Consider the following 69,203-nt stretch of genomic DNA (forward strand, 5'->3'; position numbering starts at 1 on the left):
CATGTATCTATGTTTATTTATGTATTAAACATACATGGCCACAACATGCTGTGATTGGATGTTTTTGTCTCTCATTCAAAAATGATACCGGTATAATCTTTATCTCATCTAAGTAAAATAAGTACAAACAACACCAACTGAACAATCATGGTGTCAGAGTCTATCACTCAGACTGGGTGCCCAGATTGTCCTCAACGTACTTCCTTAAGACGGTTATGAGGAGGTTGTTCATTTGCCTCCATGGGTGAAGCTCAAGAACCAGCAACAAGGGGGAAAAACACAATGCAAACTTATATGAACAAACCTGTGGTGGGGTCTGTGAAGTGTGAATGTCTTGGGTGTGATGCTGCCCTGCATGCCTACACCTGTCATGTTAAACCCTGTGTTCAATGCCTACACCTGTCATGTTAAACCCCGTGTTCAATGCCTACACCTGTCATGTTAAACCCCGTGTTCAATGCCTACACCTGTCATGTTAAACCCCGTGTTCAATGCCTACACCTGTCATGTTAAACCCTGTGTTCAATGCCTACACCTGTCATGTTAAACCCCGTGTTCAATGCCTACACCTGTCATGTTAAACCCTGTGTACAATGCCTACACCTGTCATGTTAAACCCTGTGTACAATGCCTACACCTGTCATGTTAAACCCTGTGTTCAATGCCTACACCTGTCATGTTAAACCCTGTGTACAATGCCTACACCTGTCATGTTAAACCCTGTGTTCAATGCCTACACCTGTCATGTTAAACCCTGTGTTCAATGCCTACACCTGTCATGTTAAACCCTGTGTACAATGCCTACACCTGTCATGTTAAACCCTGTGTACAATGCCTACACCTGTCATGTTAAACCCTGTGATCAATGCCTACACCTGTCATGTTAAACCCTGTGTTCAATGCCTACACCTGTCATGTTAAACCCTGTGTACAATGCCTACACCTGTCATGTTAAACCCTGTGTACAATGTGCTGTAAATGTGTGGTACTGTAGTAACCTGTTGGTGTCAGCAAAAATGACTGAAATCCCTTTGACAACATGCACAGCAAGTGTAAACATATAAGTAGGTAGCTAACCAAGTAATAATAAGATAAGTATCTTATTTTTTCTGGAATCTGCCTGGAAATACAAATGACACAATTATCCAAAATCTTCAGTTTTTTCCTTTTATCCATGTCCCCCCCCCTAAAATGTGTGTAAAAATAGATAAAATACAAATTATTGTGTGACCCCTATGTATTCCAGGACCAAATAAATGTAAAGAATCAGCCGTTTGTTTCAGTTACTGTGTCTAGCATACCCAATGTTTATGCTACAAATGAATGGTCAATTTTTAAGATATTTTTCTGTGTGGGGTTGTAGTTGTGTCATGGAGCAGATAAGTCAGTCTGTATTCAAATAAATAGACACTGAAGTGGCGACTTGTAACTATAATTAATATTCTAGATCCACAGAATTCAAAAGTGTTGAATTCTAATCTTATAGTACCTTACTTGACATGAACACTGTCAGTAAGTAATAGATACAAAAAAGAATCTAATGGAAAGTATTTAAATAGTTCTAGTTTTACTGCCAGCCTCCTGGTTTAAAACTGACTCTTCCAAGAAATGTGGAAAAGGTTAAGTCACGTTCGACCTTTACAAACTCAGCACAAACTGTATTTTATTTTAAATCTTTTCCCAGGTGAACACATATTTCTATGAAGATCTTACATGTACCATTACTGTCATTTGCAACCGTATGGAAAGAATAATCATTGATATCAAATGGAGGTCAATGGCTCCACAGATCCTCCTTCAATGATGATGCATCATCCCACCAAACACAAACACGACAATTCTACACAGACCTACAGTATAGGCTGTGGGAAACTGACCAGTGAGTTTCCATTACCTTGATAGACTGACGCCAGGCAAACACTAAACTTTCACCGCCTGGTACAATCGGCGATGCCCATGTCACAGTTCGGTGTGCACGGCAGTTCAGCCGGTTCGCTTGGCAGACTGAAAGCATTAAAAGATGTTCCCACAGTTTCCAAACTCACTTGGACATCAAATTCAATGATTTTTCCAATGACTTTAAAATCTATAGATTCTTCTCAAACACAGCGGGAGAACACATGGAATATAGCTGAAATTTACAATTTATATAAGCGGCAAAGTCTTATAACAGGAAAACAATGCCATATCTGTCTATCTGTTACCATTAAGGGGGGGGGGGGGGGGGGGGGGGGTCACTGTGATGACATGATCACACCAGCAGGGGGCTGCAAGTCCCCCAGCAGGTGAGGATGATTACAGCATACATATCTCTATTGATTACAGTGGTTGCTTGATATTAAATCATTTTCCCTGTAGGCTGTTATTTGGCTGCCTCATCCGAAACGATCACTGCAGCCGCGCCTTCGCATAAGCATGCCAAAGACAATACATTACAATATAAAAAAATACATGATGACACAACCCGAATGGACGGTTCAGCAGAAGCACCTGTTCAGGTGGTTTCACTCATGAGAGCCCACGCTAACCAACGGTTTGAGAAGCTACATTCCCCCCCCGGCCCCCCAAATCTCACCAGAAAAGAGCTGCCCAGGTTAAGGATTTCCTTTTATTCACATGGTCACCTTGAAACCACGAGAATATGGTTGGATTCAATGAATGACTTAAGACTGATGCAAATGTAATGACAAAAGTATTGAATATGCGAAAAGAAAATTCGTTCATTGCTGGTAAACATCATTGGAATGAAGTAGTACATCTTGTGGCAGCTCCTTTCAGGATTTGTGTTGACTAGTCCCAGGTTAAGTGTGAGGTCGTTACCATCCAGTTCTGGGTATGATACACTGGCAGTTTAGTCAGGAACAATTTGCAAAAAATTAGCCATGTGTATGGTGTATAGATTATGGCCTGCAATGCATCAGTGCATTACATATTTTAAATATGAAGCAGTACCATTGAGATTGACGTAAATGGTGTCTTTAATTTGTAGCAAATTCTAAAACTAACGGTTTCAGTTTACAGTATAATGAAATTGTGGAATAATGTAACCTGTTAATTGATTGGCAGTGCTAGTGTAAAACAGCTTCTTTATAATTGCCAGTGTAACAGGAGTTTCAGTCAGTAGATCACCGTCAGATCTTTAGATAGCATAGTGTTCTGCTGTGCTGTCCAGTCATTAAAATATCACTTCCTACATTTCCCTTGTTTGTGAACAGCAGAGAAGACAGAACATGGATGGGTTTTTTCCTTCAACTTGGTAAGGTTACAAAGTTGCCAGCAGCACTGATGGGACTCTCTCATTTTTGTTTCCACATTCTGAATAATGATGCATGTACGTTGTTTAAGTCTATCAGTGCCTTCTGTCTCATATCCACTCATAATGAGGAAATGCCATCCGCTATTTTTGTGTGTGTTGTTGTGTCTCCTGAGTTTTCTGACCAGGACAGATGTACAGGAGACAAACGATGCAGCCAGCATCTCCGGCCTTAATATTTATTCTGTAGGTATTCTGTAGAGTGGATGGCTTGGCCCGGACAGTTTGTGATACATAGACTCAGCTGCCATTTTGGTTCATCTGAAGGTACTCGTTGTGCAGTTTCTCTTGGGTCTCGTAGAGCTTGCGCAGCTTCTTGGCTTGTCCCTTGCTGATCTCCTTCCCTTCGACATCGTGAGTGGGGAAACCCTGTGGACAGCAACGAGAAGAAACATAACCGTGTTCAGTTCCACTGGGACATACTGAAGAGCATCTGATCTACATGATATGGAAATGTTACAAAATGTACACTTTCTGAATATCAATAAATCAATAACATCTGTAAATCTGTCTGAAGTGATGTGTCGTGCATGGACAATAGAGTACGGCAGGAATGAGTCTGCAAGACCTGGGGCCAGTTGCACAAAACACCTTGGGTTAAGATTTTCCTTAAAGTCCGAGTTAAGTCTTCTTTCAAATAAAATTGGTTGTACAAAACACCCTTAACTCTTCTCCGTAAGGTTTCCTTAAAAATGTCTAACCTTTTACGGAGAAGACTTAAGATTGGCCAAATATCTGATAATAAATATTCCCTGACTAATGGGGATTTTGGATGCTTAGGTCTGTGGTTAACAAAAGTTAAACAGCAAAGTTTTTGTTCCGCAAGATAATCTTCAAAAAAGAGGACCACTGTTATGACTTTTGAAGCATTTTCTGAGAAAAACAAAAATGCATTTACGGTTCAAAAGTAATATGGTAAATGGCCTGCATTTATATAGCGCTTTTATCCAAAGCGCTTTACAATCTACATTCACCCATTCATACACCGATGGCAGCAGGCTGCCACCCATCGGGAGCAAGGAGGGTTAAGTGTCTTGCCCAAGGACACAACGACAGCAGCTGGGAGGGAGCGGGGATCGAACCGCCAACCCTTGCGTCATTGGCCGACCCGCTCTACCTCCTGAGCTAAAGCCGCCCCATGAATAATAAAAGTGGTCCTAATTTGTGAACATTATCTTGCTGAACACAAACGTTTCCATGAAAAACAAAACATTTATTGGACTGTACCTAAATCTTATGTGGCAATTACATTCTGATTTGTGTTTTAGAAGTGAATGTGTATGATTTCCCCTGACTCACACGAATATGATCTTTTTTTTTACCCTGATTAATCAATGAGGCAATTTTTGCGTTTGTCTGATGAAAATCTAATTGCCCATTGGGATAAAGTTTATTGAACTGAATTGAATGCTAGAAAGATTTCTTTAGATTACAGTGAAAACTATATGTGGGATTTGCCAAATTAATCTAGGAGAAAAACTCTGTAGTGTTTCCAAACCAAATAAACGTGTGTGTGTGTGTGTGTGTTACCGTTTCATCAAATTTGGAATATTTGTCAGTTTCAGTGCGAAACATTTCACATGGGGGGACCTTCATCTTCGCAAGCTTCGCCATCTGAAACAGAAAAACAATGAGTGAACATGTTCACTTCATTATCAAATAAATACAACTAAACTTAGGAACAGCAGCATGGATTGTGCTGAGAAAGAACTCTACCAATCAACATCATCATTGGTAAGTAGCAAATAGGGCTAGATTTCTTTTTTTTTACTATCCCTTCAAGTCTCCTCAGTCTACTCATAATTAATATTTATCGGTGGATGTAGGCCTACAGAGTGTCTGGGATGTTCTGTCAAATCTTACATCATACTAAAACAGGACAGTCATACATTTGTATCATGTAGATTGGGAAAATCTTAAATGTGAATGTCTGAGTTGATATATCATGTTCCAAACTTCCTCATCTGCTTTCTTTGCTGACAGCGGAGGGGAAAGTCAGTGACTGACCTCTTGCTCTTGTTTCTTCCTGGCAGCCTCTTCCTTCTTCCTTTTCTTCTCCTCTTCCATCTGTGAAAGTGGACAACGACAGTGTGTAGAGACAACAACAGTGTGTAGAGACAACTTAAAGTCGAGCTGAACCCAAAAATGATTTTTCTTTTCTTTTAGTTCAAATACCTACTATGCAGTGCACCTATTTAATAATGTATGCCAAACAAATCACAAAAATCGAATTTCTTTTAGTTTTTCACATCAAAAGTTCATTTTTCAAGATTTCATTGATAACAGTAATGTACAGTTTGCTGACGTCACCTAGTACTATAGGTTGAGGCCACGTCTCGTCATAGACGCTGGTTTAGCTGGCTCAGCCTTGCTGGGGGCGGGGTCAGGGTGGGGTAAATTCCCCCGTTCTATCCATTCAGCAAAGTTAGAATTTAGCTGATAGCCCAGCACAGGCAGACACGATCGGGGATTTAACCACCGCAGTAAACGCACATCTGAGCAGACGTCTTGTGTTCTGCTCTAGAACCCCCAAACCTGTAGTTTAGAGCCGTAGCACCGTCTTTTGGTGAGTCAGCCCATGAGATATATGGGCGGTTTTACCCCACTCGCATGCCAGCCGTTTAACATTTTGTGGGCGTTCCCAGACATGCGGACTGTCTCTATCAAATTTCTACCCCATATCAACCAATCATATCACGACATGCAGCTGTCAATCAAATCTTCATTTCAGGATAATTTTCTCTTTCAAATGAAGTAGAAAATGGCACCTAGTGCCTGTCATCTGGCAGAATTCCTATCCCATAAACTAACTATTAACTTGGCCAATTGTTAGAAACATGAACAAAAAACAAATACTATAATCTCTAAGAATGCAAAGAAATGTAACTGGCTCGTTAGAAACGCGTATTCCAGGAATATTATTTACATTTATAACGATAATGGCGCGCGCCTCCGAGCCTGACAGCCTCCCTGGCTGTCAGGGGTCGTCTCTCGGAGATTCCAGGCGGGCGGGCAGCACCCATGCATCGGATTGTCCGCTCGCTCCGCACGAAGCCGGTGGCTGCCTGGTGCTCCGCGGATCCCACTGGCGTAGCACGACAACACGCTGAATCCCACCCGATTTGGGGGTGGAACACGCCAGGATTGGCCGATGCCAAAGCCAGTCGACAGAATTGTCAAATCAAATCATCGACACCGTATATGGTCCGCCTCTCAATTTGTTTTCAGTCTGAAACGGACTCAGATGCACGTGACGAACGGGTTCACCTCGACTTTAAAGATGGATATGATCACCTTCAGCCAGATGATAAAGGGAAGGCAGCAAAATAGAGTTTGGTTGAAATGCATCAGCTTCCATTTTCTATTCCAAATGCAACTAGAGGGCACTCGGTAGAGTGCATACCTCCGCCACGGCATGTTACCCCCATTGCCATGCCTCCTTTTGGCTAGTAGGCGTGGAAAGTTTTTTTATATATATATTTTTTTCCATATTTTTTATCCCCCATTAGTGCTAATTTTAATTTATTTATCCTGGCTGCTGCTCCACCCTCTGCCGATCTGGGGAGAGCCGAAGCTGGCTCCATGCTTCCTCCGTGACATGGGCAGTAGCCAGCCGCTTCTTTTCACCTGACAGGGGAAGCTTCACCGGTAGGACATAGCACGTGGGAGGATCACGCTATTCCAACAAGTTCCCCTCCCTCCGAACAGGCGCCCCTAACGACCAGAGGAGGCACCACTTCAGCGACCAGGATATTGCATGATTTGGTGAGGGGTTCCTATATGAAGGAAACCCCCAGGGGGCACGGAGAGAACATGCAAACTCTACACAGAAAGGCCCTTTTGATGCGGATGGGCACGCACTCCTTCAGCACTCACAGCGTCCCAGGTGGGACTATTTGATTTTTTTGTTTCCGTTGTGGTGCGCAGAGGCAAGTTAGAGGGACATTCTATTACCGCACACTTCACTTACCCTTTTCTTCTCATCTCTCTCCCTCAGCAGTGTCTCCTTATCCACCAGTTTCAACACTGTAGGAAGACCTACAACACAGACACTTTGTTTCAACTGATGGACTTATTATTATTATTTCTTTACATTTTCACAAATTCTTGAATGGACAGCGATACATACTTATTTCTACAAAATGAGTCATATTCGGCTAAACCTGTGCCAAATACTGAAGTGATATATGCATGAGTCCTAAGTATAACAAGGTGTTATGTATGGCACTTCATTTTCCATCAGGGTTGACATACAAGTCTTTGGGGAGACACGACTCTGAAGTGTTTGTAAAGTTCTCGGGCTCGGCTACCTTCATGATCCTCCAGACGGACTCCCAGGTCAGGTAACGTGTCGTCACGCACCACGTCGCACAGCTGCAGCAACTCCGTCACTGGACAGATACAAAAATATACTTGATTAAACCCTGGGAAGGAAAATATGGTTATATTTTATTTGTACGGGAAAATCATGACCCGTTTGTTGATTGAATGATCAATAAATCAGATCAAACAGTCAATCATTCGGTTTGTATTTTATAAACATTATGAAAGGCTGTTGAGGGCCAGTTCACATCCAAGTAGTCGTGTATAGTTTCCATTTTAAGAATGGTTAATTAAGATCATGAACATTTCCATTGTCTCTGATCAAATACATCCACTGAGCTTTTAGAAAGGTGCGGAATAAAATCGCTTTTCCTATAAATAAATACACAAGCGTGAATTCGCAATAGCTGCGACCGATCACACATGCAAATTTTCTAAATGCAGGATGGCAGGGGCAGACCACCCTATACTCTGACACCCCTTTCACCAATTGGCATGAACACAAACACACTTATAATAATAATAATAATGATTGGATTTATATAGCGCCTTTCCAAGTGCTCAAAGCGCTTCACAGAATCATTATTCGTTCACACCATTCGTACCGGTGGTTCGAAAGCGTGGCAGCCACACATCGGCGCTCAACGGCCCCTCCGACCACCATCATTCATGTCTACATTCATACCAATCATACGAGGCAAGGAGGGTTAAGTGTCTTGCCCAAGGACACAACGACAGCAGCTGGGAGGAAGCGGGGATCGAACCGCCAACCCTTGCGTCATTGGCCGACCCGCTCTACCTCCTGAGCTAAACACTTCACAGACTTGTCCTCCATGCCAAATTTCAGCCCTCTGCCCCTGCCATCCTGTGTTTCAAAATTTGCCCCCCACACCCCCTTTAGCCAATTAGCATGAACACAGGCACACAGAACCTCCACGCCAAATTTCAGGCGTCTGCCCATGCCATCCTGTATTTTGAAATCATTCTAAAAATGTTGACGGATCGAAAATTAATGTTTTGTTTATGTCTGTGCAGAATTTCTGGATGCTTGATGTTGATATTTAATTTTTTTAAAATTCTTGAATCTACAGGCCATAGGCCTAAAGAAGACTAAGTTCTGTTTCTGAGCAACAGCCATGCTGACATGAATGCATTGGAAGGGGAGACAGGGAGTGACATCTAGAATGTTATCAAAAGCAGATTAAGTTTAATCAGAGAATAGGGACGAATTGCTACATCATTAGTGTGTTTTGGGTATTCATAATTAAATGTAAGTTCAGTTCTTACCTTTTTGCTCTCTGGCGATTTTCCGGACACCCTCTCTGAAATCCGACAGCACTTTCAGGTATGGCATGACTGTGCTCTCCAGCTGGCAAACACAACCATGACAACATTTTAATAGTGGTAGCTTGAACTTCTGTAAAATTATGGCAGATAATACATTAAGCAGCCCCCAGCTTCTGTAAAATTCACCAAAACAGATTAATCGAATATTTTAGACTACCTTATATTTTGCGGAACCTGTTTCAACAACAGTCAAATAAAATAAAAATGCACGTGAAGATTGTGGCTATGGTTGGAATTACATTTTTTCTAGGTAAATATGTTTTGGTAGAACATTCTTTGACATCAAATTCTTCAGTATAGGAAGCTCACAGTAGGTTGGATGGGACAAATAGAACCAAATAAGAGCTGACAGTGTTTTCACTAATGTGACATAAATAATAGATACATAGGATGTTATGTTATAATAATTAGGAAGTTCTGTTTTGTTTGTGAGCTTACAATTTCTTCTTGCAAAGGCTAAGACACTACAGGACAAAACATACACATTTCCAATGACAATAAAGACAGCGAACTGGCCCAGGTATCTCTATTCACCTTATTCAGAAGTCTGGCTTGAGAGACTAACAGGAAGTGTGAATACAATCGGAAGTTCAGATTGTATTTACACTTCCTGTGACTCATAAACCTAGTCTGACACATAATGCGAGTCAAACTAGATGTGACCAGGTGAGTCAGACTAGTTTGAGCAGGTAAAAACAGCTGGCATTTTGAACAGGAAGTCATGATACAATTGGGTCAAGTAGGTAAGGTGAATACTTACATCCATGTCTTGACCTTTTCCTCCCACTGGAAAGCCGATGGGCTCGGATCCTTCAATGGCACCGAATGTCTAGAAGACAAGAAGAAGAGTCACACTTCAGTGGGCTTGATGCATACCATGTTCATTCCTAATATAAATCATATCTTTAACTCAGGAAATATTCCATCCACCCTCCTTGGCCAGATGAAGCTGTGTGTGTGTTCATACAAAATATAAACGCATATAAATGCACCACAAAACTCTTTTTCACTCTCAGTTACTCAACCCTCTCATCAATCGTTTTCCACAAAGCAGCACAAGTGGCATCTGATAAAAAATAAGACTAATGTTATTTGATGTTGCTAATGACCATGTATTAAAATAACAATATTGTGCTATTCCTTATTCCCATCATCCAATTACAGCTGGAGTATGTGATTCAAAAACATTCAAATATCAACAATATCTTTTTCTAAATTGTCGGAGCATACAAGAACTCCAGAAGGCACAAAGTGCAACATCCTTGAAATATTTGAACCCTGATTATAGGCAGATACTCTCAGCACAGATTCTTCAAGAACAACATTTGTAGATGGAAAGTAAGTGTTCTGCAACTCTGTGGCCCAATCGTAACATAAAATGCATCTTTTGTTATTCTGTTTCAGAATTGTATATCAAATTAAAACTCTTAAAAAAAAGCTTCACTGTCAGTTATTAGGCAGATCAATTATGTGATGAAAATGTACAATCTAACATTTCAACTGTTGTGTGCTTAGACCAGTGGTTCCCAACGTTTACCAACTCAGGGTCCACTTGAAAATCTCCGACCGGCAACCCCATAAAATAATATGGAGGCCAAATGCATCCTCAGAGCACTTTTTATTTTCCAAAGTCACTAACACAGCATCTGAAAGATGTTGCGGCATTTTCAGTGTTACAGTTTTCAAGGAACTGTCCATCAGCAAGGGTTTAAATTGGTTTAATTTTAAATGATTTGGGCCCACTTGCAATACCTCTGCAGACCACCAGAGGGCCGTGGCCAAAAAGGTTGGGTATCGCTGGCTTAGAGACTACCCTTTTGCTTTGTGTATTATGTTGTATTACATTTAAGGGGAAAACATATGAATCTAGGGAAAAAAAAAAAAAAAAAAAAAAAAAAAGTCAGTCTACATTTTTGGCAATGTGGTGCACAGAAACACCCAAACTAAACTACTGTGAACATTTTCATGAAACCTTCCCTGCAATACATTAAAACGAATCGAGCTACAGTATAATATAGCCTTGCAATTCTAATATAGAATTTATAGAATTGCCATTGGATGGTAAAAGTAAGCAGTCTTGTGAAAAAGGTTTTCACCTTCAGCATTTTAGTGAGGTAGACGGCGATGCTCTCCACCAGCAGGCGGTTGGGCTGCAGCTTGGCGCTCTTCCTGCTGGCGATGTAGCTGTTGCTGTGGCTGACCAGCGCTCTCATCTCCTCCATGGCGGCGCGCGTGTCCACGTTGTCACACAGAGCCTCGTGGACGGCAGACTTCCTCTCGTAGAAACTACACGGCAACAAGTTCTGGCATATAATGACTGCGGACATCCTGGTACTCTAACTCAGTGGTTCTCAAATGGGGGTCCGGGGATCCGTGGCACTTTGCCAGGGGGTCCGCGAAAAGTTTTCAGGAAAATAAAAATAAAACCTTTTTTGTGTGTGCAAAAGCTTCATAGTTCAACAAAAATATGTTATGCTTTAAATCTAAAATGATTCATGGATTACATTCTAATCTAACAAGCCAATCAATTTAAAAGTCAAGCACGTTACCGTGGAAACAAGCTTAGCCCAAAATCACAAATCAGAATGAGGGGGTCCCCAGTATGTTTTCTATTTTCTATCTTGTAAGGGGTCCTTGGCTGAAAAACATTTGAGAACCTCTGCTCTAACTGGATAGAATGTTTCTTATGTAGATGGTTAGGTTTTTCTGTTTATCAAACAAAAGTTAGAGGAGAACTTTTGTAGCAATATCATGTTTTTGAGACAATTTATGGCTTCACTCGGATCCTAAAGCCTCCCTTCAACATGGAGAAAACCCTTATGCATTAACATAAAACTCATGTAGACGTCCGGCTTTACCAAAATTGCTTTAAAAACGTGTTCATGAATTTGGTAGGTCGATTTCAGCTACCCAAGGCTTAAGTCATGCTCATGGCACACATGATTTTGCCCCCTCACCTGTTGTTAAGGTCCACCTCTGCTGTTTCCCACTTTTCAAAGCGACCAGTGAGATCCGTGGGAGAGCGCAGGATGTCTTTGACATTGAGGAAGAACTCCTGTGGGGAGAAGAAGTGACGGGAATGGGCATAAAACAGTCAATCAATAGAAGCAAAGTGAACGTCACTTCCTGCTTCAGCATTGTACCAGAGATCGTCTTCGGCAATTTATTTTCCCATAGACATTTAGTAAAAATGCTTATAAAAATAGTTTTACTTGGTTAAACCAAACGGTTCAGCTATATTTAGAATCGGGAGAGAGCATAGAACATTTAACTCGGACAAAAAAAAAAAAAAAAACTTGGAAAAAATATTTTTCTTCAAACCCGCATTTACTTTACGTTTTGGTCGGAGTGAAATGTTATGTGGTCTCTCCTGTTTCTAAATATATCTGAACCATTTGGTTTGAACAAGTAAAACAATTTTTATAAGCATTTTACGAAATGTCTATGGGAAAATAAATGGCGGATGAAAATCTCTGGTACAGTGCTGAAGCAGGAAGTGACGTTCCACTTTGGCTCTCTATACAACAGAAAAGGTTGCGGTTCCCACTCAGGATTAAGCACATGCCCATTTTCCAAAGTCACCTACACTCATGAACTTCTCGTACTGGACAGCGGACTCCATGGTGTTGGAAGAATAATCCAGAGTGTCTTTCCAGGAATGCATTAAGAATGCCAGACGGAGCTGGCGAGCTGCAGGAAAACACAGACAAACTGTTAACGTGATGTCCATGGCCTTCATGTGCCGCGACAGAGCAACAAGCTGCACACATCGCCTGGAGGGAAATGTTTCATCTCTCTATATATAGAGTACTGCGTTGTTCATCTGAATAACAGTAATCTGATCCATAGTGTTAGTAGAATGAGCATAACTGAGACAATATGCAAATATGCAATAATGTGAGCTATCAAAAGCCCAAATGTGTATTACCACCACACTATTGGCATCATGTCTATTTCATGGAAAAAAGACAATACTTAACTCTAAAATGGACTGAGTGCACTCTTGAGGTAAGGACCCACAGTATCTAACACTAACAGTGAAACATTTTCAGCTTACCGTAATTTGCATTTAATGATGATTATTTAGCATATAATTTCCCACTTCCATGTCCTAACTTTCAAGAATCTAACCATACAAAAAAAAAGTAAAAGAAAAAGAAAAAAGAAAGAAAATGCAAATTGGCGATTCAAATCTGAGTATCAGTCAGAATTCCCACGCATTTATGCAAATTAAAGTATTTCAAAAATTGGAAGTTCAACGCTGAGAATACATTCTGTTGACATATGGAATCACATGCATATTTGGAATAACTTGCGTGGTATTTTAGCGCATGTCGTCTGAGTCACCTGATTGAGCGGCAGTTCAGATGAATCACTTGTGCAAACAGTCAGGTATCTATCTACAACATCACAGACAACGTTGAGCAGAACAGTTGTCACCTGTGTTCTTTGCCAAGGCGTCCTTTATGGTGATAAAATTCTTCAGCGATTTCGACATCTTGCAGCCTGCGATCGTCAGGTGGCCCGTGTGCAGGAAGTAGCGAACCCAGTGATCATTCTCAAAGAAAGCCTGTGTGGAAAAACCAACCAACATTTGTCAAAAGCGGCATTTTTATTGTCTCTTTGACTGAAAACAGCTTAAATGCATTTAGGCGTAACTGGGACTTGGACTAAAATTTAGGGGAGTCTCATGTTTTCTGTGTAGTTTTTCTGCTGCGAGTACTGTAGAAGACTCATGGGGCATGGGTCCAGACTGCTTCTATGCCACCTGAGGTAGGTAGAGAGGCCACCACGGAACCTAGAGTGGGCCCAACTGGGAGAGGAACAACGTGAGGAAAGAGGGAGAGGCTGGCTCATACGGCCCGGGAGCCAGAAGATCTCTGACGTCTCACAGAGGGTGAGATGGTGTCTCACAGAGGTTGAGATGACAAGAGGTGAAGAGGGTGAGGGAGCTGATTGTGAGTCTCCTTCGTCATGCCTGAGTCGCCTCCTCTTCTACCTCACTACCATCCTTACTGCGTTAGCCCCTCCTCGTCACCTGATTCACAGATTTTTATCTAAATAAATAAATAATATATATACTCTTCATTTCTTTCTCTTGTGTGTGTTAACCACATTATGAATTGTTTATGCCTTGCTGCATTTACACTTCATAATCAGGACAAATTATACATTTTTCTACTTGGAAAGACGAGCAAGAGCAATTATTTGATTGATATTTATCATTTTAGTATGACGCCTATTATTTGACACTGCAGTAGCAACTATCCTTCCTGGGCTCCGCACAAAAAACACACAAACAAACCAAGTGAAATGTGTTCCCCTCTCACCTCAGACTGAGCCAACTCATTGTCGTGATGGGGGAACCGGAGATCGAACCCTCCTCCATGGATGTCCATGGATTCTCCCAAGATGGAGCCAGCCATGGCAGAACATTCAATGTGCCAACCGGGCCGTCCCTGTGAAAACACACACATTTAGCCCAAAGTTATGAGAGTACAGGTTTCTTTTTTTTTTTTTACTTTATTTATTTATGTGTGGGGGGGGGGGGGGGGGGGGGTTAATGAATTCAATCATTTGAATTCATAAAAAAAAAACAAGCGGTCAAAAATTCAGACTGACCTTCCCCCATGGAGAGTCCCATGACGGCTCTCCAGGCTTGGAGGCTTTCCACAAGGCAAAATCATTTTGGGACTTTTTCTCACTTAACCTGTCTGCAGAGATGCTCAGGTCCCCTGGTGGACAGACAAGGGATTAAGAAAGGGTTGACAGAAAGGTTAATGGCCATATTGATGGAAACAACCTACCAATTTTCAAGGTATACTGACTTGGTAAGACACCCAGTTAGTAATGTAAAAATAATGGTTCCAAAATGTCAACTGTGTTAAAAGTGCTGAGAACAGCACACTTTCTGCAATAATGTTTTTTTTTAACTGCACTTTCTAACTCTGCTATGAAAAGTGCAATACTATTATCATAAGAAATCCATCATCGATAATCAAGTTTGAGCAAACGTAACTTAAAAATGTACTGTTAGTCTTCCTAACACATTCAATTTTGTACAACAGCAGCTCTTTCCATCAGCATTTCACAATTCATGAACTTGCAGTAATCGGAATCCATTTTATTGCCCTGTCCAAACACTTTTACAACTAACTATATATTATGGAAAAAGTCAAACAGATCTGGTAGTAGTTATGCAGGAATCCCAAGTTAAATTCAATACATTTTAAGACCTTTTTTAAGACCTCAACGCCACTTTCATTACATCAGCAATAGAGGTGTAAATTACAAGTTTCATCACAATACAATATTATATAGATTCTTTGGACAATGATATGGTATTTACTGATATCACAAAGTCTGCCACGATACGATTTTGATTCAATTCAGGGGTCTACGATTGATATGGGACGATATGCTCATTTAACACCATCAGAACAATAGCTACAAAAGTTAATACCTCTCAAATGGCGATTAAGACTTTTTAAGGGTCTTAATTTTCCCTAAATTAATTGATCAACTTTTAATACTTTTCAAGACCCCGCAGATACCCTGCTGTAACATGTAAATACGTACCCTCTCCCTCTTGTAAAGCCTTCTGGTCACCAACTGCTTCAGGCACCAGTTTGCCGTAGGAATGCTGCTGACTGCCATCAAATTTCGAAGTGTCAAAGTAAACAGAACCGTTTGATTCATACCTGCAGGAATGAGAAAATAACATAAATCAAATGATCCTGTTGTAATTACAATTTGGAAAGACAATTAGGACGTCATCTTTTTGGGAGATACTGGCTGCTTCTTCCTCACCCGTAGCCATTTGAGACGATCTTCTCCACAAAAACCACAATCTCCGGCACATACTCGCTGACCCGGGTGAGGACATCTGGAGGCAGGACCTGATAAGGGCCATAGAGATGCACAGCAATAGCAGCAAACCAATAGACACTTCAAGTAAAGTGAAGTAGATTCAAAAACATGATTTAAAACACATTTTTACATATTACACTAATCCACTTTCAATTGGCTATAGCATTTTTATGACAGTTCTTATATTCCTTCCGTGTAAATTATGAATTTCCTTAAACAGATTTATTGGTTGATGCATTCTATGACTTTGACACTGACATTTATGCATCAACTAAATGCGGTCAGGTATAATAGTCGGTTAAGTACAACTGTTTATGAAAAAAAAATGGCATGTTTTTTTGTGGGGGTTCCGATCTGGCGGAAACCCCAGGGGAGCACGGGGAGAACAAGCAGACTCCGCACAGAAAGGCCCTTTTGACGAGGATACACCCTCAGCATCCCAGGTGGGAATCGAACCCAGGGCTTTCTTGCTGTGAGGCGACAGTACCACTGTGCCCCCAAACTGTTTATAACAATTAATGTTATGTTCTGAATCAAATGCATCACAAAATATATGCATGAGATCCTTGTAATCATGCCAGAGAAATAAAAAAAACACACGCGGAGATTCAAATGTGGTTAGAAGAATGATATTTTGAAAATCGACTGTAATAAATGTTATCAAGAATATACATCAGTATTAGAAAACACTTTGCTTTACTTCCACCACTGGCACCTACATTCAGGGCGTCCATGTCTTTGTGGTAATCCCCCTCCCAATATGTAGGGAGAATGGAAAAGATGGAGTTTTCTGTGACTTGACTCCCAAACTGGTGGTCCAACCATTCAGCCAGCATGTCTTTGGCCTGCTCCAACAGCACCTGAAGAAGAAAAGAGTTGAACGAGTTTTTACTGAAGAAGAAATGCAAGTGTAAAATGCATCACTTCCTGTAATAATTTAATACAATTATTATTTTGTATTTTTTAATACAATGGCGTTGTATTGCTGCTGGGACATGGCTTCATCGGGCACTGGCTACATGGACGAGACTTGTTTTACACAAACAAAATCATCGCTTATTTTTTTCCTTTTCGTAGGATTTGTTTGTTGTTGCAATGCATTTAAAAAAAGTATTTTCCTTTAAAAAGTCAAAATCTAAGAACTAAATGAAAATAAATAATAAAATAAATAATAAATAATAAATAATAAAATAAACAATAAAATAATATAATATATAAAAAAAAAAAAAAAAAAACACTGGTCTCATCCTTTAAAAAGTCAAAATCTAAGAACTACAAAGAAGTGACAAAGAGTGAAACACCATTTAAATGTTGTTTCACGTAAATGATGAGTGTCACCTGGGCGTGAGACTGGACGACCTCGCCTGTTGCCTTGCGGTCCACGTCGGCCTGCAGCGGCTGCAGTGCGGCCGACACCGCCGCATCCAGCTTCTCCAGCATCTGCTTCTTATCCGGGTCTGTGGTCAGCGCCAGCACAGCCCGGAACGGCTGCAAACAGTCACACACAAACACAAAACACACACACACACACACACACACACTCACGCACACACACACACACACACACACACACACACACACACACACACACACACACACACACACACACACACACAGATCCTTCAGCTAATGTGTTGTTTTAAGACACATTGGAAGGGATTTGATCGTCTTGATCTTTGACAAAATAAGAGTTACATCAATAAAGATGTTATGTAATAAAGTTAGTTATACTATCTGTTAATATTAATTTAGCCACATGGCCGTGAGGTTTCATGGCGCCATACACCAGATGGGCAACACGTCATTTTGTAGGCGGCTGCTGGCTGCACATGTTCCCGCCCCCTTTTTTGGGGGAAACACAAGCTTCTCCCCGCTGACCTCAATGTAAAATAGCACTACCCAAAAAAATGATAGAAAAATAACAGAATCAATCTAGTTTATTAATGACCGCAAAACACCATGACATGACAATATATTACAACTCGGTTATAACACAATGCATCGGAAATATTACTTTGACCCATCTAAATAAATCATGTGACTCATGACTCGTCTCTGACCTGGTTCCGGTGTCCGCCTGTTGCTAATTTAGTCTTCCTACATTAAATGCTGTTGTAGTGGAGCCCAGCGTCGTTGTAGGCTACTTGGCTCGGGGCGGTAATGTAAATATGTGACATGAGTCACATGATTTTAGATGGGTCAAAGTCATATTTCCGGTGTATCTTGCCAATTCTATGGCCAGACGAGTTGTAATATATTGTCATGTCATGGTGTTTTGGGGTCATTAATAAACGAGATTGATTCTGTTATTTTTCTATACTTTTTTGCGGTAGTGCTATTTTACATTGAAGTCAACGGGGAGAGGCTTGTGTTTTTCCCATAAAAGGGGGCGGGGCCTAATTGCCGATCTGATGTATGGCAGTTTATTGTTAACCGTATCAAAGGCTTTGTGAGAATTTGGTCTCACCCCTCTGGCAGTCAGGACATCTTGCAGAATCTGGGCAGCTTCTGGCTGCTTCTCCTTGTACTGGTCCAGAAGATAGTTCTGCCTCGCCCTCTTGATGATCTGCAAGAAAGAAAATACAACGTAAAGCCTACACACACATGAAAGAAATAGTGGATATTATTATAATTATTACATTGGTGTTCATCCTCCAAATGGAGCTACTCGGATTAAGCAGTATAAATGTTATTATTATTATTACTACAGATATTTTTCTGCCGATATTTATTTTTCCTCCATGATGTATGTGATTAAGGGAATTAGCTTGGAGGTAAGAATTTCATTGTATTGTGAATACTTGTATTTCTGTGTGGATCCAATTCCAATAACAAATTGAAAACACTCAAGCAGTGAAGCGTATGTGGATAATACTTACTTTATCATCTATATCTGTGATATTCATGCAGTAGAGGACATCGTATTTGAAGTAGTCTCTCAATATCCTTCGAAGTATATCAAAAGATATATAGGATCTGGAGAGAGAGAAAGATTATAAAATAAAAACAATGTGGGAATAGAGGTAAGAGAAGAATTTAGTTCTATAAAAAAAGTAGTTGTGAACCTTTGTGAAATTCACATGCATTTTGTAATGGAAAAAGTGGGCAAAGTCAGCCATTATGCGAGTGTCATTTCGTTTTCCTTTGGTTATCATGATGCGTTTACCTGGCGTGTCCCATGTGCGACGCATCGTACACAGTCGGTCCGCAGCAGTACCACGACACTTTATTCCCACTCTGGGGAACAAACAGCTCCTGAAACATTACGACAGCCAGTGTAAATGATCTGATCAGAGAGTGTGTTCGTAGATTCTTGTGTCTGGAGATGCATCTTCACATGTTGTCTTGGAGAGATCGAACATGGCGAGAACAGTTTGAAATGGACTTTCCAGCTCCTGAAGACTTCCAACAGATTCTGTACTACAAACTATAGTAGCGTTTGTTTGTGGCAGCCAATTTGGATGTGATGCATTGTTTATTTTAATGATATTTTTATTTAAATGTTTAAGCACTATAAATTGCCTGTGCCCTTCTTATGCACTTTTAATGCTTTTCATAATGAATTCGGCTAATTCAATTATTTTACGCTTTCTCATCTTATGCTTATCTTTTTGCTTGTTTCGCTTCAATGTATGAAAATGTGCTATAATAAATAAACCTGCTAGTTGCTTGCTGTCCCTGTGTGTCTGAATTCATGGCGCAATGTCTGCTAGCACACAGTCCATCTCAAACTTAGATGCTCCTCTTTGCTCACGTCCTTGAGAAACTCGTTCTCCCCAAGACCAATTGGGAAGATGGTTGGAAATGGACACAACTGTCGACTTGGCGTTCTTGGATTTGATGTTCACCTGTAGCCTACCTTGCTTCTTGTCAGGCTGTTGTACAGTCGTAGCTGGGGGACATTTGTTCCTTCTGGCGGAGACCACGGAGGCTGAACCCTCTTTCCTTTCGCTGAAAAAGACACAAAACACGATTGGAAAGGGGCAAGACCTTCTTTAAAATGGACAAGTGTGGTTGATGTCCTTCTATTTCTCATATACTATGCACGAAGAGAGTCACATTTAAAATGTGTTAAACTAAAACAAGAACAGATCAAAAGTGAGAGCGCGCACGTCCACTCAAAAGAGCAGGTGCTGGACAAAAGAAACACAAATTAATCCAAAGTACGGTCCGCACACTGCTGGTAATTAAAGATGTCTCCCAGTAGATTTATTTTGAAATATTTATTTATTTATATTGATATTTCAAATAAATCTACTGGGAGACATCTTTACCAGCAGTGTGCGGACCATACCTTTTATTCATGAAACTGAAACAACACCAAGCATATTAGCCATCTGCAGTTGGAGGAGCAAGATTCAAGAATCAACATTTTCACTTCACATTTTGTCACTCCGTAGTACAAGTACGCACGTGTGAAATTCTTACGCTGTAGGCTCCGTTACAGACGAGGTGCCGTTTTAAATGGGTGCAAAATCACAGCAAACACAATCACAGCAGAAACAATAGGGCAATAATAATTAACTACGGTAGTAAGGCAGTTGTGGCAACACTAAAATACGAAGGGTAATAAATAGGTAGTAAGGGTATTAAATATTAAATAGAATGAGATGGAATGTATATTAAAAACAAAGTGTCCAGGTGTGCAGGGAGGTGTGCAAATGTCAATAATCCGGGTTTATTTATTATTATAATAATATTATTATAACTGACATAATGTGGGTGAAACACTGTTGAAGGAAGGCAGTAAGGTTTCGGAATCATTGCCCTATATTGCATTAGTCAATGTCATATAATAATATATTAACTTAATTAATATAGTATTAATGACACAGCAAATTCAAATCCCCGGCTGTGTCAGTCAAAACATAGGCTAACTGCTCAAATGTACTGTTCAAACCTATTAGGGCTGTAAAACGGAAAAATCTCAAATACAAATCTGTTCACCAAGTGGAAGCAGAAGTGGCGTACAAGAGAAATATGTCGCCCCTAAGTTATATTCAGAGCTTGCTTTGCAATCCAAAATACCTAACAGACCAAGGCAGACTAAGCCCAAATGAAGATATCACATATAGTAATTGGACAGGTCGTAGACCTATGATTTGTAAATTTGACCTGTGTTGTGAGATGTACTTTTATGCATGGGCATGCTTTTGAATGGGGATGAATGTGTGTTGACTGTATTGTAAATGTATAGTCATATTTCTTATCGCATTGCATTTGTTTCATATGTTTTGTTGTGTTTCATGCTTTTAAGACATGTCTATGGTGGAACCAAAGACACATTTCCACTTGTGGATAATAAAGTTTTCGTATCGTATCATAATTTTTAATTTGCATCATGAGTCCGAAAACAGAGGATGTAAATCCTGGAGGAAATCTTGAGTCAAATGGCAGAAAAATAGGCTTCCTCTTGCTCTCAGAAGATGATGGAGCTAACTGTATTATACTAATTCTACTATACGGCCACATCCTGAAGCCAGAACACAATCAGTTGAACGTTAGCGGCAAAGTCAGACTCAGCATGCCCAAACAAACACCCAGCTAAGACTGCAGCGAATACACAGTATGTTTCTGAACACGTGCAGTGCAACCAACCCTGCTAGTAGAGCTGAGGTCTTATTTGCTGTAGGTGGTGACACACATCCCTGCTGCTGCGTTGTCACATCCAGATGCACCAAGTGCCCGGCCGAGCCATTTTGACATCGGGGAGTATCTTTTGGTTCGGTGTCTCTTCTTTGAAGCCGAATGATCAAAAGCAACACGGAGTGGGATTTGTCCCAGCTGTCGGCCATTTTGTTTAGATAATGATAAAGCAACTCTACTTTGCCCTCAGCAAAACTCAACAAAAACAACAGATAAACATAAGACCTTGCAGGCACCACATCCAAGGAGCTCTGGGTTCATGCACGTCATTCAATGTTTGGAGAAAAGCAGGTTAAAGCTGCGTTTAGCATTAATAGCCAATGAGAAGAACATTGCCATTTTAGCCAAACCCTGGGCCACACTGCCCTGAGGACCAACAGCCTAGATATCTGAGAGCCTGTTCAGGCCTTTCCTCAGGTCCTTGAACCGTCTACTCACTGCTGTCTGGGCTGAGGTCCTGCTGCAGGGCTGCTATGTGTCTGTACCAGCGCAGAGCGTGGACATGTTGCGGAGGAGGAGGCCGGCGGAGGAGCCCGAAGGCTTTCTGGTCGGCCTGGGAAGGACTGAACCCAGCCAGGTAGCTGCGGGAGGACAGGTACTCATTCAGGGCCCCTGCCAAGGCAGCCTCCTCATTTATGTGTAGCAAGAAGCCATACTCAAAGGCTGCAGAAACAAGAGGGCAAATAAGTCGCAAATAATTACAGGCTAGGCTGCAAACAGCCTGAGAAAAATACTAACAGCAGCACTATCATTTTAATTTGGAAACTATAGGATACCTAGAGGATAACTATAGGATAACTATAGGATAACCAGTCAAGAGATCAGGTGGCTCAAAGCCAAGGCCTATAGCAGTACTGTAATGTCAAAGACCTTTGTGTCAGCACACGTCTAACTGAAGTTAAGTTTTGGCGGCAAAAACCACTATGCTTGAAGGTTAGATCGTTTTGATTGGACCCAAACTCTCTATCGGGGGTGGGGCAATTATTCTTCCTGGGGGAGCCACATGAGAAACCCAGATTGTTGCTGGGGGCCAAATCCAGGCCGAGTCTAAATCCAAAGCCTACGCCGGGCAAGATCCAGACACGATCCAGACACGGACGAGAAAATAGCTGCCGGCCAGTAGTACTCCATTGTATACGGAATCGGATCAGCTGAAACATTCGTCGGACAAGATAAATGGAGAGCGATCCCGCAAACGACCACGTTTTGTGAGCGATTGGTGGGGAGGGATAGCTGTGGACGTGGACAAAGTACATACGGTGATCCACTGGTAAAAACAATTATGGTTAACCATCTATGCAGTTAATTTATATAGCGTTAGTGTGTTGTGTGCAACTCACACACAAGTTCCACCCCTCAAAACTACTTCCCAAAGGCACTGCCGCTACGAGTGTGATTGGTTAAACACAACAGAGAATTATTTTTCCGCAATTCCAGAATGCAGACGAGCGCTGCCAGACTCCTCTCTCGGAAGGGACGGGAGGCTGGCAAGCGAGACTACTATTATGATAAACACTACATGGGGAATAGTGAGTGAGTGAATGAGTGAACCATTCCGAACACAGCTCTGGAGTTCCAATCTTACAGAGTCACAGTCTGTATCTTTAACATTATCAGATGCAGTGTGATGATGATCCTTCTGTCCCCCCCCCTGCACTCAGTGTCATGTTTTAACTTTAGACAAGAGTATTTGGAACGGTATTTTGTATTCTTTCAGCAGTTAGCAAAAGGACAAAAGAGTAGTCTGATGGTGGATATGAGAAAATATGACGTTTACAAAAATGGTGAAGTTTAACATTGTCCCTGACGTGACCAATGATGAGTCTGCCCCTGTGTCATTGTTGGACTAACACAGGCACACAAAACAGGGGAGTCCGACGGGAGAATGAAAGAGAGAAAAAAATTGAAAGAAAGTAACAGTAATCTCTGCCTCCAAAATTAATATGAAATGCAAACATAGATAAACAGACAAATAAATCTAAATCAAGTAAATAGCCTAAATGCCAATCCATCTCAATCAACTCGTTCTCTAATGTCATTCTCTAGTATGTTTGAATCAACTGTGAGCCTCCATACAGTGGAAATTCTCCCTCAATGTGGCCAGGACAGTGTCAACACATTCCTCCGAACTGTCAGGGACAAGCCATCATCTGTCAAAACAAACTGGGCAAAGATAGGCGCTGTCAACGTAGCACTCCGTTACCGTTCTCTCCCCTTCAGGAACGTCAAGCCAAACTCCATACAAAGCTGTTCGATTAACAGGTGAACAATTACTATTTAGAAAATCTGAAATATTATTGAGATAAAATGCTGTTTGGTGGAATAGGTGTGCCGAATTGTAGACTGGCACCTACAAATTCAAACGAGATCTTGAGTCTGATGTGTGCCTCTGCGGATACCTAAAGACGGTTAATATTCATGTTAATTTGACAGATATTTGAAATGGGTTTGGCGACGGGGTTATCTAGGCACCAGGATAGACTTGGGAAGCTAACGTCAGGTGGCTCATCTGGAAGATTACTATACTGGCTCTCAGCATTAGCTGGCTAATAGCTAATAATAGCTAATGGATGTGAGCGTCCGTCAAAGCAGATCACATATTACAACCTTCAACCTGATTTTCACGCAACGAGCAAAAGGGTGACAAAATCACGAGATTAATTACTGTACCTTGCTCTCCCGAGTTCGACATTGCAACAGTGTCGTTGAGTGTTAGATGGTTGGATGCTGATGCAACAATAACGTGTGCGGAAAAAGAGGCGTGTACAACTGGGTAGGAACACGAACACCCGCCCCCCAGTTGTGTTTCCGGTGGTCTTCCGCTTTGTCCCCCATAGAAAGATGGTTTTATATTGTGTTAGTTCATTTTATTTTTGTAGCTACATAGCTAACGCGCATTACATTTATTTGCGTTACTATGACGCCCTGTTTTCAGAGCAGAATTGTTTTGATTTTCTTGCCGTTCCCGGCGTCATCCGCCGGATGACGTTGGGTGTTTCTGCCGGTGTCGGTAGTCTCTTAGAACAGACGAGTTGGCTTCCGCAATTTTCAAATGCTCTCGCCATACCGTCTGTACGTTAGACCCCCAGAACATGCACAAGGAAGTAGTGAAAAAAACCTTCACACCGGAAGGAAGTTCGACGGAATCTGACCAATCACGACACGCGTGTCCACGAAAAATATGTTCCCCCCGGAAACTTAAACCGATGCAGGTTGCTAATGCTAGCAGTGCTTTAGAATTACCATGGAAGCTACGCCGACGAAACCGGTGAAATAAGACCCTGATAGACGTAAACGATGTATCCGCGGCTTGGAGGAACCTCGTGCAAGACGTGCACTTATTCCAGAGTTAAACGAAAGTGATGAGGTAAGTTGCTAACGTTACTGAGCTTATCGTTCGTCTTACTAATCAGCGTTAGCTAACGATAGCTACAGCAGTATACAGCTAGTTAGCTAATGTTAAATTCTGATTGGACGAATGAGCGGAAGTCCCGCCTTTCAACTTCCTCTTCCGTTTGGTGCATGATTCTCCCCCACGAAGTACAGACTGTATATAGCTGCATCTGCCGGATGTAGATAATACAGTCTGTTTTAAGAGACTACGGTGTCGGTGCAGATATAACCTCGCGTCACCAGGCTCTTCTCTAGTGCAGATATGACGCGAGGTTAGTAGGAACGAACATTTCTGGTAACTTGGCAGCGGGGGACACAAATGACAATCGGACCACTCACACGGAAGTTTTGATTTTTAGAGCAGAGCAGGTGCAAGGAGAGGAAAACCAACCGTTATCAAACTGTTTGCATAGTCTACAAACTTAGTGAAGGCTGTATTTTGTAGTAACGTTGACATGTCTAAATTGTACATTGACAAACTGTCTCGTTTTTATGAACGCTACCGTGAGTATGTCACGAAAAACCCAGCTGTCACAGCACAACTTGAGAGTACGGTGCGGACACTCTCCTACCTGATTGCAGGTATTGAAGTTAAAATGCCAGCACACTTACTCATTTTACATAACCACCATGACGAATAAAACAACCCGTAATATTAGCAGTTTACTTCCATAGACCAGCTGGCGACTGTCAATATTGTCATTGTTTCAATCAATATGCAGAAACACTTTGTAGCTAGAGAGTTGTTTTGTCAATATCAACTGCTAATATCACGCCAATATATGCCGCTATTTTCTCTGCTTGTTGTATTCCATAATGAAGTATTCTATATAAAGGTTGTTGATGATATATTACTATATTAAATTTATCTCATTTTGCAGGGCGATTTGCAGATTCCCATGCACTATCCGAACTAAGTAAGTAGGGGCTTAGCATCACTTTATGATACAACGATTGCTCTGTTTAAAGCTCAGTCTTATCCAGCCACAGAAGAGGGCTATTGCTTGACCAATTTATTATGTACTGATTATGTCATTTATTTGTTACAATTACACTATTGATATAATGCTATAAAAGACGTCGGGTCGGTGGCATCATTATCCTCCTTTTCTATCCCAACTTGTAATTTGCTACATAGCCTACAACAATATTCTTTTCCCAAGTACAAATTTCACCACATTTAAATCAGTTTAATCAGAGCAATTCAGCGCAAAGATTTTATGGGAGTTGTTTGGGGCCCATTTTGGCATTATCTGCCCTGTTCTAATTGGGACCGCCCTCCGTGTTGCTCCGTCTTTTTCAGTCTACTCTGCTTCCAATCTCCTGGTGCTGTTTAACGATGGCATTCTACGCAAAGGCCTAAAATGCACGCCGCCTGTGGTGAGTGCCGCACGATCGTTTCGCCTTGGTTTCAGATAAACGTAACGTATTGTTGTTTTGTTCCGTCAGTCTCCGTCTCAGCAGAGACTCCTGACCTGGCTGTCTATGTTGTTTTGTTTCCGTCAGTCTCTGTCTGAGCAGAGACTCCTGACGTGGCTGTCTGTGTTGGAGTATGTGGAGGTTTTCCTGGAGATAGGAGTCGCCAGGCTGTGGGGAGAAGCAGGGCGCTGGCTCGTCATCGGACTCATCCAGATTGCAAAGTATGGCTTCCTTCCTGCTGTAGTACATTTGAGAAGAGGGGGGGGGGGGGATTTGCGCTCTGCACTCAATATATCAATATGTCGATTTTGATTGGATTCATACCGATTAATACATGATGTCCTAAAAGTTTAAATCAATCATGTCATTCATTCATTCATTCATTCATTCATTCATTCATTCATTCATGGTTTAAACTATTATACAATTCCATAAACATTCTTTCCACACATTCATCCCCAGGACAATTTTGCGTATCCTTCTTCTTCTGTGGTACAAATCAGGCATCCAGACTTCGCCTCCTATAATCCCCCTCGACAGGGATGCAGAGTTTGGGAATAGAGGTCAGTTATTATCACCTGTTTATCTTTCACTCTTTGATCTTTCATCACATTTTGACGAGGAAGATATGGTGTTTTTTCTACAGTACAACAATAGAGACAGTCCGCATGTCTGGGAACGCCCACAAAATGTTACAAGATACAAGATAGTTAAATCCCCGATCGTGTCTGCCTGGGCTGGGATATCAGCTAAATTCTAACTTTGCTGAATGGATAGAACGGGGGTTTTTACCCCACCCTGACCACGCCCCCAGCCAGGCTGAGCCAGCTAAACCAGCGTCTGTGATGAGACGTGGCCTCAACCTATACAGTATTATAGGTCATCATTTATGGGAATATTAATTAGACACATAGTTTATTGAGAGATATCACTTGCTGATACCAACATAACTCAACTCGACCAAACACAAATAATACAGCCCATTTACAGGTTCGAACTGCATACATCTAAAACTAATCTTTCACTCAGTGTCAGCCTTGCATCAAAAGCTTTCTGAACTTTATCAATTTATCACTCAATCAAACTGCTAAGTTCATCCCTCAGTTTTCAATTCAAGGCAAGTGAGTTCATAAACAACAGACCACAATCATTCATACACATAAAGACAAGAAGAAATCAAGAGATATAAATAAATACGCTGAACATGTATATAGATGTGTGTTCAGTTCATTGAAATAAACAAAGCCGTTGATGGGACTGTAGCGGTGCCACAGGTAAAGCTCTTATGGTACGTCTGAAGTGATGTGAGTGAGATTCTCCTGCATTTCGTTACGACGACGCAGCACAATAATCTCTTCTGCTCTGCGTAGACGATCATCACGAGGAGCACAGAGACGACCCCTGCTTTGTGGGCCATCGGTCAGGACGAGTCATGAGGCCGCTAGGAAATGGTGAGACCAGAGAAACATCTTGTTGTTGCTGTAGTTAATGAAGATGTCATTCTAACTGTGAAGGTTATTTGATAGCCTTTGGATGTCACTGGCACTGCTGCTCAGTGAGTCAATGAAGTCTCTTGTTTCTGTCTCTGATTACCAGAATGTCCTGGTGGGGGGGGGGGGGGTAATGCAGTTGCCAGATGGATGCCATTTTATTTGATCTAAACACTTGAGATCCATGTTCAGCAGAGAAACATTTACTACATCAAACTCCTGATAATGATAATGTGTCACTGTGCTGTGTCAGACTTAAGTTTTGTTGTGGTCGGGGTTAGGCTTAAGAAGGAAAAAAGTCTGCACACTGTAGCTCCCATTTAGCTCATTTAGGGCTGTACCCAACTCAGAATTCTCTATCAGTCGAATCGGATTTGGCTGTTCAATACGAATATTTGACGATTCTTTTTTTTCTTTTCTTTAAAAAAATAAGACTGTCAAAATTGTTCTGTGTTCAATCATTCAATCCCCGAAACAACTCAAAACAATAGTTAATAACAACAAGAGGATACACTGTTTGACATTGGCAGGCCAGTTTGACACGACGTCGGCGCTACTCGCATAATCGGCTGTGCTGCTCACCCCACAAGTGCAGGATCCTTACAAATGAGACATTGTTGTAAAGGGAATACTGAGGATACAGTAACAGTAGAGATATCATCCAAACACACAGTTGCAAACTATATATTTCAATATAATATTTCAATGGAGAATCTTTCATGTGTAACTGTTGCATGCATTATATGTTGCTGTATTAACGTCGGCCACCTCTCCCTCCTCCTCTCTCCCCTCTGCGTGCGCGCGTGTGTGTTCTGGCAGTCCCCAGCCTGCATGCCAGACTGTGGGGAGTGCCCAGTCAGGAGAGGAGGAGGAGCAGCCTGAAGGAGGAGATGCTCCACGGCAAAGCCACACAGCTGGGGCTGCAGGAGACCATGGCCGAGTCCCTACACATCGCACGGCCGCTTGTTCACCGTATCCTTCCAGAGATATTATATTACTAGAGATGGGTCACCGCAGGCTCCGCCAATTCTAACAAATGGTAGCAGCAAGTCTCCTAAATAGGCGTGGTCAACCATTGACTCAGACTTGCCGAAAGTCTCCTAAGTGGGCGTGTCGTCAGCCGATGTTCTGTTCAGATTACATCCCCGACGAGTCCACAAACGCAGTCTCACACAGGTCTGCTCACGGTTTTATTTCTAAACACACATGCTCGCACAACATATATATCGGCCATTCTACAGAATTGGTTCAAAAACAGGATGAGCAAGACACTCTGAATCCTAAATGATTTTTTTTAAAGATGGTAGTTTCATAGTTTGTCCATACCTGAGAATTTGCTCGTTGAGTGTTTCTTTTTCCTTGAGTCAACACTTCCTGAATGCAGTGCTCTGTCTTGGTCTTTGTGGGAAACAGTCCTGGAAGCCTTGGCTCATCTCCGGAGTCCTCGACCTTTCCAGGTTCAGTTAAGCTCCTCCTCTTCCTCTGCAATATTCTGTTCTGTTTTCTAGAGCCCGACCGATATATCGCTTCGCCAATATTATCGGCCGATATTGGCCGATTACCGATATATCGTATCGGCCGATATGGTGCGCCGATATTGCCGATTCTTTTTATTTTTTATTTTTTTTAAGTTATAGACAGCATGTTGTGTATATTTGATATTTTTTCTTAACTATTCTATTGTGTTTTTGTATTTCTTGTTATTTATAATTATTAAATTCCCAGTTAAGTTTACTCATTGCATTGAGTTTATTAATAAGCTGTAAAATATCCTGCCTACATTACATATTTCAATTCATGTCAACTCATATCTTTGTCAAGTGTTTGATATTTGAGGGTTGCTGATGTGGTGCCTCCTCTGGTCATTAAGGGTGCCTGTTCAGAGGGAGGGGAACTGGTTGGAATAGTGTGATCCTCCCACGTGCTATGTCCTACCGGTGAAGCTTCCCCTGTCAGGTGAAAAGAAGCGGCTGGCTAACTGCCCATGTCTCGGAGGAAGCATGGAGCCAGTTTTCGGCTCTCTCCAGATCGGCAGAGGGTGGAGCAGCAACCAGGATAAATAAATAAAAAATTAGCACTAATGGGGGATAAAAATTGGATAAAAAATCGGGGGGGGGGGGGGGGGGGAATATCTGTATTTTTTTACTCCCTAATATCGGTATCGGCATCGGCCTCAAAAATCCAGTATCGGTCGGGCTCTACTGTTTTCTAATAAGAGCCATTCAGGACCCTGTTTGTCCCAAGATGTTGGCCAGATATTCCAAGTCATTGGAAAGATAAATAATAATAATATCACTTCACTCCAACCTCTTGTTCTTCTGTGAACATCGACACACAATTGTGACTCTACAAATTCACAATATGAGTCACATTGACGTAGTTGTACAGGAAGTGAGCTTTGAAGATGATGATTTGCATGACATGACCAGCGCTTGTCTGTTTTTTCTCTAGTTTTGGTTTACTCAATGACACCAACTTTCAAAATCGATGGGAGAGGGCAGAGATGAGGAGAAGAACCTTCCTCTTGCTGTACTACCTTCTCCGTTCACCCTTCTATGACAGATACTCAGAGTAAGTGCCTGACTGGTTAATAGGGCTGGGTATCGCCACTGACTTCCCGATACGATACGATTCCGATACACAAGGTCCCAAGTCGATACGATTTCCGATACGATACGATTCGATATCAATATTTTAGTTACAATACCAGTTTTGCTTTGATAATGGAAGAGATTCTCAAATAACTAATGCTGTAAATTGTACAAGGAACCCTCTAACCTGGTGCATTATTAAAAAATATTAATATTTACATTAAGAATTGACCATAAAGCAAGCAGTTACATCATGTAATTCCTTTTTATTTAAACATGACCAACATAGTCATTCAACATCTTATCTTTCTTTACAGTCTTCTGTCTCTTTCTTTACAGTCTTCTGTGAGAAGCCAAACAAATTTAGATCTCCACTATACAACAGAATCATTGAACAGCAGCATGTTGTAAACAGTGTTTCATAAAGTATAAATGCTTTGTAAATAAAATAAAATAAAATACAGCTCATGAACATTTCCAGTTCACAAACATTATAGTGCAAACAGATTTGAGGTCTGTACATCTGGCTCATGGTGCATGCACAATGCACATGTAGCCTACAGTATTTATGTTTTTGTTTCAACTACAAACATAAATAAACGTCAACTTGAAACTATGTTTTAACTAGCACACACAGCCTATAATATTATAGCCTATGTAAAAAAAGAAGAAAAAAAAGTAAAATGCATTTTAAAAGATCGATACTGGGATTTATGTATCGATACTTGTTCCTTCACATGAATATCGATTCAATATCGATATATCGATTTTTTTAACCCAGCCCTACTGGTTAATGCTGCATTTTATTGAGGAGGGTTAAATTAATTCAATGACTTTGTTTCTGTTTGGGTTGATAAAAAGGTGTAGCTTGCCAAAGTCCTGCTGCCCCTTAAATACTTTTGTTTCCCTTAAATGATCTTAAATTGTGTTTAAACAGTTGTCTTTGCTCTTTTGTGTTTTTCCCAGAACAAAGATTATTTTCCTGCTGAGACTTCTGGCTGATCATGTTCCAGGCATCGGACTGGTAGCGCGTAAGTACGGTACTACTAAAAAGAAAGAAGGAAAGAATAGAATTAACAGTGCCTGTTGCCTACAATGAATATCACACTCACTTTCATTTTCTCATTCACAGAAAAGATTCCGAATGTATTGTAGCCAAGTTTGATTGATTGTCACTGATTGATCTGATTGTCTGTCTGCTCAGGCCCTCTGATGGATTACCTCCCCATCTGGCAGAAGATCTATTTCTACAACTGGGGATAAGACTTCCTGGATCTGCTGAGATCTTCAGACATATGCAAGAAACAGAGGAAACGGCAAGAAAGGAACTGGTACTCCGTTGCTGCAGGCAGTAGGACGTTTCTCACTGAAATACTCGCCACATTGGTCCAAAAGCTATTTCCTATTCCATCACGGATCGATGTCAGGCAGACTGTGAGCACTTTTAAGTCGCCCCGTAGCCTTGAATGGTTAATTACTTCTATTCTGGCAATTATATTTAATAAGAGTTCTCTTTGACTAATGTGATTCTCATTCTTTTTTCGTAATTAAGAAAGATTACAAAATGTTCTGTTGTTTTCTCTGTGTGTTTTCTGGTGGATGGCATGGCACCACACCCTGTTGGCTCGATAAAAGCCAAACTGCCTCATGTCAGGGGAATACTGTTCTAAGACCTTCTATGATGTGCGCCATCGTCCATAACAGTGAAGACATTGGAATGCAAATGGGTAAAGTTGTTGGTTGCATATTGTGTTTAAGATCAAAAGTTCCTTTGTTATTTTGTATTTCATTGATCTTACCAAAAGTCATTTCAGTGGTTTTATTTGTCTGAAGAATGTATCCTTTCACCTGTCGATGCAGCAGTGTTTCTGTCACTATCGGCACACAAAAAAACTGCAGCTAACAAGAGACCGCTTGAAACCAAGCAGCCTTGAGTTTGTCCTCCACAGCTAAAGTTAGCAATACTCAAACACATCAAACTGGAGCAACAAACTACTAAACAAGCCTCTCCTCCAGCAGCAGACATGGAGCCTGCGTTCTGCATTCTGGATCAAATATCGGAGACACTTTTTCACGCCAACCTAAGGGTGCCCGACAGGTACACACGAGGAAGTACCAGTGGAATCAAATCAAAACTAGAAGTGCACTCAGAGTGCAGACCTCCGCCAATTAAGGCCAATATTCAAGTTTGCTATGATCAGAACGCTTAACCCTGACGTACCCATATCCCCTAGCCACACCCCCCAGCTACAGCCCTCTTTCTCTAGCCCTGCCCCCTTTCCTGTCCACGCCCCCTTTCACCACCCAGATACACCTAGCCACTCCCCCTCCCAACCTTGTGACCCCAACTTTATGACCTTCCTATCCCTATGGCCCCTTTTCCTTAGCACCACTCCCTTTCCTTACCACTACCCCTCCCACCACCCAGATACACCGAGCCACTCGCCCTACCCACCCCTTGAACCCAGAATCTCTCTGACCTTCCTAACCCTAGCTATGGACCCTTTTCCCTAGCCCTGCCCCCTTTCCGGTCCATGACCCCTCACCAACCAGATACACGTAGCCACTCCCCCTACCCACCCCTCAGACCCCAACTCTAATGACCTTCCTATCCCTAGCTACGTCCCCTTTTCTGTAGCCCCACCCCTTTCCTGACCACACCCCATCCCACCACCTGGATACACCTAGCCACTCCCCCTGGAAAACCGACTCTACGACAACCTTCCTATCCCTAGCGCAGTGGTGTATAAAGTACTCGAAAACCATACTTGAGTAAAAGTAAAGATATCTTCCCAGAAAAAGACTTTGGTCAAAGTCACTCATTAGAATATTACTTGAGTAAAAGTCTTAAAGTAAAAAATCAAGCAAAAGACATGCCTGGGCTTGAGTGGAAGTCTATTTCTTCTTCTTGACTTTTATAGCCATTGGCAAACGTTATGTTGCATTACAGTAGGAGTGGGCTATACAGAGGTCAAAAACACTTTTTTGGTCAATTTTATTAGGTCTCAGTTTTTTTTTATTCCATTCGACCTATCTCAACATGAAATTACAAAAATTTTGGCCTGGGGTCCAAGAAAAAAGTGTGCAGGGCACAAATCCAAGATGACCACCGTTTTCCTTGAAAAATCACATTTTTAGCCATAACTTTGTCATTTCTGGGTCTTTTTACTTGGTTTTGGTGTCTAACCCTATGTTTTGGGGGTCAAGCAATCTATTTATGCATCTAGAAATAGTTACAAACCATCAGATGTTGAGTTAATACCTTTTTTGACCAAATTTACCTCCTTTTTCACCTTACCATATTTCACTATTATGTTGAATTTCAGGGGCATTGCTTAAAACATAACAGTTTTCTCCTAGATAAAAAGTCCCAGGCTCTTCAAACTGCCACAGGCACAATCTGCTGCCCAATAGTATCCTGGATGTCATCAGTGCCAGGTGGTCGCTGCCAAATTTAATCTCCGGTACCAACGCGCATGATGCACACGGAAGGTTCCGTCCCCATTATCATCAAGGTAAAACCCAATATACCATATTTTGATGCCTCTCATCCCAAATGAGAGCAAGTGATTGGTTGGGCTGGAACATAAGTTCTTACTGAGAGATCCCCTCTGCCTTTTTGGCTCCTCCTCCTCACAAGGAAATACCACCGCTTCCTCAGCTTGGTAATCATCCCAGAGGAGCACAATTAGGATCTCGATCATCTCTTTCTCTGATAACTCTGGTATTGGATCTCTTGCCTCAAGTAAGTCTTGAGCTCAGGTGACTTCTTAAGGACAAGTGCCTTCACTTCAGTGAGTAGTGACAGATGTAACAGGCCCTCCATGTTCTTTGCACTTCACAAGTTTTCAACAAAATCATTGGCCCTCACTTTCTTTTGCAGATTCTCTCTCAACCTCTGTTTCTTCTTCTCTTTCTGTTTGTTACTCCATGTCACCTCCACTGCATCCTGGTGTTTAAGGACAGCAGTGGTTGACCGCTCAACTTCACTGCCATGTCTATCTGTTAGCATAAAGGTAATCTTTGATCCCCTTTGCCCTGAACATCCTATTTGAGTGTTGGGCTGACTGGGCAGCAAGATATCCACACTTGGCCAAGTACCTCTCTGCATTCAGGTTGTTTGTTGGCAGGTTTTTCCGTTGGTCTGCAGTCAGTGTATAGAGAGGATTTGCTCGTGCAGCATCAGGATCAACATCCTAATACTCATGTTTGCACTGCAATTCTGCTCCTTTCGACACACATCTCTCCAAGAAGAAGGTGATCAAGATCACTTTGTGGAGCATTGTCTTCCATTTTGACATGTGTCCACTCTACATGATAACTAAGGCTCTCAGCTGTCACTGCAGAGCTTGGGAAGCATGTCAACCAGCAAATCCTGGCTTGCTGTCTCAACGCAGTTGAGGAAGGGCATTGTCACCCTGTACATAAAATTAGCAAGTGCTTTAAATCCTGCTATTATGAAGTCATTCTCAAGGTAAATGTTGCATGCTCGAACAAGAAGATTATTTAGCAGTGTCTCAAGTAGCTGTTTGATGTAGGGAATGCAATCATAGACTGCACCTGCCTGGTATCCAAGTCTAGTAAAGCATCTCTCTTTGTAGAGGCTAAATGACTTGTGTACCCCAGCTTCCTCTAGAATCAAGTCAAACTGTTCTTCTAGGGATGTTGTCTTCCCATCTCCCTCATGTGATTACAGTAATGTTGACTTATGACAGCGGATGGCCTATTTCACAATAAAATTCACCATACAGTATTTTGTGGTGAAATAACAGTTAAATATTGTGAGATGTTGGTAATAATTAGCAGTGTAGGGTTGCTATTAATATTATTATAGTATGTCAAATTCAATCTGTTGTGTAGCTGTTTGTTTTTATAATTTACCAATAAATATTAGGTCTACGGGCATGGTTCAAAATTGAGGTAAAGAAGGGTCAATTTGATCATAAATATGTATTAACTCAACATCTGATGGTTTGTGACTACTTCTATATGCATAAATAGATTGCTTGACCCCCAAAACATAGGGTTAGACACCACAACCAAGTAAAAAGACCCAAAAATGACAGTTATGGCTAAAAATGCGATTTTTCAGGGAAAACGGTGGTCATCTTGGATTTGTGCCCTGCACACTTTTTTCTTGGACCTAAAGCCGAAAATTTTGTAATTTCATGTCGAGATAGGGCAAATGGAATACAAAAAAACTGAGACCTAAGCAAAACAAAAAATTATCCATTTATAGCCCACTCCTAATTACAGCCACCAAATGGAATGGCGTGTGGATCGTTTTAACGTAACTTGCAAACTAGGAGCACTGATTTGCCAAACCTGATTGCTTGCAGGCTACGCAATTTCTTCTGATTTTACTTTGTAACTAAGATGCTTGGGGGAAATGTAGTGGAGTAAAAGTATCCATTTTATTTGGGAAATGTAGTGGAGTAAAAGTGAAAGTTGACAAATATAAATACTCAAGTGAAGTACAGATACTCAAAAAATACTTACTTGGAGCTGCCATTTCTTTCCATAAAAGTTCTTTGCTACTAGGTTATACATCTTATATCATACTACACACACTCATCTTTGGTCTTGTTTCACCTTCATTTGATGCATTAACCCATTGGTCAGAACGACACACATTTCATGTGACCCATTACCCATTGGTCGGAATAACACACACAAGATAGCAAAAACAGTTGTTGCAAATGCAACAATATCTCACAAATGAAAAATATATTAAAAAACAAACACTTTAACACTCAATAAAGTGTCAATAACTGTCAAATTAAATGACAGACTGACATTTGATATTTTGTTCATTGTAAACAAAGACAGTACTTCACTACTAGGTTATACATCTTATATCATACTACACACACTCATCTTTGGTCTTGTATCACCATTTGATGCATTAACCCATTGGTCGGAACGACACACATTTCATGTGACCCATTACCCATTGGTCGGAATAACACACACAAGATAGCAAAAACAGTTGTTGCAAATGCAACAATATCTCACAAATGAAAAATATATATTAAAAAAAAATACTTTAACATTTGATATTTTGTTCATTGTAAACAAAGACAGTACCGTACTTTCCGCACTATAAGGCGCACCTGAATATAAGCCGCAGCAGCTAAATTGCATGTTTGTTACATACATAAGCCGCACCGGACTATAAGCCGCAGGTGTTTTAATGTCTTATCAGCGGAGACCGTTTTGAGTCCTTACCCTCATCGTCGTAACACAGCCAGTTCGCCGTCTTTGCAAGCACGACGTTAGATTATAACTAACTAGTTGTGTGGCTTAGCCTTCCAAAATGTTGCCGTTAGTTTTTTAGAAGTTAATACATAGAATTGGGAACGTTACATTCAATTTCATTCAGACTGTCTTTCTGGCTCAATCGTCGCCATTTTTCCCCCGGAGCGAGGGAGGTTGGGAGGAGGAGGGTGTTTTACAGTAGTGGCTGAGAGAGCGTAGTGGCACAGTGCTCCAAGCAGGTCGCGAGGCACATTTTTTGCAACATCATCCAATCAGGGTCTGTCTGTCTTGCTCTCGTTCTGTCTCTCGTACCAAAATCCATAGATTTAGGAGGTCCCCTAGTGGCCATTAGCTGTAAAAATCCATAGATAAGCCGCACCGTTATATAAGCCGCAGGGCCGAAAAATGGAGAAAAAGCCACGGCTTATAGTCCGAAATTTACGGTACTTCACTACTAGGTTATACATTTTTATTTATTTCAGGGACAGTGCAACATTAATGAACATTTTCATGTAAATGTGCCGGATTATAGCCTTAGCTAATTTCCATCCGCAGTCCCTCGACAGGGACCATTTGACGCATTAACCCATTGGTCGGAACGACACACATTTCATGTGACCCATTACCCATTGGTCGGAATAACACACACAAGATAGCAAAAACAGTTGTTGCACATGCTGCAACAATATCACACAAATGGTTGTCTCTCTCAATCCACTATCCAGATTGAGAGGACACATTGCATTTACCGTATACTTCAATTTGATTAGAATTTGATCACATCAGCCTGATCCCATTTACACCTGGCGTTAACATGCATTTTCTGCAATCTGATTGCAATCAGATTGCAGAAATGGTTGTCTCTCTCAATCCACTGTCCAGATTGAGAGGACACATTGCATTTACACTTGTGTTCAATGTGTACACAATGCAATCCCTGACCACCTCCGGAAGTGGTTTGGCCGATCAGATTGCAATCCTTCTTCAATGCGTTTTGGGGGTGTTTACACCTGGCATTTCAAGTGATGAAACACCATCTGATTGCAATCTGATCACAGAAAATGCATGTTAGCGCCAGGTGTAAATGGCCTCATTGATCCTTCACTTTCCAGCCATGATTTTCTCAAGCATCTCCCCACCGGCCTTTTTGACTACATCAATGGCCTCCTCGAATTTTGCGACGGCTTCACCGCAGCTCTTCACCTGCGAGCGGAAGAAAATATATTTGGATCAGATAAGTTGTCAGCGACTCTTGTTCTCACAGACGGTTACAAATTGCAATTTTTAGAAGTCTGTTTTGCTGTTGGCAGTAATGTTCTTGAATGTTACTTGACTTACTTTGACATTTCAAGGCAGGGTAAACACAGGTGTAAACAATCACATTAATGAGGACCCTGGCACTGGAACCCCTCAATGGAATGGAACCATTGGTAATGTTATTGGTTACACCTGGGTTTACCCTGCTTTGAGCGTCAAAATGGCTGCTGTGAAAAGGGTCTATTGATAATATGGCGTATACAGGGTTGCCAGTCTTTTGTAATAGCCTATATCTATAGGCTATTACAAAAGACTGGCCAAGCACTTTTCAGGGACAAATTATTTCTAAATTAAGGGCAAATAATTCACAGAGCTGTTCACATAGTCTCATAAGTCCTCGAATGCAAATTTGTTTCCAGTCATGCATCGGAATTATGCTGCCTTCAAATGGGGTCGTGTTTATGCCATATGAAGCCCCAAGAAGAATTAGCACAGTTGAGTTCCAAGAGGCCATTTTTCCCCCTAAACCAAACATGTCACCTTGTATCCTATTGACACAAACGGGTTTGATAGATTTCCCATTAGAAACCATTATAAACTAACTTTTTTGTTCTTCATTTTTTTAAACAAAAACCATATATTTGATTACTTCCTCTGGGCATTTTGGACTTAAGGACCTCTTTATAATTCCAAGCACTTTCAAGTACTTGATTTGTATTGTTTAAATTCAACTACTTTCAAGACCTGTGAGCTGTGGCAAGTTAACCCTGTGTATAATAAGACAGTCAGCACATAGATATTTTGTGGTGTCCTCAGAAGCACGTACAGTGATAAACTTCTGCCTCTCCTTCTGCAGTGTGATGAACTCCTCCACGGTCAGCTTCATCACGGTCTTCGTCAGGGCCAAGAAGTGGCAGGAGGAGGAGTGAGATTTGTGCTCCTTTCTGGCAAAAAAAAGAGGGAGAGAAAGAGGTGAGGAGCCACACTTTGACTGTGTGCTGCTGCAGATAAGAAAAAAGCAGAAAAAATATTCCTTCTCAAACTACTTTCTACAAGTGCTACTATATTACTTCAGAAAGTCTTAGCTGTCATACTGTGTTGCATAGTTGATTTCTCTACTGTTGACAAAATGTGATATTGTAAGTCCCTTTGGAATCCACTCGCAAAGTCTGGGAATATTTCTACCATGGCCCTGGTGTAAAAGTCCATGACTTTTCCACAACTATATTTCATCTTATCAAATATTTTTCTGTGACCTTAACTTTACAGGCTCCAGAGGAAGAATTGGGAATTTGACTAGTAACACATTAGTTAAGGTTCATTTGTAACGTTAGATGTCCTAACTGTAGCCTACTGAACAGTGGTCTTACTCTGGGTCATCCTCCGGCTGCCAGCTGTCCAACTCTTTCTGGCAGAAGAAGCACTTGACGAGGTCCTTGGGTTGGTTTTCTAAAGGGCTGTAAATGAATCCAGCTTTGGCCATCTGCAGTGAAACCACACATAACCAGACAAAATCCAATCAACAATAACAGACACTTTTGCTAAATAACGCTACTTCAAAACAGCTTTCAAAACTTTGGCTTACGTTAGTTAGCTAACGTTGTCAGCTAAAAGCAAAACTGGCTACTGCAGGGAGTTATTAATGAGTGCGTTTTGAATTGCATGCACACAATAAACGGATAACTGAATAATCAGGTAACTGGCAATAATCTGATTTCCACGTTTACATGCACTTAGTAAATAGTGTGAACTCACCTCAAAGTGTGTGAGGTGACATTGAATGAATAAACCTGATGACTCAGCAGTAGCTAGGTGTGTTTATCGGTTTTCTCTTAAACTGATAACGGCCTTTATCTGATAAAGGATGCTGTTTACATGACACCTGAATAATCAGGTAACTCTAGAAATCCACTAACCAGTTTATTAGTGTGCATGTAAACGCACTACTGTCGTTGATGATTCTGCGTTAAAACTTACCCCGCTAGCCAGGGTACTCATACTTAGCATTAGCTAAGGCTAGCGGGTAGGTTACTTACATTTTCAGGGGTGCAATAGCCTTTCACGATTGGCCAGCGCACAAACGTTTTCAGTCGGTTTTCATAAAAATACATTTTGGTATTCTCGTCGGTGAAAAGATCCATGCCAGCAAACGTACTCTCTGTTAAATCAGTAAAAAAACTAGTGTGGATGGCCTCTGCTCTGCTGTCCCTTCACTTTTCGCCTTCTGGGAGCGACTTGCTGTGGCAACTTAGTCTGGGCACCTTCCACCCCGCTTTTTGTCATGGGGGCGTAAACCCCGGACCCAGAATTAACACCGGATGGCAATGCGCCTAACAACGTCTTTGTTGCCGTTGGATTGACGCGGTGATGTTACCTAAACTAGAGTCTGATCAAAACAAAGCTAGCGTTACATAAAACAAAACGTTTATGCAATATGGCATCTCCGCCACCACCGCCTGACACACCGGTCAAAACGGTGAAAGAGGATTCTGATACTTGGGTCAAATTGTCAAGTTAACGTGAAAGTTGACGAGCTAGAAACGCTGCCATCCGGTCTAGGGCGGGCTCTAGGCGGGAACCAGTAGGGTGACAAAATCAATTGTGGGCGGGAGCCAGGCTCTTTCTCGCCGAGAAGAGCCTGGTGACGCGAGGTTAGTGGCAACTTGAACTAAGGGAATTGCCCACAATGCATAGCGTTGTGACATATATAACGGGCGGAAAAGGCTGCTATCTGCCAAAAAATAAAAGAACGCGCGAAACGAACGCGGTGTTTGCGAGTGCGCTGGAATGCCTTAAAGGTCCCAATTCGTGCAGCTGTAACCTCTTAAAAACGTGTGTCTCTCGTCCATAAAACATGATTCTGGATTAATTTGTCGAAAATATAGCAACCCCGTTTGTTGTGACGGAGTTGTCCCTTCCTCGTCCCAAGAATGATCTGTTTCTATAATATTCAGAACTAACAGTTCCCATTGGCCGCTGAGGGAGAGCCCGCCCCAGGCTCCCAGCTGAAGTATTATCTGATATAATAATAGACCACCAACGTTGATTCACTTGGTTCCTTTACTGAGCATGTCTGGCAACGTTACAGCTCCAACAAGAATGTTTACATCCGGGTGACGTATTACGTCGTACCACGCACTGTACAGGTCTTAAAGGCATATCACAACATCCCCCCTGTTTAGCTGGAGTGCCCCACAGATGATAACAAAACATATTATAACAGTCCTGTAGAATAGTAAACAACTAAGTTTCAGTTTGCAGCATATATCTTCAATATCAATTTACCACACATATGGGTTAGGTTTAAGTGCAATTGTTGTTACTATAAGATTTTTTTCTTCTTATTCTTCTATAAACGTATATATGAACATGAACCTATAGAAAATATAGAAGACCTCAGCAGAGTAGACTGTTGCTGCTCAAGGTGTTATTAGACTAGTCTACACATAGTCTTTGTAGTGAGCTGGTCTTGTTACAGTCCTTCCAGATCTTGTGCGTGTTGGATTTGGACTCCTGAGCTCCTGTGTGTCTGTTCCTACTTTGCGGGGTGGTGTCGTGGACACCTCTGCTGGGTCGCTGTGACTCTTGTTAGCTTCGTTTTGACGTTCAGGCTCTACAAAGCGGATCTTCTTTGTGATTTTCTGCACATGTGGATTGTACAGCTCACGCAGATGGCTCCTGCAACGCCTGACCTTGTTTCCGTTTGGTGTTTGAACAATGTAGCTCCTTGGCTCATTGCACTTTTGCAGAACAATTGCAGGGTGCCATGTTCCTCTCTCTTTATTGAGCACAGTCACATACTGTCCAGGGCAGAGCGGTGGGAGTTCCCTGCGGCTGCTTTGGTCATGATGCTCCTTCATGTCAGCTGTCCTCTGTTCTAGGTGCAGTCGGTGTCCCTCCTTGCCTGGCTCTGTTCGACTCGGCAGCAGAGTGGTGACAGGTCTCCCAAAGATCAGTTCTGCGGGTGATGGTAGCTTACTATCAATAGGTGTCGCCCTGACTTGTAGTAATGCTATTTGTAGATCACCTCTATGTTTCAGTGTTTTCTTCACTATTGATTTGATGTGCCGCACATGCCGCTCGATGAACCCGTTGCTTTTTGGGTAGTGGGGTGAGCTTGTAATGTGTCTGATTCCCCAGTCTGCGACAAAGTCCTTGAAGGCTTGCCCTGTGTACTGCGGTCCATTGTCTGTCAGTATCTCGTCAGGGCGCCCGAATAGCGACATGTACGATCTCATTTTCTGGGTAACTGCCTGGCTAGACACAGGCATGGGTATTTCATCTACAATCGGATATTTTGAATATCTGTCCACTGTCAGTAAGTACTGGCGGCCATTGATTTCAAATAGATCGGATGCTAGAGACTGCCACGGCTTTGACGGTATGTCATGCGGGTTAAGAGGCTCTTTTGGATTCGCATCTTGATGCTCTGCACATACATCACAGGATCTGCAAACTCTCTCAATGTCATCGTTCATCTTTATCCAGTACACGCTTTCTCTTGCAAGACGACGTGTTTTCTCAATGCCTTGATGGCCTACATGTAGCTGTTTTAGGGTATCTTCGGTCATGGAGTCTGGAATTAGCACCTGTCGCCCTTTGAATATGACTCCTGACTCCATTGCGAGCTCATCTCTGAACGACCAATAACCACGCAGGTCTTTTGGCAGGTCCTTTATGCTCTCTGGCCATCCATGGTGGATTAGTTCTTTTAGTGCATTGAGTCTGGGGCTCATTGCAGTGTCTGTACGGAGAGCGGCCTGTTTTTCAGAGGAGAAATTTATTATTGCGACAGTGTGCAGCTCTGGGTCCTCGATTTCTGCCTCTATTCCATCTATGCGCTCGTCTAGCTCTATGTCACCATGGTTCTCTGGGTTTGGTAACCGGCTGAGGGTATCTGCCAGGATCATTTGTGCCCCAGGCCGGTATATGACTTGGTAGTTATACCCTTGTGTCTTTACCAGCATGCGCTGGAGTCGCGGTGGTGCAGAATGCAGTGGTTTCGCACATATGGTGACGAGTGGTTTGTGATCGGTTATCACTATGAACGATTTACCGTACAGGTATGTATGGTATCGCTGGATCCCATAAACGATGGCTAACATTTCGCGTTCGATATTGCTGTATCTTGACTGGCAGTCTGTCAGTGTTTTCGAGCCAAAAGTTATGGGCCTGTCATTCTGTACCAAGGCTATGCCTAGGCCTTTCTGTGACGCATCTACTTCAAGAGTTAGTGTTGCGTTTGAGTCATAGTATTTTAAACAGGCGTCATCTGTGATTGTTGACTTCAAGTCATCAAAGCATTTTTGGTGATCTATGTCCCATGTCCACGGCACATCATTTTTTAGCAACCCTCTCAGAGTGTGTGCTTTTTCTGCTAGCTTTGGTATGTATGGTGATAGGTAGGTCAACAACCCTATGAACCTGTGTAGGTCATCCTTGTTTTCGGGAGTTGGCATTTTTTGTATGTCCCTGACCTTAGCTGGGTCCGGCCTGATGCCGCTGGCTGTGTATATGTTGCCAAAGAATGAAATGCAACTCTGTTTTATGGTGCATTTGTCACTGTTGAACACCAGACCTGCCTCAGCTGCTCGTTCCATTAAGTTGACCAGGTTTCTGTCGTGTTCTTCCTCATCTTCTCCGTAGACTGCTATGTCATCGGCTATGCTGACCACGCCCTGGAGACCTTCGAGGATCTGATCCATCTTGGCCTGAAAGAGATCTTGAGAGACACACAGTCCAAATGGCAAGCGTTTCCAGCAGTACCTGCCAAAAGGAGTACGAAACGTTGTCAGGAGTTGTGAGTCTTCATCAAGGTGTATCGACCAGTATCCTGCTTTTGCGTCTAGCTTGCTAAATAATTTTGCATTTGCAAATTTCGGGTTAAGTTCCTCCACAGTTGGAATATTGTGTGGGCACCTCTTAAGGCTGGCATTTAGCTTTTGGGGGTCTATACATATTCGAAGGGAGCCATCCTTCTTGGTGCTAAATGCAAGGCTGGAGCACCAGTCTGTGTGCTCCTCCACCTTTCGTAGCACGCCTTGTTCGACAAGGTTGTTTAGTTCTCCTTGGAGTTTGTCTTTGATATGTATGCTACATTTTCGCGGTGGGTCTATGAATGGCTCAGCGTCTTCTTTTAAGAGAAGTCTAGCGGTTCCACTAAAGTTACCAATTTTATCAAACTGGTCTGGGTATGCTCTTTTTAGGTCTGCACTGGTCGTTATGCGTTTTAGTGGATTCATCTTTCTATCGTGCGTTCTTTTCACGTCATTTGTTTTCTCTGTTATGGCATCTACATTAACAGTTACGATATTTAGCAGTTCACTTGTGGGTAGGCCAACTATAGCTGGCCCTGGTACATCCACTACGTAGAACCTAGCATTAACCCATTTGGATTCTCTGTGCTGGCATGGAATGTCTATAGTTCCAAGGCACGGTATCTGGTGACCACTGTATGCAGTTAGCTTTATGTTATTTTTCTTTAACCTGTTGTGGGCCTGTGATTCATCACCGTACATCTGTTTGTATGTACGGAGTGGAAGCGTATTCCCTGACGCCCCCGTGTCGATTTTCAGGCGGAGAGTGTGTCTATGACCCGGTAGGTCTGGTGGTCTCACATTCAAGACTGTGTATGCCTCCTCTCTCGGCGGTCTACAGTCGATGCTGTGCATGCACTTGTCACTGATGGTGATGGAGTAGAACTGTTTCTGGTATGTGCAGTCTTCCCCGTCCTCTTCACCGTCCACTGCATCGATGTGTGACTCGTTGCGTCTGTGGTCATTTCTGGAAGTCGGGCGTCTGTAGAACTTGTCTTGTGGTGGTCGAGACTTGCTTCTCTGGTCCCGTTTGAAGTGATGCTGTTGTTGTTGTTGTTTCTCCTGTCTTTTCTTTCTGCAGCATCTCGCCCAGTGTCCTTTGATACCACAAGCAGAGCATTCATCTTTGTATGCAGGGCATTGACGTGGCTTGTGGCTTTTCCCACAGTTTTGGCATGTTCGTCCTCTATCCACAGCATGGACTTTTTCGGTATAAGATAGACCAAGTTGCTGTAGCTGCTCATTTCCTGCTGATAGGGCTTCGTATTTTCGTCCCTCTGCAAGTACATCAGCTAAAGAATGACCTTGGGGTTTGCTGTAAAGGTCATTCCTGAGAGCATCATGGGGTGCACTAGCAATAATAAGCTCGATCAGACGCTCACTAAGCTCTCCATCAGTGAACTGGCATTTTTGTGCCAAGGTTCTAGCTCTGGTCACAAAATCATCAATGCTCTCATCCGTTTTCTGTCTGTACTGCATCAGTTGTAGCCTATGGATCCTGAAGTTCACATTTAATTTCAATTGGCTCTCAAAGAAATTCCACAGGTCATCAGGCTTTTTCTTTTGAGCTTCACTGAGCCCACTGGCATTAAGCCTTTTTAGTCCATCATCTCCAATGCCACGACATATTTTCCTTGCCTGTTTGGCTGCATCTGTTATTCCCTCATCTTCCATATAAAGATTCATCTTTTGCTTAAACAGTGAAATAGCCTCACTCAGATCCGGGTCGGACCAGTTCATGGTTGGGAATTGCGATGCCATCTCGTCTGCACACAATTAGCCTAGCTCCCGCTAGCTATCAGCACTGCAGCTCCAAACAGCGATAGTAATTATCCTCGGACAATCAGCTGTTTATGTCTCGTCGGGCACGGAGCGGCACCTCTCGCCGTTTATGCGCGGTAGTTTTCCGCTGCCACCATGAAGTATTATCTGATATAATAATAGACCACCAACGTTGATTCACTTGGTTCCTTTACTGAGCATGTCTGGCAACGTTACAGCTCCAACAAGAATGTTTACATCCGGGTGACGTATTACGTCGTACCACGCACTGTACAGGTCTTAAAGGCATATCACAACACCAGCGGCCAATCAGATTAGCGTCTGTGGACCAGCACTCTAGGTTGTGTCTACAACTAACGCTATCGCTAACTTAACGTTGCTACGCTAAAGAGGACATCTCAAAATGCCTAGACTTACCGAATGCACCTCCGCAGTTGCTGGATCACGTACAGTTGGCGTCGCTCCAGCTAGAAGTGTTAATTTTGTGGCTATAGACAAAATGGTGCAGGTAGCTTGTGTGAGAGAGACCCGCGCAGTATTCCCAAAGAACTTTTATGGAAAGAAATGGCAGCTCCATATTGCCCCATTGCAACATCAGCGCCCAGCAGCCTCCGCCATTTTTGATTTTTGGAAACGTGACAGCGCCAAAAGAACCTCGCAGTGGTCAGCTGCGGTAGCGCTGGCCCCTATAATCAGCCTCTCTAAACAGTCTCAACGGGAGAACACTCTAAATTTCGTGGATTCACATCTTTTCTGGGCGTACTGCAAATCTTGATTGAAGTGGTGTAGTGCAGGGATGTAAAACAACAAACATATTGTGGAAACTAAGCAAAAATTTTCGTTTTTTTCTTTTAGTTTTTTTTAAGATAAATAGCTAATGAAAAGGTTAAAAACACAGCAACGCACTTCTGACGGAGTGGACGACAGCCGCATTTGCGCAACAGTGACAACACAAACTACAGAATTAACATCTTTTCCGGGCGTATTGCAAATCTTGGTCTATTCTATTTACTTAGCCTATACTATTTACTTATTTATTCAATGGCAGGATCAAAGCAGAAACATGTAAACATTCATTCTGAATTTAATTTATTAAATAAATACAGCACTTTGAAATCATGGGTTCAGATTGACTAATTCAATTTACTGATTTATTTATTTCTAAAGAAAACACATTTATTGATGAAAGATCAGCTCCATGTGTGCTTATACTGTATATAGATAAAGCTGCGTTAATTTGTCCCAATGAGCTTTCACTCTAAACGGGATGCTATGACTGACAACTCAAAGTAGTACTGGATTTATACAATCTCTTACTTTTCTTTGATGGCAAATCCTGACAGTTTCGTGGTGGCTTTCTCTTTAACTCCACGTCCAGTGGATGTGGTGGGTTAGGGCAATCAACCCTTGTGGGCACTGCATCCAGTTTCAATCCTGCATGGGTACATGACAGACAGACAGAAAGACAGTTAGATAGATTTTATTGTCCCCAAGGGGAAATTCATTTTCACTCTGTACATTACATGTACACATATATATATATATATATATATATATATATATATATATATATATATATATATATATATATATATATATATATATATATATATATATATATGCTATAGAGAGAGAGAGAGAGAGAGAGAGAGAGAGATGTTATATATTGTTTGATTGTATTATGGATATTTTTCAGTAAATACATACACATCAGACGGTGTCTTAAACTGGCTGGGGTGAAAATGTGCACTGCACACTCTGTCCGCTCAGAGCTTATCCTCATCAAAGTTGAATTCCTCAGATTCTGCACCCACCTGGCACACCTGTAAAAGGCAGAAGCATGTATTTATTCCTAAATAATTTGTTTGTTCCTTCATTGATTTGTAGGCTACATGACATTTTAATTATTAAAATGAACAAGAACTGCTGAGAGTAAGAAAATGGGGGTGGGGTAAACTGGAGGGGATTCAGTTCCAAATGCTAAAAGGCAAGCTTTGATGTTTTTGGATGTTTGTTCATAGTGATTAGTGGAAAAAGGTGACCGATACCAGCTAGGGCAGACATAAAACCATTCAGAAATCTGCCTATTTCGGGATGAAAAGGGTGACTCACCTAAAGGTGACTAGGTTGTAACCCTGGTCATCTAGTTTCAATTAACTAGTTAGCATGTAGGCCTACATAATATCGTGAACACAGCTTCAACTTGAAAATACTATAGCCTCAGAGCAAGACTAATAGCCATCATTGTTCACGGTCGTGAATAATTACCTTCCAGGGTCTTTGGGGAAACGATAAAAGGCATGTTGTTTGAGTCAGAGTTTCTGCAGTTAATTGCTGAACAGAGCTTATTTTTCAACTTTAAATTCTCCTTCCCCGTCATTGTGTCATCTCTTTCTGCATTGTTCTGTTACTCCTGTTGTCTGAGCCTTGCGAGGGAGGGTGAAAGCGCGGCTCCAACGTCCAGCTGACTGTGACTGTCTTTATAAAACTGTAAACATATAAACCATATACACTTATAAAACTATATATATAGGCTACTGTAAAAACTGCGCGTATCCTCATCAAACATCCATTCCTCCTATTCTGCACCCACCTCGCACACCTCCCGTAAAAGGCAGCGTGTAGGCTATTTGTAGGGAAATTGGCGAGTTTTAACAAACTGCTTTATAGTGTTTTTACCAGTTCTAATGACCGAGACCGGGTTTGGGAGAGGAGGAAAGGGTTAGGGTTAGGTTAGGGCTGTGGTGGTACTGCAGGCTCCACTTGCGGCTTGAATGGCCCTCCTAAAAGGCCTCTCGTGGATTTGTTGGGCTTCTTCCTGACGGAAGACACAGGCTGGGGCGCTAACCAATGCTGCTCCCGGGATCAAACATGATCAAAATATATATTTTGTTTGAGATAGATTGTCATAGGGCTGATTGCTGCCTTAAGTTGTTTTTCTGCCATTTTATCCAAGTCACATGAGTTATCACTATATTCTGGTAAGTGAGACTATCCTGACACACAAGGGGCATTGTGAGGACATACACTCAACAAAAGTGAAGTTAACTCAAATGAAGCAATTTTAGGATCTCCCAGTATTTACTGCAAGGTTGACATTAAAGGAGAATTATCATTAGCTATTCACTCCCATGCTGATGGAAGGACGGGTGAAGTTTTTTTAGTCCACAAAACATTTGTGACAATTGACATAAATGGTGACCAACTTTCAAACATATAAAAACAACAGGAAACCACATACTGCTTGTCTGGCAGCGTCAGGTTAGGATTTAGCAAAACGACATGAAAAACAGGTTTGCGAGTCTGGGAGAGCGGAGTCAATGAAGACAGGAGCAGACCGCAAATGTTTTCCCTCTTTATTAACATATCGAATAAGTCCATTTTTTGTAGCCTACAAATAAATAGTTGAATGTTTCATCATTTCAATCCGTGTGTTAATGATCTTTTTGGACAGTTTATCACAGGGCGGGACATACATTGTCAGGCATGGCCACAGTAAGGGGAAGAAATATGACACTCAAATCTATTCCGCAGCCACAAAGAAAAAGAGATGAGGACGTTTACAAAAAAGGTTTCCAGACCTGTTCATCTACTGGATACTGTCGATAACAATCAATCATCATAACTGTGAGCGTCAAGTCTGCCTGGAATGCAAAATGAAGGGACCGTCCCATCGACATATAAAAGATATATATATATATATATATATATATATATATATATATATATATATATATATATATATATCTCAATGGACCGTCCCACAGAAGAGTGATCAGTGACAGAAAAATGATTCATCCATGTCTGCCTTCCTGCTCGCTGTATTTAGACTATTCTGTCTTTCATCACAGAAGTTTAAATGAGACATTTGGTTATATTCACGTACACACCACTTATCCTACAAGTTTATCGAGTACAGCTGCTTATTGCATATACCTAACTAACATCTGGTAGAAATACTAGGTAAAATGGCAAGACAAGGGCTGTTTTTTCCAATAACAGGGTTATTTTATATATGATGACAAGGTTAGGTAGAAATACTGAAAGGGTTCCTTGTCTCCAGTAAGGCATACCAGTGCCCCGTGTTTACAATGAGGAGACAAATCATTTTTGACTCGGGGCAAAATCCAACAAGCCAAACAAAAGTCAGGAACATTTTCCATCGGCCTATATGTCTATGAGACCCCTTGAACCCAGAATCTCTCTGACCTTCCTAACCCTAGCTATGGACCCTTTTCCCTAGCCCTGCCCCCTTTCCGGTCCATGACCCCTCACCAACCAGATACACGTAGCCACTCCCCCTACCCACCCCTCAGACCCCAACTCTAATGACCTTCCTATCCCTAGCTACGTCCCCTTTTCTGTAGCCCCACCCCTTTCCTGACACACCCCATCACACCACCTAGATACACCTAGCCACTCCCCCTACCCACCCCTGGAAAACCGACTCTACTACAACCTTCCTATCCCTAGTGTGCCCCCAACCCAGATTGGATCCGCTCCTAAATGTAATGAGTTCTTCTTTGGCCCGTGCTACACCTGACCATGTTACACCTGACCATGCTACACCTGACCGTGCTACACCTGACCATGCGTGCTCCACCTGACCGTGCTACACCTGACCGTGCTACACCTGACCGTGCTACACCTGACCGTGCTACACCTGACCGTGCTACACCTGACCGTGCCACACCCGACCGTGCTCCCAAGTTTCATGACAATCGGCCCAGTAGTTTTTCCGTAATCCTGCAGATGGATCAAACGGCACCTCCTTGGCGATCTGTCTGATAATACAGAAGTACAGGAAGAACAATCAGATGTCTCTTGCGTGTCTGTGGAAAAGTTTAGATATGTTCTCCCTCCCCATGTTTTTTTGTTAGTAAACTGAACATGGTATGTATTTCCTATTAAGTTTACATGAAATGAAATCTATAATTAATTCTGTTATTTTCTATTTTGTGTATGTGTGTAATCTCATCTCATCATTTTGTTTTTAGTTAATTAGCCACTACAATAAAGGCGCTTCCTTTCTCGGCTGATTTTTCAAGTGGAGTGCCTGGACTGTCCTTTTGTTTCCAATACTATTGGCGGCGTAGCCCTTGGCGCGTACGGTGAGGGCTTTGACGCCCGACCATAAATGCTGCTTAACTTAACTAGATAATACTTAATAGAATAATATACTTCAACATCTGACATAAACAAATTCAACGTCTGAATTAACAGTATAGAAATTATTAGTTTCTCTAAAGCAGGGGTGTTAATATAAATTAATTTTTGTTCACGGGTCACATAAGACCCAATTTGGTCTCAAGTGGGTCAGACAAAGAAAATCAATGCCTAATCTATAAATAACAACACCTCAAAATGTTCCTGTTTCCTTCAGTGTAAAGAATGGGGCCTCCAGGCAGGTACATTTTAGGTTTCACAGGGGCCTTTTCTCAGCTACCATAGGCCTATATCATATCGCTTGTAACTGCATTACAATTGACGGTAACTGCGATTCTTCTGTATATTCAAGGGTAAAGAAAATAGCCTACCATTTAGTGATGAATAGGCCTACAGAAAACATGAATAGGCCACTTAATATTGTAACTTGCTCCTCAAACCTGGTATGATTCATTTTAGATGTCAAATCCTGAGCTTGAAAAATTGGATTGAAGGACTGCTCAGTGCAATTTACCCACTTTGCAAAGTCATCATGTGGGCCGGTTTGGACCCTTTGGAGGGCCGTTCTGGCCCCCGGGCCGTATGTTCTTTGCAAAGGGAATCATGCAGCATGGGAGGATAACTGCCCAAAGAGGACCTCCTTTATCCACTAGGCTACTATCTCTATGGAGATAGTCTACCGAGAGATAGAGATCTAGAAGGAGGCCTAGGCATGAGGAAGTGAGACAGGAAACTGAAGAGGTCAAATCAGACAGGAAGTATGACAACTTTTGTTTTTAGATCAGGTGAAGTTTCTGGCATTTCTGGCGATGGTAATTAACTGTACTGCTGGAATGGAAAAGAAGTCTGAAAACATTTGACATAAGCTAGTTACTAGACCAAAGCAAGTCTGCACCACCAAGTGCGGAACGAGGTGCTCTGGGCACACTATTGTAACAGACTGTATACGAGGCTCTGTGTACCCCCTGTGTTTCTGGTGTTAAATGAAGTTACCTCTGAAGCCATACAGCCTATAGATGCACACACACACACACACACACACACACACACACACACACACACACACACACACACACACACACACACACACACACACACACACACACCATAATTAGTCTGTTACATAATATAATAGTCTCCTACACATCACATAAAATAACTTGTCCTCCCGATCGTTGAGCCTGTGGTATCATACAATCGTGTAGTCTACAAGTTGTGTGCGAGATAGAGTATATAATGTGCCCTGCCCCTAAACCATAAGTTAATCTATAGCTCAGTCCATAGAGTGCTCTGGCTTGGACGTGAGAGAACGTGGTTCGAATCCCGTGTGCACTGCTGAATTTTTAATTTAAAGGAACTATTCATCATTCATCTAGTTTGACAGTTATTGAGAGTTGATTTGAGTAAATCAGTTATTAATTTGAGTTAGTGTGGACCAGTGATGTCACTGGTCCACACTTTAACACTCAATAACTGTCAAATTAAATGACAGACTTCAAAACCATTTACAGTTTTCTGATATACTACTGATGTTCTAATGATACAAAGCTGGTTGAAAATGGGCGGAGTGTTCCTTTAAGATCCTGGTGAAATATGGTCTAAATCAAAATAGTGGGTGAAAAAACTTTCACTTTCAAACCTTCCTTGCACGTTTTTTCAACGTCTTTTCAACCGAAAAATGCTCGCTGGGCAGGCTCTTCTCGGCGAGAAGCGTCCAGAGAGCCCAACATGAGTATGAGCGCCTGGCCAATCCTGACGGCTGCGTAGGCGGGCACAGGGCGTGGTTTTTGCGGAACCTATGTGCGATTCGAAATAACGCGCCATGGACACAAGAGCATGCAAGACCCAGAGCCGTATAATAGAAGAGTTCCGACATCTCCATTCACTCCAATGGACCAGTTTTTTTCCAGGAAGTAGAAAGTGGAACTCTTCAGTAAAAAAAGCAACACTGTCGAGTTGCATCAAAATAGACAGTGTTATACTTTGAAAGGGTTTTTCATCCCTTGAAATGAATCAAATTGTACATTATCGGCTTTATTTTAGCATGCAAAAGTAGCGCGAGACCCATTCCTGGCTGTTCATTGGCTAATGATTCTTGCATTTTGGTCCTCCGCTGACGCCACTCTCTTACTAGAGGACACTAGCAAGACCATGTGCAAGACTGATGCAAGACACCCAGGTGTCCACACCGTCACGGTGTGGTATCTTGCCTAGACTGACTCGCTCCTCCTCTCGACTCCCAGCATGCCCCTCGGCATGGCGCCTTTTTGACCAGGGAATTTTGATTAAGTTGGTGCGGCTGCTGCGTTATTATAATACATCCATGGGCTGCTGCTGTTTCTCTCTCTCCTCATCTCTGCCTGTCTGACACACACAGCGCTTCAGTGGAGCCCCTTTCCTCCGCTGGGAGAGCAGCAGGATAGGGTTTAGTAAACCCGGCACTTGTTTGCTTTACAACCATACAGTCAATAATTCTAACTGCTGCTGTAACCTCTTTTAAAGGTCACATGCAGGTCGATTTCTTCTCACTTTTTTTATATTTTATTATTTTATTTTATTTTATTTATTTTACTATTTTTACTATTTTTATTTTATTTTATTCTCTTAGCTTTTTTTTTATTCTTACTCCTTATTCAGAACTCTCTACAAATAGAGGCTAATCTTGCCTGTTTTAGTATTAGTAGAGCTGAATTCTTTTTAAAACAAAGCAGAACTCTCTACTAATCTGGATTGCCTGTCCTAGTATTAGTAGAGCTGAATTCTTTTTTTAAACAAAGCAGAACTCTCTATTGTACTGTCTTATACTGAGTTCTGGTTTTATTTAGTTGAGTGCCCCATTGCTCTTGAGGTGAGGTTTGTACCTCCAAAAATTGTATTTATTTTATCTTCAATTCTTTTACTTTATCATATGGGAAATTGCAATGAGGGTTGTGCAATAAACCCACAATGACTGTGCAATATCCTTAGAAGTCATTAGGATGAAGTGTTGAACCAAATTGAACTAACCAGTGTTTGCTGTCTTTATTTTTATACTACACCGCTGGCACAATTTCCCAGTGGAAAGCGCATGTTGGCAAGGGACCACACTGTATGCTCGATGTGTTTTTTCCTGTCTGTTGTATCATACATGTATGTATGTATAGTGTCAAAACCTCTATAGGCTACTTGTGATATGTGGCTGTTGTACGGCACTATTTGCCCAAGACAAATTTCCCCTCGGGGACAATAAAGTTAATCTCATCTCATCTCATCTCAACTGCTACGCCAGGTGCGCTTTTTTGCCAGGTGTGCTTTTTTGATATGCAAATTAGCATGTAACGTATTTTGCGCCTTTGCTTGGAAAACACTGCCTGCAATTTGCACTCATTTTGCCATGGACTTTGAGAGAGACGGTAGGCTATGCATTTCTATGTCTTGTCCTACCATCAATGGTATTTATATAGCCTAATAAATGTGGTGGACATCAATGCGCTACTCCTTAAGAGATAAGCCTTCTGGATCTCTACTTTAAACACAGTCAATCGGGGCCTCAATTAATCTTTTGACCTGAGACCTTTCCTGTAGCCACTTTATGATAATTTATCTATCTTGTTTTTAGTCCTTTTCGCTTTTATTTGTGGGCTATTTGACCACTCTATACATTTAGTATTGCCTGCATCCTGTCTGTTATCAGAGTTGTATGCCTTAAGTCTTAAAGCCCCCCCCCCTTTTTTTCCTAAATTAATTACTCACTTAAGTATTTCTTATGTGACCTAACCTTTTACTCCTATTCACTTTCAGTGTTTTTTTTACCAGTGTAGTTGATTGGGGCCTTTATTTATTTTTTACCCCAGATTATCTATTGATTGTGATGTGTAGCCTACTGTGTACCTTGTAGAACTTTTTACACTTGGCACCAATCTGTATACACATGTGAGTGTATGTATTTCTATTTGACTATTTCTACACTGAGACTTTATATTGTATAACTTTATATTATATATACTCTTCTACTTACTCTTCTAATTACTTCTTTTCATATTGTACTTTTTATAGTGGGATTGTCTTACTATGATAGCCTGGGTAAACCCAGCCCCCAGTGACCTGCTCTCAGGCTCACCCTGCTTACAGTTCCTAGTGACTGGGAACTGAGAGAGCAGGTCACGTGGGGGCTGGGTTTACCTAGGCTATTACTATGATGATTTATTTTTGTATGGAGCATGATGTACTCTGGTTGATTGTCTTCACCTGACTTATTTTCTCTCTGCCAATTGGTGGAGAGGTGTAACCTATATATATGAGTACTCTGTGATTTCCTGCTACATTCTGAAGAAGGTTGTGTGAGACCGAAACATCAATAAATAAATCTATACGTGTAGAGTATAGAGTGCGGACTCTACTCTTTTTCTGCATTGTTTCCTGTTGAAACAGACTATGAGTGTAGCTGAGTGAACACAAAACCACAAAACCACAAAACCAGAAGTGCAGAGGAACTGAGGGGAAACTGTTATATACCCGGTAGTATCTGTACAGAGACGCATGATACTGAATGGATCAAGGAAACAAGTCTTCATTTGGACATAGATCACAAAACATGACTTAGTCTACTTTGTAGTTTAGTCTGAAGAAAAGAGCAGCAAAGTGAAAACAGGTCCTGATATCAAGTAGCTGATGATTGAGACAGAAGATGGAGATGTCTGACTGCCTTCACATCTATGAAGATCCAGTGGAGACAGAGGAGAGTCAAAGAGAGAGGGAAGAGAGGGCCGACGTGGAGGAGAGGATAGTGGACATCTATGAAAGTGCAGACAACTATGGGGGTCGTGACGCCAGATCAAATACGGAGAAAACACCAGATCAGCAGCTAGGTGAATAACAAATGCACGCACACGCACACACTTATTACATTGTAATATTACATTAATATTAAGCTTACAGATATAAAAACAAGGGGTAGGGCTTGATCCTTTTTTGGACATGAGATTGATAGATAATGTGCTGTATATATTTGCTGTCAATTGTCTATTCTTGTTTGGCATTTTCTTCAGTTCGGGGGGGGGGGGTCTAATCTAATCAGCAAAACCACAAAATCACAAATCATGCAATGAACAGCAACGTTCAGTAGCTGTGTAATAGTCCCTCTGGTGGTCGTATAAAACCCTGTCTTGTTCTTACAGGTGTTGTTATCCAGCCAGTGATGAAGCGCCGCTGGGTGACTGCAGTGTGTGTGGGGCTCATGGTTCTTCTTCTCCTACTAGCTGTCATTGTGGCCATCATAATAGATCGTAAGATCACATCCTGTGAGGACAAATGCAAACTGCAGACCCTCAACAAGACCTGCGCTGAAAACATACTGCAGACCCTCAACAAGACCTGCGCTGAAAACATACTGCAGACCCTCAACAAGACTTGGACTGAAAACAGAAATACTTTGTTTGAGCTCAGTTGAGTCTGTCTGTCTGTCTGTCTCCCTCTGTGCATTAACATGAGCATACATGTACTGTACATTATGCATTGTGTTTTTATTTGCTGCTCTTCCTCTTGCAGAGCGTTTCTGTGAAGCTGGATGTAGATCATTCAACAGCAGTTTCTACTACACTTCTACTGACATGAAGAGCTGGGATGACAGCAGGCAGGACTGTCTACAGAGAGGAGCACACCTGGTCATCATAAACAGCGAAGAAGAACAGGTAAAGAGAAAAGTGGCTAAACGTCCCCTCCACCACCACCACCCCACCCAAGTTGTAAAAATCTCTTTGCTGTTCATTTAATTGGGTTAAAACTGTCTCACATTCCAAACTGTTTGAGTGCTTCACAAGTGTGTGTTGATGTCATTTGTCTTTTAAATAATTCAACAGGAATTCATCAATTCCTTTAAGAAGAACACCTGGATTGGTTTGAGTGACAGGGATGAGGAGGGAATCTGGAAATGGGTGGATGGTTCACTTCTGAACAGCACAGGGTAAGACATCCATCTTCAGTCTCATTTACCAGCAGTGGTGGAAATGAGGGGCAACGCCTGGGAACTGATAGTTCCAGTAGTGTGCTGTTGGGGCTGGGCGATAAATGTCAATTCATTTCTTGCTTATTCATTGGCTCTTTTCGCCTGATAAGTAATTACATAAGCTGATTGCTAAATGTTACGGTCCCCTGTGACTATTCATGACCATATCGCCTAGCCACAGTATATTCTATCTGTTCTGCTCTTCTCTCCCCCCTTCCCCTGCTCCCTCCCCACCTCCTCCCTTTGCCTGCTCTCTCCTCCCCCACATTCCACCCCCCTTTTCTCCCTTTCTCTCTGTCTCTCTCTATCATATGATTGTTAAATCTTGTTATTATTACTACTGTAATTGCTACTGTTGTGTCAGCTAGATTTAGCTAGACATATTTTCTGTGAAGTCCTCTGAGACATGCTTGTGAATTAGGGCTATACAAATAAACTTGACTTGACTTGACTTGACTTGACTTGACTTGACTTGAACGGAGTTTCCATCACAGGAAACTTTGAGAGGAAACGATGAGAATGAGATAGGGAATGACACGCCTCTTACATTCCCCTTAGAAAATGATTGCAATGCAGTGCAGAGCAGAGCAGGGGAGAGCAGAGCAGTGGAGAGCAGAACAGAGCAGTGGAGAGGAGGCAGCATGAAAGGAGAAGAGAATACAGTAGTAGGAGAACATGTATTTGGAAGCTGAATAAGCAGCGTCAATATTAATGTGTCATCAAGTCTGTCATGAATAAAATCAAGGGGAAATAATCAGTAGATCTCAGCAATGGTAATAGTCAAGCATTCAGCTCTTGATTTAAAAATAAATAATACCCTATGCCTCCCTTCTGGACAGCGTCCGGGGGCTCCACCCTGCCTAAGGTTCCCACAGTAAAACCTGGCCATTTCCACCACTGAACAGGTTGGCCTGAAAATGTATTGTGCATCTTAGTTCCATCAAGTACAGTTGACTATACATCTTCTTTTTTCAACAGGTTCTGGAGAACAGGCCAGCCCAGTGGATATAACAGTCAGGTTGACTGTGCTTACACTGATGGTTATACAAAACTAAACAACTGGAGGGATGAGCAGTGTGACTCAGAGCGGCAGTGGGTCTGTGAAAAAGTGATAGACTTCTAACATGATGTGTAATCAAATGAAAACAGATTGTGACTTCACACCTCACACCAAGATTGTCATTGAGTGCGTTTACATGCAGACAATAAACAGTTTATTAGCGGATTTCTAGAGTTACCTGATTATTCAAGTGGTCATGTAAACAGCATAAACTGATAAGCTTTATCCGTTTATGGTCATAAACGGGTTATGAGAAAACCGATTAACACACCTAGGTTTTTGGCCAATAACCTGTCTTTTGAGTGCATGTATACAGCGTATCAGGTTTCTTGTGGGTTTATACATCTGCGCATGTACAAGTTGCATGTAAAAAGTTGAATTACCGCCGCCTTCTGGAGAGAAATCCGACTAATTGACTGAATCATGTAAACCCGGGTTTTTCCTATTGTCGGATTATTAAAGTGCATGTAAACGCAGTAATCAGATTATTGCCATAAACTGATTACTCACAGTTATCAGTTTATTGGTGTGCATGTAAACGCACTCATTGTCATTCACACAGAGAACATGAAGTGATGCTTTTAAGGGATTGTGTGTTTTATTATTTGTGAAGCACTTTGTCATCTATTTTTCATCATAGCTTCAGAACAAGAATGGATCAGTATTTGTTCTTTTCCTCACTCTCAACAAAGTGATGTTTGTTACCAAGACGACACCGTGCAACATCCTGCCTGAGGAACTTAGATAAGATACTTCAATATGATCTTTCAAATCACATCTCAAAATACACTTTCACCTTCTGTTAGTTTTGCATGTTTTTAATTTTCATATGGTGTTTTTATCTTTAAACACTTTGTAATGTGCTTCCCACTTTTTAAGTCCTTCTAGTATATTTTATAATTCTTTCTTTTTTGCCTTATGATAAAGTAAACTGCAAACTCTGCTTTTAAGAGAGAACAAGAAGACAAGTGCTATATCAATAAAACTGCCAACTTATTCTGTATAGATTGAGAGATTAAGGGCTCTATCTTCGCAACGGCAGTAAGTTTGCATTAGCGCCCGTTTTGCGCTGGAATAGCGCCGCTCAAAGCCCTAATTGTGGGCGTGTCGGCCCGTTGCACTTCACGTCATCTCGGCGCATACCTCCATAGGCGTGTTTATGCCCATATAGGATTCACAAGGTGAGATCACTCCCCTTAAAAGCCACAGCGTCACCGCCATCACGTCACCAGCTTCTTTCTTGCTGAGAGCAACAGAGAGAGAGGGGAAGGGGGGGGGGGACGCGAGAGGGAAGAGAGAGAGAGCCGCAGTGATGTCCCAAAGCGTGCGCTTACTGTAATTAGACGTTTCGTTCATATAGGCTATAACATAGGCCTACACATCTAAAAATATTTGTTTCTTTAATAGGGTAGGAATGTGTGAGATTTTACTTTTACTAGCCTATTTCAATAGCCTATGTCAGAATTGTCCACTCTGGTTAAGCCATTGACTGCGGTCACGCCATCCGCGCTGTGGAGAAGCTGGTCTTACATGCGTGCAATTGCATGGAAAGAGGTTACTGTACTGGCCGGACACAGGTGTTGTGCGAACAAATTATGCATTTTGAATTGGATTAGGGGAACGAGGGTCTGGCGGGGCGGGAGTCTGTGTGCGCCGGGTGCTGGAGGGGGGTCTTCCCTGAGAAGGTGGGAGCTGGACGGTTATGCAGGCTTGGTGGCGGGGTGGGTGTGGGTGTGGGTCGGTGCCCTGGGTGTTTTGGGCTGGCCAGGGTGGTGAGAGGCAGCTTGGCACAACACCGTCACAACTTTCTATAAATATATTGTTTGCTTACAAATGAAGTGTATTTGCTAAAAATAAATAAATAAAATCCAGGCCCTGGATAATGAATTTAATAATAGATAATAGACATTAATAATATACATTTAATTTTTAATGCCTATAGAGCTTTGTTGTAACAGCATCATATAATCCTTTTTATAATAATTATAATAATAGTTTTGTCTGGGGCCATGAGTGAGTTCTCAGAATTAGACACAGTCCATTTTTAGATCAAATGCAATTGTCATGATGACAGAACATCTAACCAATTGTAAAACAAACTGTTCTTAGACTTTCCTTCTAATTGGCCGAAACTCACGTACGCCAGAGGAAATGCAGGAGGCTTTAAATAGGCAAGAGCGCTCCTACTCGAGGCCTTCACTTTTTGGTTTCACTTTTGAGCCCCTTGCTTTTAGACAGCTCTGATAACCTTCTCTTTAGATAGCAATCTAAAGTAATAGGTTTAGATAAATCTTTGTATCTGTTTTGTATTTTTGCTTGTATGCTTTTTATTTTATTCTTTCAGAATAAATATTTTTCAACTTTTTGTACTCTGTCTCTTTCCAAATGATCTAGTCCTTTACCTGTTCTTTTCATCTCTCGAGGAGTCCAGAGGGCTCTGATCTCTCTCTGAGAGATGCTCTTGTTTTAACATCTGGTGAGTCTAAAACTTTCAAGGTTCTTTAAGTGAGATTTCAAAGAAACGTTCAGAGAACTTCCAGGGGTGAGGTGAAAGGTCAAGTGACCCCCCTCTGCTCTGCCAGACTCATAAACACTCTAAAGTATTTGAGGTGGTTACGGGTGAATTTACAGACACTCTTTTGAAATGGCAGCAACATCTATTCTCATTATTATTCTTTTGGAGTCATTGGTATGAGAAGGTCAAAGGTTAACGGTAAAGGAGCCACACCAGGCTGACCTTAGGCCTCAGAAAGTGCACTGACCCTGCTCTAGCGCTGGTTCTAGAGTACCGCGGGGCTATTGAGGTTTGAAGCTTGTGTGAGTTCTGTCGGGCAGTGCGGGTTGCTCAGAAGGTCAGAAAGGTCACCACCGCACGGGACGTGATACACCCCGCGTGGAGGCACCAGACTGGACCCGATTCAACACTAATGTCAAGTGAAACATCATACAGAGTAGTTCATGAGTACTGAATCATTACTTAAAGCTAACAAATACATTCAAGAGTTGATCCGGATGAGATTTGAATTGAAGTTTTGAAGATATAATCCACCCAAATACTACTTTCTGTGCAAATAATTATCGTTTCAAAGGTATATTCTACCCAAATACTACTTTCTGTCAAAGTAAAATAGGTATAGGTATAGGTATATTCTCCCGAAATATACCACTTTTTGTCCAATTACTTATAGTTTTAAAGATATATTCCACGCAAATACTACTTCATGTCCAAGTACTGACCTATAGTCCAGCCAGATACTACTTCTGTCTAAGTACTTATGGTGTTAAAGGACAGAATGTACCTTCAAATCTATACGTACTTTGACAGAGAGTAGTATTTGGGTGGAATATACCTTTAAAACTATAAGTACTTGGACTCCGGCTCTACAAATCCATAGTATGGCTCTACCGACTAACCTGATTCAACAGTCTGGTTAGCTCGTTTGGTACAGACACGTTACTAACTAGACACAGCCACCAAGCAATTCATTGTGCCTGCTATGCCAATATAACACTCTTCCAAAGAGCCTCTCCTCTTTGACATCATTACAGACAAGTTATTAGACAAACACAGCCACCAAGTGCACACAACCAATCATCACTCCCCATGCCTAAACCTAACCCAATCACAGCTAGAGTAGGGTCGCCCCCTCACCCAGACTATCCCGCCCCCTCGTGACGCCGAGATACAGCACCCACACAAATAAAACTCCCTTCTAGAGAGATGAGGAGGAAGTGAGGAGAGACGGTTATAGTAACATATCTGCACAGAGACGCAGGATACTGAATGGATCAAGGAAGCAAGTCTTTATTTGAACATAGATCACAGAAAATGACTTATTTTGTAGTTTAGTCTGAAGAAAAGAGCAGCAAACTGGAAACAAGTCTGGATATATCAAATAGCTGATGATTGAGACAGAAGATGGGGATGTCTGAGAGCGCTCACACAAGCACAATCTATGCTACTACAGACAACTCTGAGCAGCGTGACGCCACACCACGGACGGAGGATATATATCAGGAGCTAGGTGAGTTGGTGGACATCAATGCGCTACTCCCAGGGCTCATTATGCTTTCCGCATCAGCGAGGAACGCGAGTGTCCGCAACATCATCTAAGTGACGTCAAATCAGCAGACACGCCCCACCACAAGGCTCCGTGCGGACGGTTTTCGCCTGGCCGTGCGCATGCCGAATTTTGTAAGGCTGGGCGGACAAAGTGGAGTTTTCAAGACTCGCGCTCACTTCCGCGAGCAGAAACCTGCACAGAGTATAAAAGCTCCACACGTTTCCACGTCAGGATTCCGTGTCTCTCATTTCCGTGCGGCCGGCCAAAGCGTCAAGCATAATCCAGAGAGAAGCCTTCTGGATCTCTACTTTAAACACAGTCAATCGGGGCCTCAATTAATCTTTTGACCTGAGACCTTTCCTGTAGCCACTTTGAGAATTTATCTATCTTTTAGTCCTTTTCGCTTTTATTTGTGGGGTATTTGATAGGGATGCACGATATATCGGCAATCATATCGGTATCGGCCGATGTTAGTCATTTTTTAACATATCGGTCATATCGGTATCGGTCAGATGTTGCAATGTTAATATCGGTTATCATTATCAGCCAAATTCTTCACATTGATATGAAATAATGCAGTAAATCTATGATTTATGGGCTTTTCCAAAGGCTTTGCAAATAAAGAAATGCATAACCTTTTCAAATTCAGTGTTAACATGTGTTTTTCAGTATGTACAAAATGTGATGATCATAAAAATGTGGTTTTATACAGATCATATCGACATCAGTAAATATCGGTTATCGGCCATAACAGCAATGTTAATATCGGTTATCGGCATCGGCCAAAATTTTCATATCAGTGCATCCCTAGTATTTGACCACTCTATACATTTAGTATTGCCTGCATCCTGTCTGTTATCAGAGTTGCATGCCTTAAGTCTTAAAGCCCCCCCCTTTTTTTTCTAAATTAATTACTCACTTAAGTATTTCTTATGTGACCTAACCTTTTACTTACTATTCGCTTTCAGTGTTTTTTACCAGTGTAGTTGATTGGGGCCTTTATTTATTTTTTACCCCAGATTATCTATTGATTGTGATGTGTAGCCTACTGTGTACTTTGTACAATTTATTACACTTGGCACCAATCTGTATACACATGTGAGTGTATGTATTTCTATTTGACTATTTCTACACTGAGTCTTTAATATTGTATAACTTTATATTATATATACTCTTCTACTTATTACTTCTTTTCATATTGTACTTTTTATAGTGGGATTGTCTTACTATGATGATTTATTTTTGTATGGAGCATGATGTACTCTGGTTGATTGTCTTCACCTGACTTATTTTCTCTCTGCCAATTGGTGGAGAGGTGTAACCTATATGAGTACTCTGTCATTTCCTGCTACATTCTGAAAAAGGTTGTGTGAGACCGAAACATCAATAAATAAATCTATACGTCTGGGAGACATCTTGTTCAGCAGAGTGCGGACTCTACTCTTTTTCTGCATTTTTTCCTGTTGAAACAGCCTATGAGTGTAGCTGAGTGAACACAAAACCACAAAACCACTTCTAGAAGTGCAGAGGAGCTGAGGGGAAACTGTTATATACCCGGTAGCATCTGTACAGAGACGCATGATACTGAATGGTGCAAGGAAACAAGTCTTCATTTGGACATAGATCACAAAACATGACTTAGGCTACTTTGTAGTTTAGTGTGAAGAAATGAGCAGCAAAGTGAAAACAGGTCCTGATATCAAGTAGCTGATGATTGAGACAGAAGATGGAGATGTCTGACTGCCTTCACATCTATGAAGATCCAGTGGAGACAGAGGAGAGTCAAAGAGAGAGGGAAGAGAGGACCGATGTGGAGGAGAGGATAGTGGACATCTATGAAAGTGCAGACAACTATGGGGGTCGTGACGCCAGATCAAATACGGAGAAAACACCAAATCAGCAGCTAGGTGAATAACACATGCACGCACACACACACTTATTACATTGTAATATTACATTAATATTAAGCTTACAGATATAAAAACAAGGGGTAGGGCCAGGGCCGTAGCTAGCTATGAGAACGGGGAGGTCCGGACCTCCCCTAATATTTCAGAGTTTTTTTTAATATTTCAGAGATTTTTTTTTTTTTTTTTTGCCTTTATTTAACCAGGTTTGTCCCATTGAGATCAAAGATCTCTTTTACAAGAGAGACCTGGCCAAGAAACAGCAGCAACACAAAGTTACAACAAACAAACACATAAACACATACAATTGAAAAACATTAAAATGATCAAATAAAACATTTGCATACAGACAGCCTGTTCTCAAGAGATTTTACCATAGCCTTAAAACCATTTAAGGTTACTAAGCTATTAAGTTTAAGATCAGACTGCAGACTGTTCCATGCGGTGGGTGCAGAGAACCTAAAAGCTTTCTTCCCCAATTCAGTTCGGACTTTGGGAACAGAAAATTGTAGAGTGTCCTGAGAACGAAGATTGTAAAAAAATAAAACAATCTGCATGGAAAACAGGAAAAGCATGAAAAACACGGGATCGTTTTTATTTTGAAACGAAAGGCAGGTCAGGCAGGAAGTCATCTGACGCCGCGTCCGCGGTAACTTGATTCTGAGAGAGCAGCAGCATGGTGGTGAGTGATGACTGTCTGTCTGCCTGGCGAGATAATTGAAGGTGAGCGAGCTGCGAGACAGTGAGCGAGTGAACGACAGACAGTGAGTGACACACACTGACAGATTTTTTAGCAACAACCAAGAAAGTAAGTGTCTAGTCTGTCTAAGTAACTTTGTGTGTTGTGTACGCCTTGGGTTGTGTACCTGTGTTTGTAGGTGTCATTTTGATATGAATTTGGCTAAAACAGTTTGTGTTTGTTAGTTACAATTATGTTGACAGGAGAGCTGAGCAGGTGGTGACATGAAAGAGAATATACTGAATAATGACATCACAACAGTATAATCCTAATGTTGATTTAAAATGATATATTACTCTAAATATGGCTTAAAAAGGGAAAAAAAAAAACTCAATCCGCCTCCCCTTGCTGGACCTCCCCTATTTCGGAACCCTGGCTACGGCCCTGGGTAGGGCTTGATCCTTTTTTGGACATGAGATTGATAGATAATGTGCTGTATATATTTGCTGTCAATTGTCTATTCTTGTTTGGCATTTTCTTCAGTTCGGGGGGGGGGGGGGGTCTAATCTAATCAGCAAAACCACAAAATCACAATCATGCAATGAACAGCAAAGTTCAGTAGCTGTGTAAGGGCCTGTGTACACCTAGCGTCTTTTTCCGACGTTAAACGCTGGGAATGCGCTGGGGAATGCTGATCCCAGCGCACAATATACAAGGAAGCAGTCTGCAAGTAACGTTAGTTCAGCTTGATAGCTGACAGCTAGCAAGCTAACAACACAGGTAGGCTACGCTATTAAAAGCAGTAAGCACAACACTCACCAGAAATATTAAGTGTCTAGCCGATCTGCTCCCACAATTGAGCCGTTCTGTCTCTGTTGCGATAGTTTTTCCATATGATTAGTTACCAGAAAAGGAGCAGCCGACACCAGCGTCTTTCTGAAAAGTTAAAATATTTTCAGCTGGAAGCGCTGGGAGTCGGCGCACAAAAACGCCGAAAAAAGACGCTGGGCGCTCTGCACTTTCTCTACACGTCCGTGTGCGCTCGCATACGCTCTCCTCCCATTGGAAACAATTGAAAATAGACGCTGGACCTGAGGAAAAGACGCCAGGTGGACACAGGCCCTAATAGTCCCTCTGGTGCTCGTATAAAACCCTGTCTTGTTCTTACAGGTGTTGTTATCCAGCCAGTGAGGAAGTACCGCTGGGCGACTGCAGTGGGTGTGCTGCTCATGTGTCTTCTCCTACTGGCTGTCGTTGTGGGCATCTTAATAGATTATAAAATCACATCCTGTGAGGACAAATGCAAACTGCAGACCCTCAACAAGACTTGGATTGAAAACAGAAAGACTTCGTTTGAGCTCAGTTGAGTCTGTCTGTCTGTCTGTCTGTCTCCCTGTGCATTAACATGAGCATACATGTACTGTACATTATGCATTGTGTTTTTATTTGCTGCTCTTCCTCTTGCAGAGGGTTTCTGTGAAGCTGGATGTAGATCATTCAACAGCCATTTGTATTACATTTCTACTGACATGAAGAGCTGGGATGACAGCAGGCAGGAGTGTCTACAGAGAGGAGCACACCTGGTCATCATAAACAGTGAAGAAGAACAGGTAAAGGGAGAAGTTACAAAACGACCCCCCCCCCCCTCCAAATTGTAAAAATCTCTTTGCTGTTCATTTAATTGGGTTAAAACTGTCTCACATTCCAAACTGTTTGAGTGCTTCACAAGTGTGTGTTGATGTCATTTGTCTTTTAAATAATTCAACAGAAATTCATCAATTCCTTTAACAAGAACACCTGGATTGGTTTGAGTGACAGGGATGAGGAGGGAATCTGGAAATGGGTGGATGGTTCACTTCTGAACAGCACAGGGTAAGACATCCATCTTCAGTCCCATTTACCAGCAGTGGTGGAAATGAGGGGCAACGCCTGGGAACTGATAGTTCCAGTAGTGTGCCGTTGGGGCTGGGCGATAAATGTCAATTAATTTCTTGCTTATTCATTGGCTCTTTTCGCCTGATAAGTAATTACATAAGCTGATTGCTAAATGTTACGGTCCCCTGTGACTATTCATGACCATATCGCCTAGCCACAGTATATTCTATCTGTTCTGCTCTTCTCTCCCCCCCCTTCCCCTGCTCCCTCCCCACCTCCTCCCTTTCCCTGCTCTCTCCTCCCCCACATTCCATCCCCCTTTTCTCCCTTTCTCTCTGTCTCTCACTATCATATGATTGTTCAATCTTGTTATTATTACTACTGTAATTGCTACTGTTGCGTCAGCTAGATTTAGCGAGACATATTTTCTGTGAAGTCCTCTGAGACATGCTTGTGAATTAGGGCTATACAAATAAACTTGACTTGACTTGACTTGAACGGAGTTTCCATCACAGGAAACCAGGCCCGTAGCCAGGGTTTGAGAGATACCGAGGTCGTTTTAGTGGCGTGTGGGGGGCCCAGGGGGGGCTCTGCCCCACTGGATAATTTTTTTTGTCCATTTTAAAGTAAAATGCTTCAATCTGGTGCACTTTGAGAGCAAAATTAAGAGGCTAGATCTATAAAGAACTACAGACATCATGTTAGATTAATATCCTCTTTACTGTGCTGTTGCTTTAAAATTATACAAAAAATAAATGTCTCCCCATAGCCTATAATATAATTTATATTCTGCATACAGGTCACATGGCAGAATACTGCTCAATAAAATACAATGGCCCATTTACACAAACATCACTTACAGGGGAGTTACTTACCCATTCACTTCAATAGAACTGAAGTCTAGCCCCAATCTAGCCTCAATGCAAAATCTGAATGTTGTGAGTTATCTCTCTTCCTTCTATAGCACACAGAGAGGAAGCAAATTGTTGCATTTCTGATCAACTGTCACATTAAAACATCAATGACAGATGAATAGATCTGGGGGCCAGGGCTATTAAAAAAAAAAAAAAAAAAAAAAAAATCACTGAAAATACCGAGGTCATGACATGGGTGTCCTCAATGGTAGCTACGGGCCTGCAGGAAATGATGAGAATGAGATAGGGAATGACACGCCTCCCAGATTCCCCTTAGAAAATGATTGCAGAGCAGTGTAGAGCAGAGCAGTGTAGAGCAGAGCAGTGTAGAGCAGAGCAGTGGAGAGCAGAGCAGTGTAGAGCAGAGCAGTAGAGAGCAGAGCAGTGTAGAGCAGAGCAGAGCAGTGGAGAGCAGAGCAGTGTAGAGCAGAGCAGTGGAGAGCAGAGCAGTGGAGAGCAGAGCAGAGCAGTGGAGAGCAGAGCAATGGAGAGCAGAGCAGTGGAGAGCAGAGCAGTGGAGAGCAGAGCAGAGCAGTAGAGAGCAGAGCAGTGGAGAGCAGAGCAGTGGAGAGCAGAGCAGTGGAGAGCAGAGCAGAGCAGTGGAGAGCAGAGCAATGGAGAGCAGAGCAGTGGAGAGCAGAGCAGTAGAGAGCAGAGCAGAGCAATGGAGAGCAGAGCAGTAGAGAGCAGAGCAGTGGAGAGGGGGCAGCATGAAAGGAGAAGAGAATAGTAGGAGAACATGTATTTGGAAGCTGAATAAGCAGCGTCAATATTAATGTGTCATCAAGTCTGTCATGAATACAATCAAGGGGAAATAATCAGTAGATCTCAGCAATGGTAATAGTCAAGCATTCAGCTCTTGATTTGAACAGAAATAATACCCTATGCCTCCCTTCTGGACAGCGTCCGGGGCTCCACCCTGCCTAAGGTTCCCACAGTAAAACCTGGCCATTTCCACCACTGAACAGGTTGGCCTGAAAATGCATTATGCATCTTAGTTCCATCAAGTACAGTTGACTATACATCTTCTTTTTTCAACAGGTTCTGGGGAAGAGGCCAGCCCAGTGGATATTACAGTCATGCTGACTGTGCTTACATTTATGGTTATGCAAAACTAAACAACTGGAGGGATGAGCAGTGTGACGCAGAGCGGTACTGGGTCTGTGAAAAAGTGATAGACTTCTAACATGATGTGTAATCTAATGAAAACAGATTGTGACTTCACACCTCACATCAAGATTGTCATTGTCATTCACACAGAGAACATGAAATGATGCTTTTAAGGGATTGTGTGTTTTATTGTTTGTGAAGCACTTTGTCATCTATTTTTCATCATAGCTTCAGAACAAGAATGGATCAGTATTTGTTCAACAGTAGAAGTGTAGATTTACCAGCTCCTCTTTTCCTCACTCTCAACAAAGTGATGTTTGTTACCAAGACGAGACCTGCCGCTGACATCCGTCCGCTTCAGCTCATTCAGAACGCTGCAGCCCGTCTGGTTTTCAATCAACCCAAATTCTCTCATGTCACTCCCCTCTTCCGTGACCTTCACTGGCTTCCCATCTCGGCATGCATTAAATTCAAAACACTGGTTCTGGCCTCAGGGCCGCCGCACCCTATACGCAGAGTACGCAGACTGCGTAGGGCATCATGTGACTGAGGGCACCAATTTTTTTTTTTTTTTTTTTTTTTTTTGGTGCCCTCAGTCAGGCCACTCACTGAACAGCAGGCCAGGCGCCGCCTACTGGTTTACTAGTGGCTTTATTACTTTATTCAGGGTTAAAGTGGGTGCATCTCATTGTAAAATTGGACTCGGCCCAAATTGGGCTTCAAACGGCCCAAATTGGGCTTCAAACGGCCCAAATTGGGCTTCAACTGTCCCAAATCGGGCTTCAAACGACCCAAATCAGGCTTCAAACGGCCCAAATCTGGCTTCAAACAGCCCAAATCTGGCTTCAATCGGCCCAAATTGGGCTTCAAACAGGCCAAATTTTTCACAATCTATGGTCAGGCTCCAAATCTCTCACCGTTCCCTCCGCTCCTCCACCAGCGC

General features: G+C 42.0%; 4 protein-coding genes across 6 annotated transcripts; 2 read left to right on the forward strand and 2 right to left on the reverse strand.

Moving 5' to 3' along the window:
* Positions 1-1,651: 1,651 nt before the first annotated feature.
* Positions 1,652-24,224, reverse strand: cars1 (cysteinyl-tRNA synthetase 1). 2 transcript variants are annotated; one of them, XM_083652660.1, is made up of 23 exons: positions 24,170-24,204; positions 21,938-22,162; positions 19,713-19,804; positions 19,020-19,108; positions 18,733-18,829; positions 18,321-18,419; positions 17,192-17,341; positions 16,573-16,713; positions 15,794-15,882; positions 15,563-15,684; positions 14,606-14,718; positions 14,314-14,442; positions 13,424-13,553; positions 12,570-12,673; positions 11,941-12,038; positions 11,080-11,269; positions 9,744-9,812; positions 8,924-9,005; positions 7,624-7,704; positions 7,284-7,351; positions 5,321-5,380; positions 4,844-4,927; positions 1,652-3,682 (listed from the first exon to the last, which is right to left on the reverse strand). In XM_083652660.1, the coding sequence occupies exons 1-23, from the start codon at positions 24,189-24,191 to the stop codon at positions 3,554-3,556; spliced, it is 2,463 nt and encodes an 820-aa protein (XP_083508786.1). In that variant the 5' UTR covers positions 24,192-24,204; the 3' UTR covers positions 1,652-3,553. The 2 variants fall into 2 exon arrangements, with proteins under 2 accessions (XP_083508786.1, XP_083508787.1); XM_083652661.1 differs by lacking the exon at positions 21,938-22,162 and having other exon boundaries at positions 24,170-24,224.
* Positions 24,225-25,170: 946 nt separating this feature from the next.
* Positions 25,171-32,313, forward strand: pex16 (peroxisomal biogenesis factor 16). 2 transcript variants are annotated; one of them, XM_083652635.1, is made up of 11 exons: positions 25,171-25,474; positions 25,774-25,809; positions 26,196-26,272; positions 26,399-26,532; positions 26,774-26,874; positions 27,682-27,762; positions 28,621-28,773; positions 29,186-29,258; positions 30,253-30,372; positions 31,359-31,423; positions 31,597-32,313. In XM_083652635.1, exons 1-11 carry the CDS (start codon positions 25,348-25,350, stop codon positions 31,653-31,655), a joined length of 1,026 nt encoding a protein of 341 aa, XP_083508761.1. In that variant the 5' UTR covers positions 25,171-25,347; the 3' UTR covers positions 31,656-32,313. The 2 variants fall into 2 exon arrangements, 1 of the variants encoding a protein (XP_083508761.1); XR_014553406.1 differs by lacking the exon at positions 31,597-32,313 and having other exon boundaries at positions 29,186-29,263; positions 31,359-31,424.
* A 5,263-nt stretch (positions 32,314-37,576) lies between these two features.
* Positions 37,577-44,758, reverse strand: LOC310791053 (baculoviral IAP repeat-containing protein 5.2-like). The gene is made up of 4 exons (XM_083652768.1): positions 43,486-44,758; positions 39,278-39,390; positions 38,734-38,851; positions 37,577-37,853 (listed from the first exon to the last, which is right to left on the reverse strand). The coding sequence occupies exons 2-4, from the start codon at positions 39,388-39,390 to the stop codon at positions 37,752-37,754; spliced, it is 333 nt and encodes a 110-aa protein (XP_083508894.1). The 5' UTR covers positions 43,486-44,758; the 3' UTR covers positions 37,577-37,751.
* An 11,128-nt stretch (positions 44,759-55,886) lies between these two features.
* Positions 55,887-58,232, forward strand: LOC310791200 (C-type lectin domain family 4 member E-like; the record flags this gene model as incomplete). Its single annotated transcript, XM_083652882.1, has 4 exons — positions 55,887-56,094; positions 56,198-56,340; positions 56,509-56,612; positions 57,633-58,232. The coding sequence occupies 4 exons, from the start codon at positions 55,887-55,889 to the stop codon at positions 57,775-57,777; spliced, it is 600 nt and encodes a 199-aa protein (XP_083509008.1). The 3' UTR covers positions 57,778-58,232.
* Between the last annotated feature and the right edge of the window lie 10,971 nt (positions 58,233-69,203).

The sequence above is a fragment of the Poromitra crassiceps genome (assembly GCF_964638095.1).
Source record: "Poromitra crassiceps genome assembly, chromosome: 16".
NCBI lineage: Eukaryota > Metazoa > Chordata > Actinopteri > Beryciformes > Melamphaidae > Poromitra > Poromitra crassiceps.

Bases quoted from the DNA above. Each gene is read 5' to 3' on its own strand.
- pex16 (XM_083652635.1), top strand. From the start codon at position 25,348: ATGTCTAAATTGTACATTGACAAACTGTCTCGTTTTTATGAACGCTAC. The intron at 29,259-30,252 runs GTTCAGTTAAGC...TTTTTTCTCTAG, and splicing joins GGAGTCCTCGACCTTTCCAG to TTTTGGTTTACTCAATGACA. The intron at 31,424-31,596 runs GTAAGTACGGTA...CTGTCTGCTCAG, and splicing joins AGGCATCGGACTGGTAGCGC to GCCCTCTGATGGATTACCTC.
- LOC310791053 (XM_083652768.1), bottom strand. From the start codon at position 39,390: ATGGCCAAAGCTGGATTCATTTACAGCCCTTTAGAAAACCAACCCAAG. The intron at 38,852-39,277 runs GTAAGACCACTG...TTTTTTTGCCAG, and splicing joins CAGCCGGAGGATGACCCAGA to AAAGGAGCACAAATCTCACT. The intron at 37,854-38,733 runs GTACGTGCTTCT...TTCCGCTCGCAG, and splicing joins AGAGGCAGAAGTTTATCACT to GTGAAGAGCTGCGGTGAAGC.
- cars1 (XM_083652660.1), bottom strand. From the start codon at position 24,191: ATGTCGAACTCGGGAGAGCAAG. The intron at 15,883-16,572 runs GTAGGTGCCAGT...GGCCCTTATCAG, and splicing joins AAGACATGGACGCCCTGAAT to GTCCTGCCTCCAGATGTCCT. The intron at 5,381-7,283 runs GTAAGTGAAGTG...CCACTTTCACAG, and splicing joins AGAGAGATGAGAAGAAAAGG to ATGGAAGAGGAGAAGAAAAG.